This window comes from Diospyros lotus, chromosome 2 (assembly GCF_014633365.1).
Source record: "Diospyros lotus cultivar Yz01 chromosome 2, ASM1463336v1, whole genome shotgun sequence".
Taxonomy (NCBI): Eukaryota; Viridiplantae; Streptophyta; class Magnoliopsida; order Ericales; family Ebenaceae; genus Diospyros; species Diospyros lotus.
Window position 1 is genome coordinate 33,412,868 of NC_068339.1, and position 72,089 is coordinate 33,484,956.

General features: G+C 37.5%; 2 protein-coding genes across 2 annotated transcripts in view; one reads left to right on the plus strand and one right to left on the minus strand.

Annotated features, from left to right (window-relative positions):
* Window positions 1-15,760: 15,760 nt before the first annotated feature.
* Window positions 15,761-35,063, plus strand: LOC127794778 (cysteine-rich receptor-like protein kinase 42). The gene is made up of 6 exons (XM_052326026.1): window positions 15,761-16,538; window positions 16,893-17,006; window positions 17,105-17,455; window positions 33,134-33,368; window positions 33,601-33,745; window positions 34,230-35,063. Exons 1-6 carry the CDS (start codon window positions 15,761-15,763, stop codon window positions 34,536-34,538), a joined length of 1,932 nt encoding a protein of 643 aa, XP_052181986.1. The 3' UTR covers window positions 34,539-35,063.
* A 27,630-nt stretch (window positions 35,064-62,693) lies between these two features.
* Window positions 62,694-72,089, minus strand: part of LOC127795774 (uncharacterized) — a 10,804-nt gene continuing 1,408 nt past the window's right edge. The window contains exons 2-3 of the mRNA XM_052327664.1: window positions 66,638-66,716; window positions 62,694-63,213 (exon numbers count right to left, since the gene is read on the minus strand). Coding sequence (XP_052183624.1) covers window positions 62,839-63,213; window positions 66,638-66,694 — 432 coding nt within the window. The 5' untranslated portion in view covers window positions 66,695-66,716 and the 3' untranslated portion in view covers window positions 62,694-62,838. The remainder of the gene's footprint in view (window positions 63,214-66,637; window positions 66,717-72,089) is intronic.

Sequence of the window (72,089 nt, forward strand, 5' to 3'; positions counted from 1 at the left end):
ACCCCCCTTTTGTGACAGTTTATTACCCCGTCACAGAAAAATTTAGTGACGGATTTTATGTTTTTAGTGACGGATTTTTCCATTACTAAAACTGATTTTTCTTCTAGTGCTGGTGAGCAGTGATATTTCTTAGAGATAATTGTTTAGGGCCTGAAACGCTTGCTCACACTTGTAACACCCCGTCTCGCCAGGCGTGTCACTATAAGGGTATTCCCGGGATTTCTTTTTTTTTTTAAAATTCAACACGCGCGGTATTTCAAGAACAATCTTCACATGCAGAAACAAAACCCCGCGAACCCCAGTCTTGCCCGTTTAACTATCAAGATCAATAATCTTAAACTAAACGAGTCTTAATACAATGCAGCGGATACACTAATACCAAAACACCATAGTTCTTACATTGTATTTCCATAGCAAAATACGTAATACAGATCAAATGATAAAATTGCTATATACAACTGTTCATTTACAACCTGAAATGCATGTTAAATCCTCCAAACGTTACAACGACTTAACAAACTAAGCACCATTGGCCCTCAACCGGCCACATCCTTGCCCTCGTAGCAGTTCCTGGCTAGAACATTAAACGTTCCAGGGGCATAGCCCAAGTTAGATGATAAACATCTAAGTGATGGCATAAAAACAGTTCATACAATGCATGAGAGACACACGAGCATGGCATACTCAGACAAACGTAAATATGCAAGACACGTCTAACTCGAGATATCACCTTGACATACTTAATCCCTCGAATGCCCCACGTTCACCTGGTCCAACGTTAATCCCTCGAGTGCACCGTCGTGACACCCGTTCACCTGGTTTAACATTATTCCCTCGAGTGCCCCAGTGTGACACCCGTTCACCTGGATTAACATTGTCCCAATCTCAAGTAGACCCCATCCCGCCCCATACGGACCCAACGATGCAATTAAACTTGACCCCAAATGATATGAAAATTTACACGCCATGCACCAACATTTTAAAATAAAACAGTTAATGCAATGTAGCAAATATCGACACAATGGTCTTAAGTAAAAGCCTTGTAAAACAATCTATGTCTAGGAGGGTGTAACCGCTCACTAGAACCCACCACAAGCACCTAAAAACACTTCCAAGACAAGGAAAAGCTGGAATCAAACCACTCACCTCAAATGTATTCAGATCGCCTCGATCCTCGTGCAACGCCTCGATTTGCATGTCAAATCCCAAATGCTTGAACTTATACTCAACCTCGAGCCACAATACTTCCTAAACACCATATTTAATTAAGGAAGCATTAAAATCCATTTTCCTCAATTTTTCATAATTTTCTCTATTTTCTCCCAATTTTCTCCTCGATAATTCCAAAATAATTATTTATTCAACTATTTTTCGAAATATTTCAACACAATAAATCCTAAAATAATTAATTAAAAATACTGGAAGAAGAAATACCCAAAATGCCCATTTCACGCGCCCTCACGTGCCTGGCGCGTGGGTGTGTGTGGAGGCTGGCGCGTGACTGCACGCGCCACCTTCTTCCTCGTTGAACCAGTCTCTGGCGGTTGCTCCGATGGCCGAAATAAGGGCACCCCCTTGAAGCCCTTTGCAAGTCGATCCCAACGGCACCAATTTCAGGCCGAAAGGCCACCTAAAATTGGCCCAAACAGCCAGTTGCAGGTGGCTCGCGATGGTCCGCCTAGGGTTTTCCGACCGTGCTTCGAACGGCCATTAAACGCACACCATTGCTTCCCAAATTCTCCAGAAACGATGCCCATACCCCAAGGAGAAAAAGCCCTCTATCCTTTGCCTTCGATTCTTTCCCAAAATCGATCAATTCGATGCTAAAATTCTTCATGTTTCGGCCGCCTTTTTATAGCCAAAACCCAGCCATTTTTCGACCAATCGCCGGCCAAGCTTGGTCCCCAAGCTTCCTACTGCCAGTTGCAACCTCCCCCAGTCATCCCTCGGCCGTCCCATCGTCGGAAACGGTGGCCATGTGCGTGGCAGTGCGGCGGCCGAATTCTCCCTTGTGTTCACACTATGAATTTTCATTTTATTGCACTTTCACCCCTATTTTCTTCAAATAACAATTCTGCCCTTTTTACAACACCCCTGATAAATCCAAATATACCACTAAGTTTCACAAGTTTAGTACATCTCATTTGACCCTCGAAACTCTTGAAAAATTACCGTTTTGACCTCCCTCGGGAAAAATTAAAAAACTGCGCTTAGGCCTGGCTGGTCAAATTGACCCTAAATCCATTTGATTCAACCCGAAATCGCTTAAGGGTTGTTCTACACATTAAATACTAGTCCTTGATGCGCTCCGTTGATCTTCTGGATGTTTCCTACGTCGATTCAGTTTTCTCAGCCCGGTCGACAGCTGTACCGAAAACTGTTCCCGATCCCACTTCTTTCATCACTAAAAATCATAATTCGAATCATTTGTCGATACTGTACAATTTTATTTAGCTATCTAAGGTCTGAGTTACTCCCTCCGACTGATTTGATCGTCTAAAACTGCGTTAATGTGCCATATAGCCTTATTCTTTTGCTAATTCCAGTTATACCCTTCCTTGAAAATCATTTATACTCTTAATAACTTCCCGGGTATTACAACACTTACCATCCCATTGGAAGTTTCTTCCTCATTTTAGTACCTAAAAGAATGGTAGGCTCTTTTTAACAGATTTGGAGAGAAAACGACTGAGGGCTACAAGATGGCTAGTTAGTCGTTGAATTTCCCTTATGTTAAAAGGGGATTGCATATCCATAATACCTTGAATCTTCTTGAGATTAGCTTCTATTTCACGTTATGTGATAAGATAACCCAAGTGTTAGTGTTAATACCCTAATGCTAGATTTAGATGACATCTAGCGGTTATAGTTAGAGGACTAATGATGTAAATCTTGCAAATATAATAAAAATATATTTTCTTATTTTAAGGTCATATCTTCATTCATACATCTCCAATCAATCTTATGAATGACTCCTTAGATTTCCAGATGATAGTTGTATTCTTAAATGTTAAGAATATGTGACAAAGATTTTCAGGTTAAGTATTTCTTAAAGGTTATTCCTAGTCCTTAGATTTCTAAAAAGAGAGCTATGATTAATTAATTACAAACTAACACATGGGCTACTATCTTTGATTAGTATGAGATACTAATGATAAAGGATAGTGAGTCATATGCTATAATTCATAAGAATAATATGATAGATATGTGGGTAGATGTTAGTGGAAGATTTATTGAAAGTGACGCATGTGATAGTGATGAGGAATACAATTACGAGGTGCACTAATGCAAGGGTTTAAGTCATTTTCAAAAACATTTTTTGAAAATATCAAAGATAGCAACAAAAACAATATCAAAAAACACCTTACAAGACCTGTTTTCAATGTCCATATGCAAACCAAAAACTAAACCATGCCATAGGGGGTTTAGTTGGTATACCTTTTAACACTTGAAGGCTAATGTAGAGGTTGAACTCCACTGGTGGCAGCAACTCCTTGCTCCAAGAATAGCTCTTGAATCTCCTTTCGGTTAAACCGAACCATTCCCTAAAACTACGAAGGGCCTATCAAGTCCATGCTCTGTTGAATGATCAAATCCCATCAATCTCTCCTTGTGCTAGACAAAGAGAATGTGGGAGATTATGGGCTGAAACGAAATGGGTTTGGGTCAAATGAAAAATAGCCTCTCAAAGATAAAGCATATACTCTCTATGGATGGGTTTCTACTCTAGCAAAAATGAGAGAGGAAGAGGTAATCATTGGGAGCAATGATTGAGGGCTCTTATGCTCTAGAATGAGACAAAGAAACAAGCCTAAGGATGTGAGAAAACAAAGCTCAGCTGTCACTTCTCATTCAGCACAAAACATAAACCTTATATATTCCCAAATCTAGAAACCCTAAGGTATCTCCATAAACCCTAGCTGCCCAAATCCTCCACAACAGACAAACGACATGGAGGACAAGCTGGGGAATAAGAGGGAGACCAGAAGGAAGCATGTTGTCCTCTTTTCGTCTGCCCTTGCCATGTGGCTCGCCTTTCATTACACAAAACAATAAATCTATCGTGCAAGTGTTTAGCAACTTCGACATAAACTGTCGGTAGTTTCCTTACATGTCAAAGGAAACTGTTGACAGTTCCTTTGAAACTATCGACAGTTTTGGCCCTTATTTCCAAACTTTGGTTTATTGCATCTAGGCCCACTATTAACTCTTAATAGCACTTTTCACTATCTCATAATGACACTAAGGTCCTCGTTATCTCATAACAACATGCCCATCAACTCTTGATGATTGCTCCTCAATTATTAATCATTTAAACTTAGCCCATTAACTCTTAACAATAAATGTTATTAACTATTAATGATGGTTTCAGCCTTAATCACTTAGTCAACCATAACACCTAAATATACGTGTGACTTTCTAGGTTCACTATTAAGTAGCAATTGAGACACGTCAACCCCTTTGGTCTATAACAAGGATCTCTCCATCTCCTCGATGTACCCTGAAAAACCCTGAGTGACAACTAGTATTATGTCAATGAGATCCTACTAGTAATAAAGTCTTACTTCATAATAGAACCTATTTGGACTTTTGATTTTTGTGTATTTTAATCCCTCCATCAGTTATCATCCCGATTGAGTAAGAGTCATAGACTGATCAAACTCACTAACTCATCTCAGTGTGGTGAAATTGGGATAACACATCGAAACTCTTTTTAATATTGGAACACTTTCCAATCAAGTGTACCGAGCCAGGGGTTTCTACAATCAAGACCACCACTGATCATATAGGATGTTCACCTCATGCCGGAGGTCGATGGATCCCATTAGTAATCACCTGTCTCCACATGCCACTACATAGGGACCACACAATACATATTCCACCCGTTAATCGAATAGTTCTAATAATAGCAAATCCCTATCACCGACATATGAGACAACTGTGTTGCCTCCGGTTAAAGAACCAATAACACAATCGAAGCCTATGATAAACCATAGATCCTCTCAGCCATGTGATCCATCACGTGCGTCACATTCAATAAGTGTTCCATTAACACCTACTCACACGTATATTATATCCATCTCATGGATTATGGCATGCAACTCACCATCATTTATCATTAACATCTCATACTATAACAACTCGTTAGAGGGCCCAGTATTTAATTAGAATTATTTACTTAATTAGTGAGGTATTTAATTAAGAGAATTTGCCATTTAATTTTAATGTGGCAATTTAGAATATTTTTAGATGAGAAAATAGCATTTAATTATATTTCCTTATTAAATGCAAGGGCATGAAAGTATGTAGAGATTTAAATAATAATTAGAATTTAATTATTATTAAGAGTTTGTGTTCTTGAGGGAAACCGAGCGTGTGTGAGAATTGAAAGTAAATAGGAGAAGGTTTTGCGAGTCTCCAAGTTATAATGGGAATAAGATGGGCTTGGGGTTATCTATATATATATATATAATTGACCATAGCCATAGTTTTCACGCCGCAAGAACAGAGAGCAAGAGCCAACAGTGGGTTCAATTCTTTGCTTAGGAAGATTTCTGGTTGCAGTCATCGATTCGATCGATCAGAGAGATTAAGGAAAGTTCTTCTCCTTGTAATCCTTTCTTACGTGAGTATATTAGCACTCAATCTCAATTATTCCAGATTGTTTATCAAGTTGTATCAGTTACAATTTCAGATACATATACATATATATATACAATTATAGTGAGTTCAAGTTAATGCATGCATGATTGCTTCCAGCGATTCTTATCAATATTATTGTTGAATCATTCATAAGTTGTTTGGAATCAATTGGGATTTGTTTTCCCAAGATTTTATTCGGAATGGTGTAGTTTCGATTAAGTTTGAATCAAGATTCAGTCTCTATGTTCGTTCGTTTCTGGGTTATCAGGTTGCAAACATCCAGATAGGTTCCCTCCTATCCGAATAGATTTTTCAGAGCATGTGAGTAGCATCCGGATAGGTTAGAGGCTATCCGAATGGTTCAAAAAGATTTATGTCAATGACGTCCGGATAGATTTTGTTCATATCCGGATGGTCCAGTGGTATCCGGATGCTTCATTTTTGTATCCAGATATGTCCAGTAGTGATTGTGAGTAGTATCTGGATGCTTAGAGTCGTATTCGGATGTGTCTAAGTTATCTGTGAGTGATATACGGATGCTTTGCATCGTATTCGGATGAGTCTAAGGCTTTTCGAGAGTGATATCGGAATACCTTGTGTTGTATCCGAATGTGCCAAATATGTTTGTGTCTCAAATCCGGATGGGTCTTTGCACTACACATCCGGATGTCTCTCACAACCCAACCAAAGTTTCATGTGTCTTGTATCTGAATGGGTCCTTACTCATCCGGATGTCTCTCACAATCCCATTCAATTCATGTGTCTCATATCCGGATAGGTGAAATTCATATCCCAATGGGTCTAGGGTGTATAACACTCACACCGAAATTCCATCTTTTCTCCTATTTGGTTCCATTATCTTCAAAACCCCAAAGTTAAGTGTGCTCGGGTTGGGGTAATTTTATGATGGGTGACCCCCCCAGGAAGTCTTCAAGTTGCAATAAATAAATCATTAAATAATTAAATAAATGTTAAAAAATATTGCAATTCAAGAGAAAACACGAGTAAATCTTTATATTCCAAAATATTAGATCAGATTACATGTTTAGCATTTAATTCGACATGATCAGCATTATTTTGTAAGTTTATGTGCATACATCTTGGTATGAGCATTGAGCATGATTTTCTATGGAGCACTACATATTGTGTGCTAGCATGTATATGAGCATTACATTATGCACGCCAGGCGGCTAGTCCGCAGGGATCCCACCAGTTTCAGTTTCAGTTTGTGTGTCGCTCGCCTGATGTCGACCAGAGAGCTAGAGGTATATTGCCCACAGTATGTGCTTACAGTTTTTATGTTTACAGGACTCAGATCAGTCAGTTATGTATTACAGTTATGTGAGCCTACGTGCCAAAGTTGCATACCTACATTTAGTCTATAGATTACATGCATTACATCTTGTAAATGCAATCTAGTGATTTTTATATCTCTCAGTACAAGTTCAGTAAGTATTTTATCAGTATCGATATTTTTCAATTCAGCTTCAGTTATTCTTTCCAGTTTATTACTTACTGAGCTTTGTAGCTCACCTTGTACTCTTCACCATTCCAAGTCCTAGCGAGGGAGTACCAGATGTGGGGCCTAGCAGTAGTGTCCAGTAGTGTGTGTACGTGGAGCCATTCAAGACAAAAGATGTCTGGGAGTTGTTAGTTTTTTAGTTGGTGTCTTATCAATTTAGGTTTATTTTACATTTCAGTTTACGAATTTTCCCTTAGATGTAGTTTATGGTTTTCAGTTGATGTTGACTCCGAGTTTTATTTCAATTGATTGAGATATTTATTTTTGGGGTATCAGATTGCAGTTTATCAGTTAGTTTATTTTATATTCCCCGTAGCACCTCTTCTCGAGCAGATCTAGGAGAAGGGGTGGTACACATACTAATCAAAGGTAGCATCTCATGTGCTAATCTGTACTCGACTAATCATAGTCCCAATCTGAGAAGTCTAAGGACTGAAAAATATCATTAAGATATCCTTATCACAAAGGTCAATTGTCACATATTCTTAGGACTTAAGAATAAGACCTTCAATAGGAAATCTAAAGACTCATTCATATATAATGATTAGAGAGTTATGAATAAAGATATGATCTCAAATATGAAAACACATTTTGTCATATATATATACATATTGCAAGAATTACATTATTCGTCCCATAATTATAAATGCTAGATACTATCTAAATCTAGCATTAGGGTACCAACATTAACAGATAGATCATATGGCTGAGAGGGTCCATGATCTATCACAAGCTATGATTATTTTATTAGTTCTTAGATTGAAGGCGACATAGTTGTCTTGTATGTCGATGACTAAGATTTTCCTTTGATAAGAACCATCTAGTTACAAGGTGGGAGATGCACTATGTGGTCTTTGTACAATGGCATATGAAGACAGGTGATTGCTAATGGGATCTGTCGACCTCCAGTGTGAGGTTAACATCCTATGTAATTAGTGGTGGTTGTGATTGAATGAATCTCTGGCTGGAGTACACTTGATTGGTAAGTGTTTACAATGTCGAAAAGAGTTTCAATGTGTCATCTTGATCACACCACACTAGATCTTGGCATAGCTATCGAGTTAGTGAGTTTGATTAGTCCATAACTCTCACTCGATCGGGATGTTAGTCGATAGAGGGATTATAGTACACGACATAATGCTAGTTATTACTCATGGTCTTTCAAGGTACATCAGGAAGATGGAGAGATCCCTGTTGTAAAATAAAATGGTTGGTCGACATCAAAGAGTTTGGCATATCCTGATTGCTACTTAGTAGTGAACCTAGAAGGTCACACGCATATCTAATGACTGAGTGATATAAAGCTGTAATTAATTATTGTCATTAAGAGTTAATGGTGCACTGTTAAGAGTTAACAGATCGGGTTCGAAATTAATTGGAGCAACTATCAAGAGTTGACAGGTATGCCGTTAAGAGTTAATGAGGGCCTCTGTTTCATCATGAGATGATGAAAAGGTCATTAAGAGTTAATGACGGGCCTAAATGCAATTTGCAAAAACTTGGTGCAAAGAGACTGAAATGGTCGACAGACCTTGGAGGATGTCTATTGTCCAATGGCTGAAATCGATCTATAGTTTGCTTAGAACTATCAACTGTTTCCAACAAAGAAGGTCACAATTCTGCACGATTTCTGTGTCTTAAGGATGAGACGAGATGATGGCCTACATCATTTGATGCTTTGGCTGGTCTCCCTTTTATCCCCCCTCTCTCTCTCCTCGTCATTTGTCTATTATATGGATGATGATAATGTTGGTCCCTTAAGATATGACTACTCAAGAAATGGGTGAATTGAGTGATTAAAATTTTACACAATATTAATAAATATTCTTGATTAATGATTTTATTTAAGAATATATATTTGATAAATATAATAAATTATCTTTAAGATTAATAATTAATGCAAGCCACAAGATATAATAAGAATAAATAAAATGAGACACAAGACAATTTATAGTGGTTTGGTGTTTCTACACACTTAGTCTACTCTCCCAAGGTCTAACCACCCTTGATGTACCACTAAAACAATTTCACTAAGATTTTCACACTAGCTCACCATGGAAATTAGATACACACCTAAATTACAACAAGTTCTAGGCAACTACTACACCAAGGTTTCCATCCTAGCTTATCTTAAAAACTAGATTCACTTAGATTTTAACTGTTCTAACAAATCTATAGAATCTTTAATGATAATTTAAATGTTTACAAATAATTTTTCTACACTTGGACACAAATAAGCAATTAAGCACAAATTATATAAGACAATAATATTTAAACAAAATAAATAAACTTTGTGACCACTAAGAAATTTAAAGTAGACTTGAAAATCTTTTTCTCCTCTTGCCTTGTGACTCTTCAGTTGATGTACAATATTACTTTGTGAGCCTCGGATTGCTTGGATGAAAACTTGAGAGCAATTGGGATCTTTCGAGTGCTTTGGATTTGTAATGGAAGCACCTGGATCTGTGAAAAATGAGATTGGGGGTATTTATAGGCTTTTGAGGCACTATTTCAAATAATCATTTTTCTTACCGTTAGGCTGAGGGTCGACCTTCCAAAGGAGAAGGGTCAACCTTTGCTTGAATTTGCAACAGTCAAAAATTTGACTGTTGGGCCAAGGGTCGACCTTCCATATACCAAGGGTTGACCTCCAAGGCTTTAAGGGTCAACTTTCTGGCATCCAAAGAGTCAACCTTCTAGATTTCAAGGATCGACTTTCATGCACATTGAGAGTCAACTTTTAAGGCATTAAAGGTCGACTTTCTAGTCCAATTTTTGAGAAAAATATTTTTTATGCATATTAAAATTTCCTAAAAAATAATTTTAATCAAAAATAGTATTTTTGCTAATACATATACTATGAAAAAATATTTTATAAATTAATCAAAACTAATTCGGTATTATAATTAATATATTTAAGGAAAATACTCTTTTTGTTAATTACTAAAAATACTACAATTTATATATTAAAAAAAATATTTTTATTAATCATTAAAACTAAATTACTATAAGCAAGTTGGCTCAACAAATGATCGCAATTATGATTCTTTGCATGAATGTTGTTGACGCAGTTTGGGCAAAGCCTACGTCTACGATTTTGTTTGCATAGTTCGAGCTGGCCTATGTCCAAGATTTTTTTTTATTTTTTTTTTTTGCGTGGTTCGGGATAGACTACGTCCTAGATAAAAGTATCAAAATACTAGAATACCAAAATTTTATTTACACAATTCGACATACCTTGCCTACATCAGCAATAAGGATATTAGAATTTTTAAGCGGTTCGATGCATCTTGCCTATGTTTGCAACAAAAGTGTTCAAATGCCGAAATACTAGAATGCCAGAATATCGATGTGTCAAGATTTTGTTTGGGCAATTTGACACTTCCCGCTTATGTCCATAACTAAAGGATACCTATATGAATATTTTGTTTTCGCAATTCGGTGTTTGGCCTACATCTACAATTAAATAACCATATATGTGTCCCAAAGGCAATACCTATGGATACTCCAAGAGGCAACTAGGAATTCTTCAGAGAAATGCACTGTATAAGTGCTTGAAAAGATAACCGTATGGAAAGATGACCATAGACACTTATCCATGGATGCTCGGGAAGACGATCATATAGGTGTTTCATGAGAAGATGACCCATGAGTGCTTTTACGAGTAGGCAATCCATGAATGGATAAGGAGATAACCATAGGCAAATGAGAAGGAAATCATGGTCATGCAAGAAGGTGATATACAGGTGCCTAAGTAGATAACCATGGATGCTTGAGAAGATAGCCATGCATAAGTATCTCATGAGAAGATGGCCATGTATAGAGGCTTGAAAAGGTAGTTGCAAATGCTTTCACAAGAAAATGATCAATGAATATCTCATGTATAGATATTTTTGTTAATGCGGTTTAGGATATCTCACCTACGTCTGCTATTTACAAAGCCTTTACATTGAAATTATGTCTTCAAGTGCCCTTGACCTTCTCCAATGACTGCAACTAGGTGTTGAGATCTAACCACTGATGGTCGAGAATGAACTTATCAAGGTTGCAGGTTGCCCTTGTAAACCAAGTGTTCCATCTAATTTTTCAAGGCGTGATATTCCTTGGTCGAATGATCAAGGCCTCTATGGAATTTGCAAAAATAGTTAGGGTTTTTCCCTCGAGATTTATCAGGAGGAAAGAGTTAAACTAAACCTGTATGCACCACAATAGAAAGCATTTCGTCGAGAGATCTTGAGAGAGGTGTGATGGTGTAATACTTCACTTTATTATTTCTTTCAACCTTAATCTTTGCTTTAGGCTAACTAGAGCTTACATTGGCAGACCTCTTTCTTTTGCTTCTTTCTTTTTCATTGGAAAAGCTACACCCCTCAAGTATCTCTGCTCATATGACAAATTGGTTAGTGCATGGCGCATAGTAGAAGGCTAGTTGATGCTGGTTGAATGCCAGACACCCCCTCAATGGGTTAGGGGTAATCCTTTGTAAAAACTCTCGTCCTAACTGGTCGTGTGAAGAAATGGACCCTTCGGGAAAAATATGGTCTAATGGGATCGATAGAAGTGTGCGGCGCAATGCAATGTCATCCCATTTATTGTACTAAATGGAATTTCGTCTCCCAAAACATAAGGGCAACTTCAGGGATCCAAATCTTAGAGAAAGCAATTGCTCTAGCAAGCCACCCTTGAAATTTTTTTCTTTCCTAACGGGCATTGTTATAGGTAAAGAAGATTTTCTCCCACTTAAGGATCTTGGGAACTTAGAGGGCTCTATAAGGCACCTTCTTGTCTTCGCCTCCTCGTGTATCCTTCAGGTGGAATCACATGAGAAGGTAGTTGTGAAATGTCCTCGAGCACTTTTGAGTTCTCTTCATAGCTTCTTTTCAATTCATCATAACTCCCTTTGAGTTATTAGTATTCCATGAGGGAAATGGTATGCAGCCTTATTCCTTCTAAAGGTCTCAATATTCTCGTTGGGATTTGAGCGAAATATGATCTAGAATGATGTTTCTTTGACTTGGGACATCTTCTTTGATTTGATGTCAGGGGGACTTTTCTAGGGGAGTTGTCTAGGAGGACCCATGGACTAACCCTCGGCTTGCCAAGTGTGAGCTCGGGAGGACTAGTTATGTGGCTGATTAAGAGTGGTCCCATAAAGCTTGTGCAATGGTGCTTTTTGGGAGAAGCCATGAGTTTTTTTAGAGGACTTGATTCGATTCTGGGGGGTTTATTCCCTCTATTATGATGATAACCCACATAGGTAGATCATGTTTTGACTTTTTGCTAGTTTCCCACAAACGGTATGTAACACCTTGTGTTACCGGTGTTAAAGGAAGGAAAGAAAATTTCGTAAATACTCTTCGAGAAATAAGTGAGGAATGAGGTGATAAATGGCTAAATTGATGGCAAAAAATGTCTTGAAACTTGGATGTGTAGGAAAGTGGGCATGAGATTGGCGAGCATCTCGAGCCAAGGTTAATGACACTAAACGTAATCAGACTAGGAAATTATTTCTGTATAAGTTTGAATTATGGCCAAAAACTGAATGTTCATGAGGGACATCCAAGGGGGTCTAAAGGTGTAATATCCCAGATTTTCTAAAGGACTTAAGAGTAATTTTAACTTGAGTCATAGGTGAAATTATCAAAAGATTAAAGACTCAAGTAAAATTTCTTACAATTATCAGTACCGAATCGACTATAGGGAATGCTTCAGAGTGTAAATGTCTAAGAAAAATTATATGATCTTAATGAGTGTTCTGAGATAGAATTTATGATATTAAAATAAATTGAGATCAAGACAGTTTTCGGTACAATTTTGATTCAGGCTGAAAAATCGAATCATCATAGGGGACTCCCAAGAAGTCAACGGAACCCTAAAGAGGCTTTGATTTTTTGGAAGGATCAACTTTGAAGTAGTTTCAAGATGAAACAAAGGTCCCGTGAGGGCGCAAGGACGAAATCTTCATTATCGAGCAAACTTCGAGTTATTAATTGTGGATTTCCAGTATTGTAATGCAAATTAATTTGATATTATAGGGTATAATTGTAATTAAAGAATTACCTAAGTAAAATAGAAATGGAATTGGAGTTTAAATGTGTAATTTTCTTATTATTATGATGTAATATATATTTATATATATATATGTATGGGCGTGGCAGTGTGCGCGTGGGAGGCCATGCCTCTACAATTTGAAAGCCATACCCTGCAATGTTATGGCTGTAATGGAGTGATGTTTACACAATGAGGGATAGTTTAAGGGATGGCCAAAGTAGTTGAGGTGGTGGGCTTCGGCTATAAAAAAGGAAGGGAAAAGAGAATGGGAGCAAGCAGAGGGTTGAGAGATGCGAGAGAGAGAGAGAGAGAGAGAGAGAGAGCCAAAGCTTGGGTTGGGCAATTCGAGAGAAGCAAGAGAGAGAGATTGAGAGAGTGAGATAGACAGCCAATCATGGATGGTGGATGAAGAAAGCAATCAATGGCGGTCATGGTCACGAGCAGCAAGCCGCGAACAGCGGCTAGGCGATGGCGCACTAACGGAGCAACAGCAACTAGCAAAGGCAAGTAGGGGGCAACCGGCGGTTGCGTTGTGGCCAGCGTGACCGGTGGTGGTGGCCGACGGACGAGCGAAGAATGGCCGGCGAAGCTAGGCCTGGCGTAGGCAACATGCGCAAGAGGCAGAAAAGAAGAAGGAAGAAAGGAGAAGAAGAAAAGAAAAGAAAAGGAAAAAAGGAAAAGAAAAGAAAAGGAAGAAAAATATGAAAAAATATGGAAAAATCTCCAAAAATTCTAGGAATTAATTTGGGATTTGAGAAGCATGCCCTAGGCCAAGAAATTATCAAGGCACTCGTTTCAAGGTCATGGAATGCATACTGAGGAACCCTGAGAAGCTAAGTTAAGGTGAGTAAAATTTCTCACAAAATCAGGAAAGTTATTTTATGAATTGTTATAGAGAAATATTTGAGAAATATTTAGTTTGGATTTATTAAGGAAAAATAGTAAGAAATAGAGGAAAGTATGAGAAAATTAGGAAAAAATATAATATTGATATTCTTAAATAAATATAATGGCCAAGGAATGTTGAAGTTTCGAATTGAGTCAATTAAAAGGCTGGCACAAGAATCAAGATATTTTGAGTTACGTTTGAGGTAAGTGATTCTACCCTAAACCCGATTTTATATAAATGGTTTATTATGTTGTCATGTTTTGATGTAAATATGTCATGTAAATTGCATGTACATGTATTGATAATGAAATGTGCATATGTACATGTTGATATTATTGATCATGCATTGCATAAGGGTTTGAGAGTATGAGCCGGGATCGCTACTCTTCCAAGACTACACCCATACACCCCAACATGTTGTAGGAAGTCGTAAAACTGGGGAATAGCATTATGAAAGGTCTTAGGGTATTTATAGACCTTGTGACTCGGATATGTGACACGCATGCACGAGGGACGAAGTGCTTTCTTGGCCATAAGACACAACGTTGTCTCGGAATTAATCTTGGAAGAGGGTCTTCATGAGAAATCCCATAAAGGAATGGTCCCCTAGAGGAAGAAAAGCCTATTTTAGGCAAGCCACCTTGTGTGGGACAACATGGGGTAAAGTTGTGCGAGAGAAAGTTCTTCGTTGTTCTTTATCGAGATGATGGCTCGACCGAGTGAATTGCAACATGCAAGATTTCTCTCCAAGAGAATGAGTCCCAAGGATGTTATTCGTTATGAAGTCTAAGAAAACTTCCTCTCCCCGAGAAAACTCTTCTAAGAGAATGAATTCTCCCATGATGATGACTTCTTCGAGAAAACTCCCCCCGGTATGCTACGACATTAGTGCTTTGTATTTTTTATATAACATATTTTATGTAAAATAAAAGATAGTTTTTATCCTTGTACATGAGTTTTTTTACTTATAATATTTTATAAGCAAAAATATTTTTTCAAATAATATGTTAAAATAAATTGTTTGAAAGTATATATTTTATATACAAATGCAAAACAAACAAATGCGTACATTTTGAAGGTAGGTTTTAAGTTTTATTCATTTTGTAAAATATAATAATCCAAACACTAATAAATAAGAGAAAAATAATTTAAAAACTTAAAGCAATTTCATCTGGAAGTTAAATTAAAAATAATAATTAAAAGCGAGCCTGCCTTCTGTCTTCTGCAATGGGGTGCATTGAGAATGAGGTGGTTTGTCTAAATAAAGCAAAAGCAAAACCGAAACCGAAATATAGTGCATTCGTCTTCTTCCTCAACCTCCTCTCTGTAATACCCACGAAATAATCAACACCATTGTTGTCACCATGAATGCTTTTCAACTCACAGTTCAAATTCCCCCATTTCCACACCCTATTTACCCACCCTCTCTCTCTCTTCTCCTATCTCCCCGATACCGAGAGAGAGAGAGAGATCAAGGCAAATCCTTTTCATCTCCGATGTCTTCTATCATTTGAAACTAGAGTCCAGAAAGATCGATTCTATGCTTTGTTCCTCTGTTTCACAATCATCACCTGCTCTGTTTCGCCATTATGGTATGAAACAGAGCGCTTCACAAAATCCCGGAAGCCTCGGACCCAATAATTGGATTCGATTCAATGCCTTTTCCTGTTCAGATTTGTTGTCATCTCAAATGGGTCTCTCTCATAATCTGGATTTTGTTCTTGAATCCTTCCCTCTCCGACCCGCGGACCTCCCTCGCCCACCTGATATGCGACGACACCCATCTCACGACTGACGCCAACTTCGTCGCCAATTTCGTGAGCGTGATGGAGCATCTCAACCTCTTGGTGATTCAACGGCAATGGGGGCTCTATTCGATTCAATCTCCGCCGCTACCTATCTTCGGATACGCCCAATGCCACAAGGACCTCTCTGAAGAAGACTGCCAGCTCTGTTTCACGGAGGCAAGAACGAAGCTCACTCGCTGCGTGCCATCCGCCAGCGGCCGCGTCTACCTGGAGGGCTGCTTTATCCGGTACGACGAATACGACTTCTTCCAGGAGACTGTCAACACGAGGTACGATTCCAGGTCGTGCAGCGCCTCCCTGAAACTGCTTAGCGACGGGGACATGAAGGCGCAGTTTTCGGAGAAGGTAGCGGAGGCGGTGGCGAACGCGACGGAGATGGCGACGTCGACGCGGCGGGGCGGGATGGGGGAGGCCGAGGTGATGACCAGCGTGCCGGCGGCTTATGCCCTTGGGCAATGCTGGAACACTTTGAATTCCACGGGCTGCCAAGCTTGCTTGGACAATGCGTGGAGCAAGGTGAAGAGGTGTCTGCCTGCCGGAGAAGGGAGAGCCTTCAATGCTGGCTGTTATTTGAGGTACTCTTATCTCGACTTCTTCGGCAACGGAGAGGACAATGATCAAAGTGGTAAGTAAGAATATCCAACCCATCGCCATCACTCATTCATCTCTGCTTCTGCATGTACAAATCAATGAAATTGGGTCTTGTGAATATGTTGGAATTTTGTCCCCAAAGTAGAATGAGCTTGCCTTTATGCTAGAACTAGTAAGTCAATGAAGATCAATGAATGTTGTTTTCATTTTCACTGTTTTTGAAACTCGCTAGAAAAACAGACACTTTGAAACAGAGAAACTTGGAAACTGTAATACATACTCATTTGTTTTTTGCGTATGTCATGTGTTGCAAAGCTAAGAGGGAACTTTGATACATAGTGGGACACGATTGACTTGAGTCTAACCAATTTCAGCTACTTGTTTCTAGCATTAGGAACGCGTAGAGCCTGCATTATTGGAGGGTCCGTACTAGGATTTAGCTCAGTCCTGGCTCTCTTCGGGGCAATTATAGGCTACTACATATTCTCCAAGAGGAGAGAAGGTACCCATTAATCACTGAAAATCAAGATTTTTCCTTCCTTACAATGTTTTTCAAATTGTACTTGCTCTAATGTAATGTGATTTTCCTACTCTACTTAGAGCGGAAGAAACATGATGAGGTTCCAGCTTTTGTAAACCAGTCTAACTTGCATTTCAAGTACCAAGTGCTTGAGCAAGCAACTGATCATTTCAGTTCCTCAAATAAACTCGGTCAAGGAGCCTCTGGCTCTGTATTCAGAGGTACTCTTCCTGATGGGAGCACAGTTGCTGTAAAAAGGTTGCTCTACAATACAAAGCACTGGGTGGATGACTTCTTCAATGAGGTGAATTCGATCAGCGGAGTTCAACACAAGAACCTTGTAAGACTTTTTGGTTGCAGCATCGAGGGTCCAGAAACCCTTCTTGTTTACGAATTTGTACCCAACAAAAGCCTCGATCGTATCTTGTTTGGTAAGGGATAGTTCATCTTCATTTTTCCACTCGGTTCTTTTGTGAATATGCTCAGCATCTTTTTCATGGCCACCGTTGCTTTTGTTTTGACTGCTTTCGACCTAAGGCAATGTTATCTTATCAGATTGTGTAGAATCTAAAACTATGTGCATCTCTTTCAATTAGAATTGGAGCAACACGATTTTCTATCCCCCTAGCTTTACGGCAACATCATGTATGATAACAACTGATTGAACTCTTGCGAATTAGTATTACTTCACAAACTGCTCTTAAGAACTGTATGTATTCAAATGATCATAAAACAAAATAAATAAGGGGATCATGCTTCCCTCTTGCCATTCATTCTTTATGCAAAACAGTTACTTGAAAAGTCTTGCCTAGCTACTAGTTTTGTTTTTTCCTTCAGCAAGACATGTTCTTCATGATACTCTCATCTTAGCCAAATTCACACTTAAGACTGCCAACTATCGCACTTGCTTATTGAGTTTCGCATCGTGATGATTACTTTGTTACTGTGAATAAAATAATGTGTGTATTATATCAAAAGTATATAATATAAGAGAATATATATATACAAGTATTTTAAGTTAATTACACTAATATTTCTTATTTATCTTATTTAACACTCCCGCTCAAGTTGGAGTATATATATTGAGCATGCCCAGTTTGATACAAATGTAATTCACATGAGAACCTCTAAGTAACTTGGTGAGTAAATAAGCCAACTGATCGCTAGAACCCATATATGTTGTAACTATGTTCCCAGATAACACCTTTTTCTCTAACAAAGTGGCAATCAATTTCAATATGCTTGATTTTCTTATGAAATACAAGACTAGAAACAATATGCATTGCAACTTGATTGTCACAAATCAATAGCATAGGCTTGACCTACGTAACTCCTAACTCTTCAATTAATTATTTCAACCACATTAGCTCACATGTTGTTATAGCCATTGCCCTATATTCAGCCTTTGTAATGGACCTGGTGACAACACTTTGTTTCTTACTTTTTCAAGAGACTAGGTTTCCACACACAAATACATAGTATCCAAATGTGGATTGTCTGTCACCAGGGGATCTCGCCTAATTAGCATCCGTATATCCCATAGTTCGGCAGTGTCCGTGATTCTAATACAATACACCCCAACTGGAGGCAGCCTTAATATGCCGAAGAATACGAATCACTGCATCCCAATGACTTTCACAAGGTGAATCCAAGATCTGACTCACCACACTCACAGTAAATGAAATATCAGGACGTGTGGCTATGAGGTAATTAAGTTTCCCAACTTGTCGACAGTAGTGCCCAGGATCAGAAAGAGACTCCCTTTGTCTTGGCAATAGTCTGATATTTGAATCCATAGGGGTATCTATTGGCTTACATCCAAGCAACCTTGTCTCCTCTAGCATATCCAAGGCATACTTCCTTTGAGAAATATAAATGCCTTACTTTAACCAAGCTACCTCAATGCCCAAAAAATATTTCAAGGAACCCAGATCCTTAGTTTGAAACTATTGGTGAAGATATGCCTTCAATTCAATGATACCAACTTCATCATCTCCTATAAGTACTATATCATCAACATATACCACTAGAAGAATGTGGCGGCTAGATTGAAAGCGATAAAAAACAAAATGATCAACTTCCCTACGAGTTAACCCAAACTCAAAAACAGCTAAGCTAAATCGACCAAACCAAGCTCGAGGAAACTGTTTTAAGCCGTATAAGGATTTTCAAAGGCGACACACTGTTAAGCCTCGGGTAGGAGGCTTGGGAAATTTTGGGAGAATCGATAATTTGAGAAAGAGAAAGAGGGGGAGAATTTGAATTAAGAAGATGGAAAGAAACAGAGAGAGAAATTAGAGAGGGAAAGATCCGAATGTATTCATTGATAGATCCCTTCCTCACATACAATGCCCATTTATAGGCTCGCCCAACTAGTTGTTATCACAACTGATTCCTACAAGTGGCTTAGGCGGAACTGCCTGCACATGCAATCTGTTATAGCCATTCTGTTATTACCATCTTAGCTATGCATCTCTAGTTTATTACACATAAGCCATTAGGCTTGTGATAGTCCCGGCCCCTTAAAATCTTCCTTGTCCCCAAGGAAGGTGAGTAGCTGAGCAGCGCGTGGAAATTGAGTCAACAGTTGGGGAAGGTATTCCCAAGTGGTAGACTCCGGGTGTCGGTTGGACCACTGAACCAGTACTTGGATGAGAGGTATGGGGCCCTGATGGACTACTCACCGGTCGATGATGGCTAATGGTTCCCCGTCACCGTCGGCCTCTTCAGCTGTAGGAGGTGGTTCGGAGCTCACAGTAGCGTTAAGCTCGATGAACTTCTTCAATAGGGAGACATGAAATACTGGGTGGCATTCCACGTGGGGAGGTAACTGCAATCGGTAGGCGACTTGACCCACCCGCTCCAAGATGAGAAATGGTCCAAAGTACTTAGGACTGAGTTTGGTGGGGGTGACCTGAGAAAAAGAGGGCTGTAGGAACCGTCAAACCTTTAAGAATACCCGATCGCCTACTTCAAAATTTCGGTCACTTCGTTTGCAGTGGGCAACTTGTTTCATCCTGTTGTTAGCGGTAGCCAACTCTTGCTTGAGGAGTGAGATCATCTCCTGCCGGTCTTGCAAATACTCAGCTGTGTTAGTTCGCACCCGATTGGTACCTGTCATGGCAGGCATTATAGGTGTCTGGTATCCAAATAGAGCCTCAAAGGGAGTCTTCTTGATAGTGTTATGGTAAGTTGTGTTATACCACCATTGAGATAAAGAGAGCCACTTACCCTAACTCTTAGGCCGAGCAAAACACATACATCGCAAATAAGATTCCAAGCACTGGTTGACCCTTTCGGTCTGCCCATCAGACTCTGGATGGTATGCTGATGACATATGTAAACTCACCCCTAAGGTCTTGAACAACTCCTGCCAGAAGTGGCTGGTAAATATTTTGTCTCGATCCGAGACGATGGATTTAGGTAGGCCATGCAGTTTGGCCACTGTATCAATGAACACTTAAGCAATCTCCTGGGCTGTGAAAGGGTGAGTGAGGCTAATGAAGTGAGCAAATTTGGTCAGCCGATCGACCACAACGAGAATCGCGTTTCGTCCCTCTGATTTGGGCAAGCCCTCGATGAAATCCATGGAGATCTCCTCCCATGCTCTGTCTAGTATAGCCAGTGGCTGTAACAATCCTGGATAAGCCACTTGTTCATGCTTGCATCATTGGCACGTCATGCAAGCTGCCACAAACTCTATAACTTCTTTCTTGAGGCCAGGCCAAAAGAACATATGTCGAACCTAGTAATAAGTAGCTCGAACCCCCGAGTGTCCCCCTAGTGGAGAGCTATGTAAAGCCTGTAAAATCTTAGCTCTTAGTTCCCTGTCATTGCCCATGACCAATCTGCCTTTGAACCTGATCAACCCATCGGACATAGAATATCCCTGCTCATTGGAGTGCTGCACGGCTAATTGGGTTTAGAGGGATTTGGTCCACTCAGACTTCTCATAGCTTCCAGTAACGTCTTTGACCCAATCAAGCACCACGGCGATGATTGCCTCACATTCCCCTGCTTCTGATCTTCGTCACAGAGTATCGGCCACAATGTTTTCCTTTCCCTGCTTATACTGTATCACATAATTCAGGCCCAACAATTTGGATATTCCCTTCCTTTGCAAATGCGTATGCAGCTTCTGTTGGAGGAGGTGTTTTAGGCTATCATGGTCAGTCCGTATTATGAAGGAGGCTCCATCCAAATAATGTCTCCACTTGTCGATAGCTATAATCATGGCTAACAATTCTTTCTCATACACACTTAGCCCTCGGTGTCGAGCAGCCAGTGCTTGACTGATGTAAGCGAGGGGTTTCCCTTCTTGTGTCAGCATTTCACCTACCCCGATGTCGCATGCATCAGTCTCCACCACAAAATCCTTAGAGAATCCGGTAGTGCCAGAACTGGGGCTTGTGTCATCACCTTTTTTAGGGTGTTGAAAGCTTGCTCAGCCTGGGGATTCCATCTGAAGTTGTCCTTCTTGAGTAATTCAGTCAATGGCTTACTGATCACTCCATAATTCTGTATAAATCTTCTATAATACCCTGTTAAGCCAAGAAATCCCCTCAACTCCCTTATTGTCAAAGGCTTGGGCCATTCCAACATTGCTGTAATTTAACTGGGGTCGGTGCTGACTCCTCGACCAGAAATGATATGCCCTAAATAATCCACCTCATTCTTTGCAAAGGAACACTTAGAGAGTTTAACAAACAATTAATTAACTTTCAGGATTTCAAATGTGGTTTGCAGGTGGGCTAGGTGTTATTTGAGGTTGGGGCTGTAAACTAAAATGTCATCAAAAAAGACTAAAATAAATTTCCGCAAGTATGGGGCAAAGAGGTGGTTCATAAGGGCCTGAAAAGTGGTTGGGGCATTGGTGAGCCCAAATGGTATCACCCAAAATTCATAGAGGCCTTGGTGTGTGCGGAAGGCTGTTTTATGGATGTCGGCAGGGTTCATTCTGATTTGATGATACCCTGCCCTCAGGTCTAGTTTCGTGAAGATGACAGCACCATTTAGCTCGTCTAATAGGTCTTCTATCAAAGGGATGGGGAATTTATTTTTTACGGTGAGGTTGTTAAACTGCCTATAGTCGATGCAAAAACGCCAAGTACCATCCTTCTTTTTGACGAGAATAATGGATGAGGCGAAAGGGCTTTGACTCGGTTGGATAATGGCCGTTTAGAGCATATTTTTGACCTGTTTTTCAATCTCAGGCTTCTGATAAGGGGGATAACGATAGGCTCGAACGTTTACTGGCTCAGAATTGGGTTTCAAAGGTATAGTATGATTAAACATGCGGTTTGGAGGTAGGGTGCATGGTTCCACAAATAATTCCTGAAATTTCATAAGCAATGGACCTAATTCAGTAGGAAATGTTACCTTTGCAAAGAGGTTGGAAGTGGGAGGGCTCTCCTGCTCATCTTTTCCTATCGTTTGAATGGAAAATAGCTGGGATATTTTCCCTTTTCCTTTCATTAGCAACTTCTGTAATTTTTTTCCTGTGATCATCTTGCATTCCCCTACCTCAAGGCACCCTTTTAATGTCAACTTCTGGCCTTTAAAATCCAGTGTGACTTCCAATTTATTGAAGTCGAAAGTCAGAGGACTTACTGTCCTCATCCAATCCACCCCAAGGACGAGGTCACAGCCTCCTAGTTCCAGAATTCTTAAATCTGTAGAGAACTCTTCCCCTTGCATCAGCCATTTAAACCCTACACTCTTATGGTTGCTATACATTTTATTATCGTTAGCTACTGTTACAGACAAGGGAGAAGTATTTACCAAGGCACACCCTAGTTCCACGGCAGTTGCTTCATTGAGGAAGTTGTGGGTGCTGCCACTATCAATAAACACCATCATTCTTCTCTTGCCCACTTTCCCTTCAACCTTAATGATTTGCCCTGCATGCTCCCCTTTCAGTGCATGAAATGAAATTTCCCCTCCTTCACCGACAGGATCACCTTGAGGAACTTCCACCTCTATTTCTTCAAGGTCTTCTTGCTCCTTCTCTAATATTTGCTCCTCACCACCCTCCATGTTTAGTAGCTACCTTCTACATTGGTGGCCAGGACTATCAGGATCTCCACATCTAAAACAGAGCCGCAACTGTCTACTCTGTTCCATAGTGGGATTTCTGATCGCCACGGCTTGCTGACTTCCTCTTGGTGGACCCGTACCTCCTGTCGTCCCTATCTCCCGCGCATGACCACTAGGAGGTAGACTGATTAACGGTCCTGTTCGAGAGGAGGCCCTATTCCTTTTGTAGATAGCTTCCAACGTTAATTCTTGTAATCGGGCCTTTTCTGCTGCTTATCTAACCATGAGTGGCATTATCATCTTTACCATGGATCTCAACTCATCCTTGAGCCCATTGATAAAGCTGGACACAAAATATTGCTCAGTAAGTGATGGTTAGGAGTTCCACATTAGAGCTCCTAGCTCCTCGAATTTCTCTAAATACTCTGTTACCGTCCCTTCTTGCCGAAGTTTGTTGAATTCTTCTATCACATCTGCCAAATTTTTCTCTCCAAAACGCCTACATAGTTCTTCGACAAAATCGATCCATCTCACCCCAATTCCCTGGTACCTATACCATCCTTGAAACCAGCAATTAGCTGAATCATTAAGATAGGCTGTGGCCAATGTAATTCGCTAAGTCTCAGCCACATTATAATACTGGAAGAAACGTTCACACCGGCGCACCCACCATCTTGGCCTTGTCCCATCAAATAATGGTATCTCTAGCCTTGGCATTGGCGTGTGAGTACCAGGTTGTAATTGAAATTCCCTTACCTGAGGATTTGTGTCAACTCCTTGCACCCCTTCCAACTCCGCTTCTCCTGTAGGTCTCGGAAGTATTCCAGATCCGTTCGGATTTGGATCAGCTCCAGATCGCGGGGGAAATTCCGTTGGTAAACGGAATTGTGGTAAGGATGATAGCATATTAAACATGCTATTGATCCTTTGACCAAACTGATCCATCATTTCTCTATGCCTTTCCAGCTCGCGGTGCATATCCTCGCGAGAAGTTGCCAGTTCCTCTCACATTCCTTCTCGCATTGCAGCCACATCTTCCCTACTTTGGGTGATAGCCTCGTGTGTCTGCGTCATTCCGAACTCCAGTGCTTCCATTCTGGTTTCCAATTGTTTAAGTCTCATTCCTTCCGCCACCGTCTTCTTCGCACTTCCTTCCAAAAACACTGCCGAGGCCGCTAGCTCTGATACCAATTGTTAAGCCTTGGGTAGGAGGCTTGGGTAATTCTAGGAGAATCAGTAATTTGAGAAAGAGAAAGAGAGGGAGAATTTGAATTAAGAAGAGGGAAAGAAACATAGAGAGAAATTAGAGAGGGAAAGATCCGAATGTATTCATTAATAGATCCCTTCCTCACATACAATGCCCATTTATAGGCTCGCCCAACTGGTTGTTATCACAACTGATTCCTGCAAGTGGCTTAGGCGAAACCGCTTGCACATGCAATCTGTTATAGCCATTCTGTTATTACCATCTTAGCTATGCATCTCTAGTTTATTACACATAAGCCATTAGGCTTGTGACACACACCAATCCAGACTCCCCCTAAGCAACAAAGCTAGGAGATTGCTCCATATACACCCCTTCTTGTAAATTGCCATGAAGAAAAGCATTTTTTATGTCTAGTTGATGAAAAGGCCAATGAAACATAGTGGCAAGGGACCAAAAAAATGCGAACAGATGAGATCTTAGCAATAGGAGAAAATGTATCGCCATAATTAAGCCCAAAAATCTGAGTATATCCTTTGGCAACAAGGCAAGCCTTAAGGCGATCAATCTGACCATCATGACCAACTTTAACAGTGTAAATCCAGTGACAACCAATAACAAACTTACCATTGAGAAAAGGTACCAAGTCTCAAGTCCTAGTGGAATGTAAGGCAATCATTTCTTCAACCACAACAACCCAACACCTCGGATGGAAAAGAGTTTCGGGAACAAATTTAAGAAGAGGAACGTAAGATAAAGAAAAAACAAAAGCAGAATATCCAAAGGACAAAGAATTATAACTAACAAAATTTGAAATGGGATAGAGAGTGGTGCAATGACGAGTACCTTTATGAAAAGCAATAGGTGAGTCAAGATCAAAAACCAAGGGTGATAGACTAGAGGAGGAAGAATGAGCAGGCACAAGGGATGAGTCAATGGATGGCTCCCTCGAACTAGCGACGATAAACGCTATTGGTTGAGCCACAGGTCGAGGACGTCGCTAATGTTGTTTCTTAATATCAGTATCAAAGGGCATTAACTCGTTAAAATCAACAACAGAAGCTTGGAGCTTACCCAAATGGGTTGTCATATCTAAATCATCCTATTGTAGATTGAACAAAGCACCAATCACATCATAAATACGAGTGATGTTACTCATATAAAGCTCACGAGCTCAACTCCATAGAGCACTACACTCACGAAAAGGTCAAAATATAAGCATCAAAGTCGGCTCAATAGTCTACCACAACAAATTGAGTAAGTGTGCATCCACCTATCGCCAAGGAGGTTGATTTCCCTCGAGAATGGTTGAAATGATCTTTGATAAATGATCCTCAAGGTCATGTCCAAGAAACCAAATTTCAATCACGGATGACCAAGAAGAATAATTTTATTCATTCAATTTCTCCATGTTAATAATTTGTGTGCCCAAAAAATGGGGAATAATTACAATTGTGGATGTGGTGGAAAGGCTTGTGGATAAAGAGTGTGCCGTAAATGAAGACATGATACGAAAATAACATCCTGTTGTTCTTGCTGACTAGATCTGGAGCAGGTCGAATTTGGTCCAAATTTAGGCAAGGTCTAGGTGAGAAGCTTGAAGATCTGGGCAGCAAGCTTGCCTGCTGCTTCAATGACTGAAAACTTGAAGCTCTGGGCTAACAAAGGCGGCGAAGGCCGCAAACGGCGGAGGCAGCTGTCAAATTTGTCCGATCTGGAGTGGGTCACAGACTAGGCAGGTCAGGTCAAACCAGATCTAGGCGAGATCTGGGTTTGCTGAAACAGTGACCTTCTGCAATGGAGGAAATCCAAACGGCGACGGTGGCTAAACGGCAGACAAAGACGATGGTGGCGACTTTGTGGGAGTTGTTAGGCAAGGCGGCCTTAGAAGGCAAGGCGACCAACGATGAAGGCAAGGCGGCTGGAGAAGATGATGGCATGTGGGGAGGCCAACAGTCAGTCTGCAACGTAGCAAGTAGAAAGCCAATGGTCGCGAGCAATGGTGGAGAGGGCAACGGCTAACGACGGCGGCGACTAGGCAGTGTCGATTGAATAAGACAACGATGAGGACAGTCAGCTGGAGAAGTAGACATGTGGCGCCGACAATTTCAGATCTGACTGAGGCTTTTCTTCTTCCATTGCAGGCGGTCAGAGAAGACGAACGGTCGCGTTAAATAGAGGTTGTGATGTCGATCGAAGGTCGCAACGACGGCAACAACAGTAGCAACAGCTGGATCTAGGGTTGGGGTTTGTCTAATGGGTCTGATACCATGTGAATAAAATAATGTGTGTATTATATCAAAAGTGTATAATACAAAAAAATATATGAATAATGCTACTTTGCCCGAATTGGTTGACGTACAGGATGACTAAAGGCATTAAAAGACAAAAATATCTTCACCTTAAAACTGTTGCTTCACCTCAAAATACATGTCTGTTATGAACAAACAGAGATAGCAAATCTCCACACACACAGTCAAAATCAAGCACTGATGATATCAATGAAACTGACCGAGAGTCTAAAGACAACACAGATGATAATAAAATCATAAACGAAACAGGAGGCACACGATTTATAATGGTTCACCCCAAATAGGGGCTACGTCCACTTGAGCTCCGGTGAGAAGAGCTCACTCCACTATATATATTCAATCTGATTACAGCAAAATCGAAACCAAAAAACAACCCTGGTTTTCTATACAAAGATGCTCAAAATCACTAACAGATTAAGAGCTTACCTTAGATCAAAAATAAAACTAGAGAACCCAAAAGGAAGACAAACTGTACAACATTTACAGAGAGAGAAAGAAAGTAAAACCCTAAAGAATGACAACTCTCTCGGCCAACCCCTAATTTCTTTCGTCTTCCACTCTCCGCCAATTGACAATCCTGAGACGAAATAAATAATGCATCTAAATGGCTGGGATTACACAAAATAAAGCAACAGCAACGGCCTGGATGAGATCGTGCAAGAGGAATCAGCTGCAGGCTATGAGACAAAAAGAAAGCCAAATACAAGAGGCTTGGGTTGGCCCAAAGGTGGCTGCCAATTGGCCTTCCAGTGGGCGCCCAAAGGAGCAGCCCACGGTTGCCAAATGGCCCCCAACCTTTTGGGCCTCATTTGAAGTTTCACATAATATATAACAAACTCCACTTTGAAACATCAAATGACTAAGTAATCAGATATGAAATATAAATGCAGTATGCTACAATTCTCACCTTCACTGCTCTAAATGACTAAAATAATTTAGCCATCATCAATATGCAACAAATTCAAGCAATGCTTGAATTTAGTTGCATTCAATACCTTGGTGCCCATGTCCGCAGGATTGTTGGCTGTAGAAACTTTCTAGATGCCCACAGTTCCGTTGGCTATCATTTCCCTTACATAATGATACTTCACATCTATGTGTTTTGTTCAATCATGATACATTGGATTTTTGGACAGGTGGATGGCACTTTGGCTATCTGAGAAAACCACCACTTTGCTTTGAAGCAAGTGGATTTCCTTGAGAATACCTTGGAGCCATATGGCTTGAAGGCATCTGTTATAGCCACATACTTTGCCTCAGTAGAGGACAAAGCTATAAGTGGCTGCAACTGAGACTTCCAACTAATGCAGTTTCCACCCAAGGTAAAATAGTAGGCAGTGGTGGATTTTCTGGAGTCTTTATCCCCTGCAAAATCATAGTCAACATACCCAACAAGATCAAGTGTATCAAATATTTTCTTAAAATTTAAACCAATGCATACAGTACCATTTATGTACCTAAGCAAATGTTTTAACGCATCCCAATGAATTTTCCCAGGGTTTGACATATACCGACTAAGTAATGAAATTGAATATGCAAGGTCTGGGCTGATACTTATCGTTGAATACATAATTGTTCCAATTACATTTGCATAAGGGACATTTTCCATTTCTATTATTTCAGAATTGGATGTGGGACACTGTAATTTAGATAGAATAAAGTGTCCAGCCAATGGAACTATAACAGTTTTACAGTTTTGCATTCCAAATTTATGAACAGTTTTTACCAAATAATCATGCTGATGTATTTTAAGTCTATTGTTGCTTCTATTTTTTGCAATTTTCATTCCTAATATTTTCTTAGCAGGGCCTAAGTCTTTCATATCAAAGGCTGTATTTAACATAGATTTTAACTTTTTAATCTTTGACTTAGACTTGCTAATAAGTAGGATATCATCTACATACAGCAGTAGATAAACAGGAATATCAGTGAGTATAAAATAGAAGCAATTATCATACTGACTTCTAACAAAACCAGCCCCTAGAACAAAATTATCAAATTTTTTGTACCATTGTCTTGGGGCCTGTTTTAAGCCATACAAAAATTTTTTCAACAAACAGACATGATCAGATTTTTCAGACACAACATAACCATTAGGCTGAACCATGTAAATGTGTTCATCAAGGTCTCCATGCAAAAATGCAGTTTTAACATCTAACTGCAAGTTCTAAATCAAATTGAACTACAACTGCAAGCATCATGCGGATTGTCTTAAATTTAACCACAAGAGAGAAAATTTCAGTATAATCTATCCCTTCCCTTTGTGTAAACCCCTTAACTACTAGTCTTGCTTTATATCTAATAGGGTCATTAGAAGACATACCTTCTTTTAATTTGAACAGCCACTTACATTGGATCAGCTTCTGATTTTCTGGACGAGGGACAAGAACCCAAGTTCTATTGGCCATGAGGGAGGCCATTTCTTCATCCATGGCTTGCTGTCATTTTTTACTTTCCTTTGGGCTAACAGCCTCCTCATAAGAGGAAGGCTCACTGCTCCTCATTTCAACTCTTGCCACTAAGGCACAAAATACTAAATCTGAAAAAGCATACCTAGCAGGTGGTCTTACAGACCTCCTACTTCTATCTCGGGCAAGCTGGTAGTCACCAAGATCATGTTGAGGGGAGTCATGATGCTCCACCTCAATCTCAATTTCATCATTTTGTTCCTCATGATCAGATTCATGATCAAAGGTCTGGTCTAAGTTTGATATAGGTGAGGGATCACCTTCTGGTTGAGGTTCTGGTATAACTAGAGCACTCTGAGGGTTATCATTTATAGCTGGGTGCTCCTCTTCTATTTGGGCTCCTCCTAAGCTGATAAAATTATATGTGTTACTATGTTGGTTTGATTCTTCAGTATTAGATAATTTGCAAGGGAAGACTGCTTCATTAAATATAACATCTCGGCTGATGATAATTTTTACACCCTTAGATTGTCTTTCCCATAGCCTATATCCCTTAGTTCCTTCCTGATACCCAACAAAAACACACTTTGTGGATCTTGGTTCCAGTTTACCTTCTGACTGGTGAGCATAGGCTTCACAGCCAAAAGTTCTTAAGTAGTTGAAGTTTAATTTCCTTCCAGTTCACTTTTCTTCAGGGCATTTAAAATTAAGAGCAGTAGAGGGACTCCTATTTACTAGGTGTGAAGCTGTTGCTAAGGCCTCTCCCCAAAAGGATTTAGGCAAACCAGATGTGAACAAAAGGCACCTCACTTTTTCAAGGAGGGTTTAGTTCATCCTTTCAGCCACCCCACTTTGTTAGGGTGTGTTCCGAACAGTCTTATGCCTAATTATTCCTTGGGAGTTGCAATATTCATCAAACTCTTTATTACAGAATTCTAACCCATTGTCTGTTCTAAGAGTTTTGATTTTCCTATCAGCTTGGTTTTCTATTAAGATCTTCCATGTTTTGAACTTCTCTAATGTTTGATCTTTAGTTTTTAACAGAAAAACCCACACCTTCCTAGTAAAATCATCAATGATAGAAAGAAAATACCTGTTGCCGCCATGGGTGAGGACCTGGGAAGGTCCCCAGAGATCTGCGTGTAAGTACTCAAGGCATGCCTTCGCCAAGTGAGTTCCCTTATGGAAACTCATCATGTGTTGCTTGCCTAGCACACATGGTTCACAAAAAACGAGGGTCTCAGCAGACACTAGTCCAAGGTATCCTTGGTTTGACAATGCCTACAAACCTTTCAGGCTCATGTGACCAAGCCTCAAGTGCCATAGTTCTATCTTATTAGTGTTAACATAGCATGTAGAGTTTGATATAACAGAGGAGTGAAAGCAACCATTTAAAACATATAAGCCATTTCTCTTTGAACCAGTTAGGATTAACTCTTCTCCTTTAAAAACATTCATAGAACCATTTTCAGCTATGTATGAGAATCCTAACTCATCAAGAGTACCGAGAGAAATTAAATTTCTTTTAAGGCCTGGTACATATCGTATATCAATGAGTGTTCTTACTTTGTTGTCATGCAACTTAAGAGTTATGTCACCTTTACCCTAAACACTACATGAATGGTTGTTTCTCATATATACTATTCCACTTTCTCTGTTATTGAAGTTGTGAAACCAGTTAATATTAGGGCACATATGAAAAGAACAGCCAGAGTCCATAATCCATTCAATTTTAACAGAGTTAACAGATACATTAAGCACCTTAGCTAAACAATTTGAACTACTAGCTGCTATTGTTACATTGCCCCCTTGCTTTTGTTTTTTAAAAAAATCATAACAGTATTTCTTTATATGTCCCTCTTTCCCATAGTGGTAACACTTCCATTTTTGTTTTGTTTTTGTTTTTGTTTTCCCTTCTTATCTTTTTTTTTTCCCTTCTGCCCTGACCCATTAAGTTGTTCAGTATTCACAGTATAATTTCTTTTATCAGCATTTCCTTTTATAAACAAATTGTTGCCCATTTTCTTAGATGTGCTAAGTTCTAGTTCTCTAGCCTTTATACCAGAAATAACAAGTTCCATACTAGGGACTATACTAGTATAACGTAAAGCATGCTTCACTACATCATAATCATCAGGTAGAGAGTTTAACAAAATCATGGCTTCACTAGTATCACCTAAAGCCTGATCAGTACCTCTTAGTAACAAAGTAAGTTTAGTAAATTCATCTATGTTTTCATCCATAGATTTAGAGGTATTCATCTTAAAGTTAAACAACATACCTTTTAAATAAACCAAATTTGGAGTAGACATAACAAAATATAGAGATTCTAATCTATTCCAAAGATCAAGGGGTAGAGATATACCGTCAACCTTATGGATTACAGAATCACCAAAATGAAGAAATATCAGATTAAACACCTCTTCTCTGATTTCATCAATTCGAGACACCTGCTCAAATGACCATTTTCGGTCATCTGGCTCGAGTGCTATAAGCACTTTGTGATTAGAGAGAAAAACCCTCATCTTCTTTTTCCAACTTCCGAAAACCCCCTTTCCATCGAATGTACCGATTTCAAATCGGGTTGTTGTCATTTTCGTGTTGCACGAAAAATACCCAAAAATAAACCCTAGATTACTGACTGAGACCTGTATAGCAAACTCCCGCTGATAGAGTCTCTTTAGAAAACCCTGGGATTTTTAAAAACAACACTGACACAGACAAAAGAAATGAAACCCTAGATTTCGAGAAAAAGAATCGAACACGATTTTGACCCAAAAACTTTGGATACGTAAACCAGAGGCTCTGATACCACTGTTACGAACAAACAGAGATAGCAAATCTCCACACACACAGTCAAAATCAAGCACTGATGATATCAATAAAACTAACCGAGAGTCTAAAAACAACACAGATGATAATAAAATCATAAACGAAACAAGAGGCACACGATTTATAGTGGTTCACCCCAAACAGGGGCTAAGTCTACTTGAGCTCCGGTGAGAAGAGCTCACTCCACTATATATATTCAATCTGATTACAGCAAAATCGAAACCAAAAAACAACCTTGGTTTTCTATACAAAGATGCTCAGAATCACTAACAGATTAAGAGCTTACCTTAGATTAAAAATTAAACTAGAGAACCCAAGAGGAAGACGAACTGTACAACATTTACAGAGAGAGAGAGAGAGAGAAAGTAAAACCCTAAAGAATGACAACTCTCTCGGCCAACCCCTAATTTCTTTCGTCTTCCACTCTCCGCCAATTGACAATCCCGAGACGAAATAAATAATGCATCTGAATGGCTGGGATTACACAAAATAAAGCAGCAACAACGGCCTGGATGAGATCGTGCAAGAGGAATCAGCTGCAGGCTATGAGACAAAAGAAAGCCAAATACAAGAGGCTTGGGCTGGCCCAAAGGTGGCTGCCAATTGGCCTTCCAGTGGGCGCCCAAAGGAGCAGCCCACGGTTGCCAAATGGCCCCCCAACCTTTTGGGCCTCATTTGAAGTTTCACACTATATATAACAAGTCCAAATAAAAGTCGAGCGGATCTCAAAATCAAAGTCCGCCCGAACTGAACGGGCCGCCCACCTAGTAGTGGGCGGGCTGCTGGGCAGATGAAGTCCGCCCATGCGGGCGGACTTCATTCAATTTAATTATATTTTATAATTATAATTATACTATATTACTTCATTCAATTGAAGTCCGCAGGTGGCGAACTTCAATTTAATTATATTTTATATTATAATTTTAATTTAAGTTAATTTTTATATTATAATTTTAATTATTTTTTTATTTTAAATTTAATAGCAGTGTGCTAGGCGGATTTCATCTTAGATGAAGTCCACCGAACCTTGGTCGAGCGGGTTTCATTCTGTTTGATTATTCCGTGCGTCAACCATTTGGGCACTGTAACACGACTCAAAATATATATATAAATATTTTAAATTAATTACACTAATACCCCTTATTTATAATAACTGTTATTAATACTAAACATGTCATAATGCACCATGGTTGGAAAAAACAAATGAAGGAACTGGTCAGATATCTCTACAAATCTAAAAACTCATGCGAAGAATCCTGAGATATGCACTTTCTCAACTCTGTCTCCTAGTGGTAACAACTCTGTTGTTCCATGCAGATAGGAATTCACGTCAACCTCTCAGCTGGGAGCAGCGTTTCAAGATTATATTGGGAATAGCTGAAGGGCTTGCATTTCTCCATGGAGGCTCTCAAGTGAAAATTATCCACAGAGACATCAAAAGCAGCAACATTCTCCTTGATGACAATCTTACTCCGAAGATAGCCGATTTTGGGCTTGCTCGATGTGCTGCTGGTGATAGATCCCATCTTAGCACTGGAATTGCAGGCACACTGTAAGAAAATGTTGATTGCAGTTACTATTTATATTTTACTTTCATTTGATTCTTTGTCCCATATTATTGTCTTATGTTCTTATGATGAATCTGAAAATAGTAAATAACTAACCCTTTCAGCCACATATCCAGATTTCTGAATCAAGGGACAATGTGGTTCATCACTTGTCACTTCATAATTATCCAATACACAATCGAGTAACTTCTCCCTTGTCCAATAATTTTGACTTAGGGGGTATATGGCTCCTGAATATCTTCTTCGAGGACAACTAACAGACAAAGCAGATGTTTACGCTTTCGGTGTGCTGGCACTTGAGATTGCATGCGGCAAAAAGAACAATACTTTTACCGATGATTCAGGGTCAGTTTTACAAAATGTAAGATTCATAGTCTTCTGTGTCGAATTTTACAGATATTTCCTCTTGAAACTGATACTACCTTTATCCTTTTCTTTTTCTTGAAACCTCAAAATCCACATTGCCGTTACTGGTCTAGTAAAGAAACTTGCCAGATAAACATTATTTGATTCAATCCTATTTTAACATGAATTATTAGACCTTGGGGCCACTTTCCTTTCAATCCTATTATAAAATGAAAGGGAGAAGAAAGGAAACAATAATGAGCAACCTAGTGCAAAAGGCTACCCGCTTTGTGAGGGCGGGGCAAAGAGACTGTTTTCATAACTTGAACCCATGACTTTCCAGAAAGAAAGTAGCTGCCACACTGGTTGACTAACCAGCACTAATTAATTCATTGTGCATTTGATGGTGTCAATCTCTGGAATAAGGTTCATAATTCAGTGTTGTGCTGAAATGTAAAAATATTCATGTTTTGTGACACATTGACGTCTCTCAATAACAGGTCTGGGAGAATTACAAGGGGGGTACCATCGACCAAGTTGTTGATTGTAGCTCAAGGCCCAAAGATTTTGAAGGCAAAGAAGCTCCAGATGTGCTTCAGATTGGACTCGTATGCACGCAAGCCTCAGCTGCATTAAGACCGTCAATGTCCGAAGTGGTTGAGATGTTAACCTCGAAAGGAAGAGCCATACCCTCACCCGAACAACCTCCGTTCCTCAATGCGAGCGTGTTAGCCCCAACTGACACTGACAGCTCGTCTGCCATGACTAGCAGTGCTACATCAAATATGCACACGACAATCAATTTCTAGCATTCAAGAACTGGATGATGAATCTTCAAATGGTTCTGACATGCGCGCTAACATAAGTAGATTCTACTCAAAATGATGCGTACACATACTGGAAAATTCAGTGTATGGATTAAAGAATGGTTCTTTAAGGTTTCTATGGGATCAGAGGCTCACAGGGGCGCTGGACAGACAAGAGGCACTCTTGCCGGAGTAGTGTATATCTAGTGTATTTCTTTCTCTTGTTTCGGGGCGATATTTAACTCTTTTATCCTTCTTTTTCCCCTTATACTAGTCAGTTTAATTACTAGATATCCAACTGACTTGACTGCCTGTGGCTGTGGCCTAGAAATTTTATTCATTGCTTGCTGAAAATGGCATTAGCTCCAACGGAAATTCATGCGTTGCGTGGCATCAATTAGATGAAAGGAACAAAAGAAGATTTACCCAGCGCGCGCGTATCTGTGTTTTCCTTGATGGATTGTTTAGCTAGCTAGTTGCCTATTTTCCTGAGTTGTATGCTAGTGATGTTGCTTCTGGCAATGAATGCACACGTTTCCGATTCCTTTTGTTGGGGGGGGGGGGGGAGGAAATTTTTGCTATTTTTTGAGTTTGTGTCGAAAAATGCCAAATTCAAACGGGCCTTGAATGGTTTCACGTTATATGTTTTACGAATCTATTGAGGAGGAGAAGAGTTTATTATACAACCCACAATAATATAAGACATTAAATATGGATATGTCTAGTGGGAGTTTGAGCCACAAAGAATGCTAATAAAGTGACAATGGGTCTTTTCTATCCTTAGAGAACGTTTGTTAAAATGAGCAAGATAAAGAGAATATTTACATAACTCTGGAATGATTTTCGAACCAAGAAATAGAATGGTTAAGATAAAATTAGAAAGCATTCTAAGATTTTTATTAAATTGTTTGTTAAATTTTTAAAATGTACTACAAGACACAAATGTCATTTTTTTCTTATCTATAAACATCAAGATATGCTTATCTTGAGGGGAGGAGAGATAAGCATATCTTAAAAGATCAAAATAAGAGGTCATTAATAATTTTTCCAAAAATAGTCAGATAAGTTTAACAAACAGGTTGAAAATTATAGAAATCAGGAATGCATCCCATATCTTGAATTTTCCACCTTATATCTTGATTAACAAACGCTCTCTTAAAAAAAATTCAATAAAAAAAATGAGTATTGCTTAAAATGTTTTTTTAATGCCAAATTCAAAATATTAATTCTTCTCTTCTCATGGTCTTTGGATCGTACCTTTGAATGGACATTGAACAATTGAATTGCGATCCCCTTATCAACTCACTTTGGATCATAATTTGTTCTTTCTTTCTTTGCTAATCTTACTAACATAAGTTTTAATTTCATAATCAACTATGAAATAGAAATACAATTGATGATGCAAAAAATAGACCACCAATATATTTGTTTGGGAAACTTAACATCTAACTTAGATCACAGGTAGAAGTTTAGCTCATTTGATCTGAAAAAGAGAGATCCTAAGATAGATTCAAGATTTGTTGGGAAAGCCATTTTGATGCCTAAGTTAAAATGGATAAAAAAAAATAACATATGGAGTAATTGTTAACAAGAACGTGTACCCTATGGGAGAGGTCCCTCTCTATTTATATTGGCTTGAAATATGCTCTCGTTTAGATCTCATTGAATGATATTAATTAAGAATAGTAATCATAGACAAATATGAGGAGATTTGTCTTATTTTTGGTGGCTATCTACCTAAATTTTAAGAAAAAAGGTTTATCTTGAGATTAAATGGATGAATCTTGAAGTGAATTAGATCTATAGCTAAATTATAGGAAAGAGTACTAGTCATGGTTAGTTTCATCCCCTATTTCGGATTTATCACTTGAATCCAACTAGATATGGCAAGCTCTTGTTAGTGTTGTGTGCCATAGAGGTGTAGAGGAGTTTATGAAAAATATTATTTTATTTATGCAAACTCAATTATAATTTGGCATTCTTTATCAATGAGCCTTCTTTAATACATATTTGTATACTTGTTTGATAAAATCCTTAGAGAAAATGCAACATAGAAATGTGTTTATGATGGCAAGTTCCTTATTATACAATGCAATACTCTAAAATATGCCTAGTTATAGAACTATCAAAATAGGACATTGATAGTGTGGAGAGACTACCACATGTTATGTTCCTTTCTTACGAAGAGAGTAATTATACTCACAAGTTAAAGTGTGACGACACTTGGACAACCATGTGGATGCTTGTTAGAGAACAAGTTCATTGGATGGATCAGCTAAGAGATTTCATATGGAGCATAGCTTGTGTGTGAATGGAACGTCTCTCATATCGATGGTGTAAGTGATCTATAGACTTGAGATTTGTTAGTGTTAGTACCCTAAATATTATATTTACACTATTGAGAAATTTGTATTTTGATTTTATAAGAAGATATTAAATATATTTTCAATAAATTTAGTTCATTGATGATATCCAAAACATTTTGATGTATTCTTAAGTTTGATGATTCCATACTTAAGTATGTTTTCAAAATAGTCGAGTATATCTTCATATCAATCGAGTATATTCTAAAAATAATCAAGTATATATTGGATATAATTAAGTATTTCATAAAGTTTGTGAGACCCAATCAAGTAATCTTTTTGAGTTAATTGAGTAAAGCTTTTGAAAAGATTTTGTGAAAATCCAATCGAGTATGATTTGAATATAATCTACTAATGCTCAGTCCATTTTTAAAATTAGTTGATTACATGTTTTAGCTTAATCGAGTAAATGTGTTTTATAATCGACTATCATAATCTCCTACCCGAGTATTGATGAATTACACATATGGCGGTACAGATAAAATTAAATTTTTTTACATGTATCAGATACACGCAGTAGAATACATAAACATACACCACACACAGATTAAGTATTTAAGCAATACATATATTCATCTCATAAATAATAATAAATGAGTACCTGAAGTCTGATATCAAGTGGGGGTACAAAAATTGTTTCTATACTGAGACTGATTCCAGCTCACGTTGTGGTGGTCCTAGGCTGTCCACACCTAGTGTATATTCCGGTACCATTCTGATCGCCTATTCTCATGCTAGACCAAAGGCTACCCATACCACCAACACATGCGTCTTAAAATTCCCACCTGACAGTCACGTAGTTGTAATTTAACAGAAATAGAAGAAGACTAAGGAAGAAGAAATTACAGAGATAAGCAATGCAATAATCAAGCCTCTGTAATTTCCTTGTATACTCACATCAATTGAACTGTTATATAACCCCCACCCCTCTTTAATTTTCGTACCACATGGATGGCACTGTTGCTGGCTAGAGTGATGTGAGAGTCGACTTCCTAGCCATTAGGAGTTGACTTCCACAAAGGAAAGTCAACTTCCATGCCCATCAAGTCAGCATTTGACTCACTATTTCCCGACATACATTGGGCACACAATGTCGATACCAAACGCAACACTATATACTGTGTGACTTTTAGATCCACTATCTACTAGTAATCAAATAGCACCAAAACTCATATTGTCACCAGTCAATACCTTGACCCATCACCAGAATATCTTCGTATCCTAATGACGATCTAAGGGTTCCTAAATAGTGCCTAGCAGCGGCTCAGGGTAATATAGGTGATAATAAAGTCTCACTTCAAGTAAACCTATTATAGTTGACGATTACCGTGTGTTATAATCATTCCATCACCTAACGTCTTGATTGAGCCAGAGTCATAGAGTGATAAACTCATAAACTCAGAAACTACGTGTCTGATCTCATCAATGTGACTAGATGACACCTCAAGAAACACCTTCCTAATAATCATTCTGCCTTAGTTAGGGAGTATCCCATCACACTGACAGTAGATCGCATACGATGTTCACCCTATCAATGACGACGAGGGTGATGGATACTATCCCCAACACCTACCTCCATATACCAACAATACGAAATCACATAGATGAACCTTTCAATCTCGTAATTGGATGGTTTGGCACATTAGCAAATCCCAAACACCAATACACAAGACAACCTTGTCGATTCAAGTCTAAGGATCAACTACACTAAAACAACTTGACGACATAACCATTATTCATTATGCCATGTGGTCAGTCATTGACGTCACATTTGGCGCATTGTTCTCCAACAACCACCCACAGGTCTACTAGCGATATCCCAATATCATATGGCGTGTGACACACCACTCTCCCACCAATATCTCATACTGGACAAGATAGTAACCCCTGTACTAGTCCATACTCAACTAATTGAAGTCCCCATCCAAAGAATCTAAGGACTGGGAATCATCTAAGAAATCCTATTACTAAAGAATCTTGTCACATAGTGTCAATATCTTGAGTTTAAAATTCTCAAATAGAAGATCTTAGGACTCATTCATATATTAACTAGAGAGTTTATGAATGAAGAAAACTTGTCTTATATTGATATATACAAAGATACAATGAATCTATTAATAATAAACTTAAAAATCATCCCAATCTTGCATTAGGGCACACAATATTAACAAGTATGTCATGCAATCCTCTATCATTTCAAAATTAATCGAATAAGGAGTTTTTCATAATCGAGTATCAATATTTTGCACTCGAGTAAAACTTTTTTATAATCGAGTATCTCTATGATAAATCTTTTGAGCATCTTTTTAATTAAGTAAAGCTTTATTTATAATTAACTAATGTGTTTTTATACTTAGGTGAATATCTTCTTTTTATTTAGTAAAGATAGGTTGGATGCTACTTAAGTTTCTTGTCTTAAGTTTAATCGAGTATCAAGTGTTTGTAGTCGAGTAAAGATCTATACTAGTCGAGTAATCTTAGACTTGTAATCGAGTGGATAATGAAAGTTTATGTGATTTCTATATTAGTCGAGTAAGTCTTTTTCATACTTGAGTAAACCCTTCATATAATTGATTACATTATATATCCAATCAAGTGAGGACCTATATTAGTCGAGTAAGCCTAAAAGTTAGTCAAGTGTCGATTAACAAATTTCGAAAAATATAACAGTTAGACGCATTGAATGCTGTCAGTTTCATTTTTTCAGCTCACTAAATGCATTTTAGACAACATGTATGTACTTTTATAAATTTATATATGTTGTTTAATACTCATAGAGACAAAAAGTGGCAGTTGTGACTCAATTGAAACATTACAATTATCACTTGCAATGTTAAGTAACATTCAATACAGGAAATCTATAAATAGGAGAAGAAGTTGTCTGAAGAAGTTTAGAGAACCACCGCATACAAACACAAGAACTCTTCTCAAGAGCTTCATGCTTATCACGAGCTTATATATTATCTTTCAATGAGATATTTTAAAGAGAGTGTTTTACATTCATATCTTGTAACTCTATTTTAAGATAAAAGTTTTAATGCTTACTGTTTTATCTTATATTTTTCTCTTGAGAAATCCTTTCACAATATTTGTTAAACTTGTAAAGGTTACACTTAATCCTTGAAAATGTTGTTTGGTTGTGGTTGAGTTAAGTATGAAAATCCATTTGTAAAGGTTATACCTTATCCTTTAAAAGGTAGTGGTTGTGGTTGAGCCTTGTTTGAAAAAGCCAACTGTTAGGTTAAGTAGTTGATCCAGTGAAAAACTATAAGGTATAGTAAAACACACTTTGTGTGTTTGTCTAAGCCTTGGTTGTGAACTAAGGTAGTAGACTAAGCTTTATAGCTAAACCACTTTAAATCCAATGTCTTGCATTCTCAGCTTCCTTCCATTCTTATTTTAGTTTCATTTATTTAAGTTCATTGTTTCTTAAAATGGGTGAAATAGCTTAATTTACCCCTCATTTTAAGCTAACAAATTTATCATACAGTTCATGAAATGTATGTGAATGGCACTAATGATGTGATCTTGATAATAATAAAAAGGTCATATCTTACTAAAAAAACTATTTTGATTTGGAAATTTGTTTCTGAGTTTGGTGTGGTTCCATCCATTCTGTCATCAGTACCTTTGTATTGTGACAATAATGGAGTTATTGAACCATTGCAAGAAAATAGTCAATTTGAAATGGATTTTGAGTTTGAGACGGATTTAGAGACAGATTTTGGCCGTTGCAAAAAACCTCGGTCGATAAATTTGGGACAAATTTTGAGATGGATTTTTTTTTCGTCTCTATTTGAGACGAATGTAGAGATGGATTTACAAATGATTTTTCAAAGGAATTTGGAGATGGGTTTTTTTCGGTCTTTGTTTGAGACAGATTTTAGAGATAGATTTAGGAACGGATTTTTTCCATCTCTATTTGAGACGAATTTTACAGATGATTTTTTATACGGATTTAGAGATAGATTTTAGAGACAGATTTAGGGATGGATTTTTTCCGTCTCTATTAGAGACGGTTTTAGAGATAGATTTTTTACGTCTCTATTTGAGACGGATTTAGAGACGATTTTTCCTGTCTCTATTTGAGACAAATTTATAAACAGAGTTTGAGATGAATTTTGAGACTAATTCGATGTAATTTTGAGATTGATTTTTTCCATCTCAAAATCTGTCTCAATTATAAATTTAATTAAAAAATAATATTCCTACAAAATTTTATATATAAACCTGATATACACAATATAAATCATGCATAAATATATAAACCTAATATACACAATATTAAATCCATATAATAATAAATTCATACAAGAAATCCATACAATATTAATAAGACACATCATCCAAGAACAATAAAAATAATACAATGTAATATATGTCCATGGCAATGAAGAATCCTCCTAATGATCCGAATAATTTAAGAGCGGTGGCGATGAAGAAGGGTTATGTAATCTTTCTTCTATGGATGACAAGCGATGGTGAAATGGTTCATAGCTGCGCTAACAGCTTGTTAAATTTGGTCTGCCAATGAGATTGACGACGACTGTAGAGGCAGTGGCGGTGGCGATCGTGACAACATATGATAGGAACTAGGGATAACATGTGCTTCTAATCCCATCTCATACACACGAGCCTTCTTTTTCCTGCCTACAACCTCCAACCATAATGATGTCTCATCAAAAACTGGCTGCAAGGGCTATCCAACAGCGTCACTATTTTCTATCGGGCCAACTGTTGATGATTGTGATGATGCATCATGTTAGCGCGTCTAGAAGTCAACCTGCAAGTATATATATACATGGAATAAGTTATACTATCAAAAAGTTCAGTTAAGAATAATAGAATATAATAAGACACAAGTATTGTTGTATATTTACATAAGTTTCCTCAGGTCTACTGTCAACGAATCCTGAATTATCTTTTCTTTGGTGCGACGTAATGAATAACTCAACCTGTGTAGGTGGATGACCAAATAGCTTAGACTGCAAGGGGAAAAAAATAAAGTGTTCATGTAACCATACTTAAGTAATTAAGTAAAATGAAAATAACAAAAAATATCAAATATTACTAGTCTCTTCTTATACTCAGACATAGGGATGGAACCACAAGTATGTTTACTACCTCCGATATCTAAGAACCAATTTTTCTTGGCCTTTTCTTATTTGCTTTTAAATTCTGGAGTATTCCAATACTGCTTGAGTGCTTCAAATACAATAGGACACATCCAAGATGGTTTTTTTGTCAAGTCCCTTCTCACACGAAACAAAAGGTCAGTCAAACGATCAGAGGCCGACTTTTCAAATTTTATCCTTATTTGATTTTCCAATTCACTCTCCCAAGACCAATTCTTCTATAATGTTAATATAAAAAGCAAAGCAAAAAAAAATCAAAAGTTAAATTAATATGTCCTAATCCAAACTCCTACAATTTACAAATGTAAACTGCCAAATTATTGATTTTTTCTGTTGCAAACGTGTGTAATGAATAATAAAGCTATTCTGGATTAATCAAACCTTAAATACCAGATTCCAAGAATGCCCATCAACAAAATTCTAAATGCCAATACTATAAAATGATATTTTCCAAAAAAAAAATAATTAAAATGCACTTCATCTAGAGTCAAGATCAATGACCTTCAAGGTTTAGTTTTTCAACAACTTAAAGCAAGTCATAAACAAGTTACTTTATTTATTTATATGCTAACAGTATTCTCGAGAGCTATGTTGGAAAAGTTACTTCTTAAAAATTGAAGTGTTGAGTAGGGAATAAATCTCCCAGCAGGTTCTTTAGTTGTGGTTTGGTGAGCATAGCAATATGCTTATTTCTTGAATAATTCTCTAACTTGATTGAGCATATTATTAAAACTAGGCATGAAGATTTTCCTATCTGTTTGCTTCATTAAGAAAAGAAATGAAACTTAACATGTTTAATAACTCTAGTTTGTTTTTAATTTTTTGTATATTTTACTCCTCTCCTACATTTCTTGCCTTGTGCCGGTAAAGGTGGGAGCAAGAAAATAAAATGAAAAATGTGAAAATACCTTTTTCTTGTGTCATTGTTTTCCCCAAAAGTTTTTGAAATTTTTGAAAACAAAAACAATCTATAAACATTATTTTTTTTTTTTTGAAATAATGAAAACGAAAACAAATTACTGAAAACAATCTATAAACATTAGTTTGGATTGAGTAATTGAAATTTGGATTCAAGACAATCTTAACAGTATACATGTAAGGAAATGTATAGATAAGTAGTGATATAGGATACTAGATTGGTTGAAGTATTTTAGTTTTGACCTTCTCCCAACCTTCACAAAGCAGAGAGTCTTAGGCATTAGGGACACATGCAGATTTTGGTTTTAACGTACTTTCTCTCCCCCTTTTAAAAAGTTACTTTTGTAAACAACCCTTTTAGACTAATTTGCTTAATTTTTATGATTGTTTTGTTTGATGTCCTTAATATTTCATTTCTATTTCTTTAAATCACGGACTTGCTTGTTAATATTACCAAGCATGCCCTAAAGCCTATACACTGATTTCTGACTGAAGAAGAAAAAAAAAAGCTATTAAAGAAGTTCAATTTAGAAGAGAAAGATTTTCTACTAACCAAATATTGTTGTCGACACCTGAGAAAGGTTTTGTACTATTTAAGGAGTTCTCAATTTGTTTTGTGATGTCTATATGTATGTAGATAGGTGCTTTTAGTATAAGACTAAAATAGATGGTTGAATATTTAATTTCAGTACAATTTACAACAAATTCCAAATAAAACCTATATAATTGGATGTTAGTCTTGCTTGTGGTTGGTTGGAAAGTTACATGTGTACACACCTATGCCTGATGTGTTCATTTTAATTTTTTATTTTTTTACCCAAATCTGGCTATAAAAGGTTTAGGAGTGTATTTAAATATTGCTATGTATTCAGCTTTCGTGAGATGCACATAATTACAGTACAATCTGACATTACTATAATTAAATTACATGTATTACATTTTAGGAAGCTTCCTTGTAGTAATACTTTGTGTGCAACATAATGGATAATATATAATAAAAAAACACTATCTGTAGAGCTCATATTTTACATATGTTTGGTGCTTAAATGCTTTTACTAGGGCATAAATATATTAAAAAATTAACCATTGGGTTAAAACAGCTCAAAAGCAAAAACATGTATGGCTTCTAAAACTTTAAATAGTATAGATATACTAAAGTAACGTATTACCTTAAACTCGTCAAACCATATATCCCTGACAGTAGGGTCTGTCTTTTTCCAACTCAGGTATGGCTTCTCAAACTTACTTTGATTATTTATGTTATATCTCGTTTGCACCAAATGTTATCAAACCTTTTGAAACACACATTAGTTTGTGAAAACATCTACTAAAACTTTGTGCAAATAAAAATTGATTAATAAAATCAAGAATGCTTACGAGGAACCCAAGGGATGTATCATGGTACGGTTTTGAGGGGTAGTAGTGGGCGTTGATGAACCCACAACCTTAGCGGGAGTGGAAGAAGGCCCATCAGTGTAGGACTGGGGTGTATATGGGCTAGAGGAATCAAATCTCACATCAGATGAATCAAATCAAATCTCACATCAGAAGGAGATGAATGTCCCCCTATAAAAATAAATAATTGTGAGGGGTTCAACATGTAAAGTGATGAATATGCTAAAGATGGGGTGTAGAGTGTACCAATGTGGTCCTCGCCAACACTCTCTCTAAACTAACGACGTCGTATACCCTGACCATATGGTGTTCTTTGTGACATATCCTGTCATATAAGGCAAACAATAGTTAGTAGACACGTGATGACAACTTTTAAATACTTTCGCAATAAAATATGATTCATCAGTTTCTAGGATTTGCAAGTATATGTTAGCTTAATCTTGTACTATCTCTTGGTTTAAATCTTATTTAACAGTTCCACTATTCCATTTTAACTAGTTTGAACATCAATTCCATTATTCCATATCACCTTTTGTTGCATGATGAAAGTATACTTGGTAAAGATAGCCCAACCACTTGAAGCTCCTATCTTCTTTCCATGGAAATATGATTAAAGAAATTGTTGGTGTGCATATCGATTCTACCCAATGATACACCTTGCACCTCCACGTCATGATTCATGAATAACCATCAAAAGCAACTCCATGTGCAACCTCTTGAGGTGGCATATGGACAATAATGCACACTTCCATGGTCTCTTCCTCTAGGAATCAAGTTTAAATAGGTAATAGTAGAGCTAAAGGTGCCTTTACTATAATGTTGGTGGAGGGCTTCACAACAGCCTCTAAAGACACATAAGAAGCATCTTAAAACTAGTTCTAAGGCTCAAGCAATGATTTGAGATGTTTCTAAAGAAGACCCTTCCTAGAAGCTTTGTTAGACTTTAGTTTTTTTATGTTTTATACATTGGGCAATTTTGATATTCAGCATAATGGTTCCTAAAGTCTTTTGTTAACTCTATTTATAGTGTTTAGGTTTTATTTATGGTATTTCCTTAGAGTATTACTATCAATTTTGTTAGTTTCCTAATGGGAAACGAATTTTCATATGCTAATTGGAATGGCATAACTACAACCCTACAAACACCATTTTAATCTCTCTCTTTTTAATTAGTGAATGGAACAATTATTGCAATTTTCTCTAAGCACTGTATGCTTTATTGAATTGCATGATGCAATTCTAACCCTCAATGTGATGTCTATGGAAGCCTATGTGAGATGCCTAGAAAATATTTCCCACTTTTTCCTACTTTTAATTTTATATTCTTATTTTTGTAAACCCTACTTCCAAACCTTATTTCTGACCCCAAATTTTATCTTTTCAGACATATTTTACCTTTAAATTGCTTATCAGCCCATTACATAACCCTAGCCTTTTCAACAGTTTTTTATAGCCTTCTAACACTAAATAAGCCTCCAACCAGTCAGTATTCTCAAAAAACCAAACTCGTCCTGCATCAAATGTAGGACCGGTTTGGCATGCTTCTTACCACCTCGGTTATCAACCAATTTCTACCAATAGAGTCCCAGATCGAAAGAAGAGGCCACGTGCCTTTAAAGAGATAAAGACGAGGCCTTTAGGTGAGCGAGAGAGAAAGAGAGAGTTTGGTGAGAATGGTTCACTCTTTTACCATTTCTGCGGCCGCTGGACCATGAGTAAGATATACAAAATAAGACAATAATCCAACTGTAACACCTGAAAACTTTCAAAAGGATCAAGAGTAATTTATCTGGGGGCAAAAATAAAATTATTAGCAGTTTTGGGGTTTAAGTATAATTTCTTGGAGTTATAAACAACCAAATCGATTGAAGGGAATACCCCGGAACATAATATCTCTGGAAGAAAAAGTATGTTGTGGATGAAAATAATATCCCATGTTTCGTTTGGTTGTCACATTGTTTGAATAAGTTTGGGATACCGAAAAATGGCCATGATAGCAAAGTAAGTCGTCGAATCAGCGATAAGGAATGCCTCGAGACTTAGATGTCTAAAAGAAAAGGTATGAAGTCATCAAGCATATCAAAACATGATTTATGACATTGAAAGAAATCAAAGCAGAGACATTTTTTGGTACAACTTCGATTCAACCTAAATTATCGAAGTGTTGTAGGAAACCTCTGGAAAATCAACAAAACCCTGAGGGAGCTCCGATTTTTCATATGGAACAACCCTGAGGTAGTTTCGGAATGAAACAATTGCCCGGTGAGGACGTTAGGGCGAAATCGTCCTTATCGAGTAATCTTGAGTAATTAATTTTGTATTTTTGGTATTGAAATACAAATTAATTTGATGTTTAAGGGTATAATTGCATTAAGGGAATTACCCAAATAAAATTAAGATGGAAATTAGTGGGTGATTGTGCAATTTCTTTATATTAATAGTGTAATATATAGATATATATATATACACTTGTGTGCTGGTGGAAGCTGCTAAGAAGCTTCATGGCCAAATTGCTTAGAGTGGTGGCCAAGTTTTCTAGGGTGGTGGCCAAGGCAAGTTGAGGCGGTGGATAGTCAGTGGTTTCTCCTATAAATAGGGGTTCGTTTGAGAGCAAAATAAAAATGAAGGTGGAAGAGAGTGGCTAAGAGCTTGAGGGATCGAGGGAGAGTGCTAAGGGTTATCATTGGTGACCGGAGGCAACCTAGATAGTGGCTAGAGGCGGCTGGAGCAAGCCACAATAGCAAGCCGCGACCATATCCACAAGCTTGTTGCAGTTGGACAGCATTTATGGCAGCTGGAGCAGTCATTATGATTGCTGCTAGAATGTGGAGCGGCAACCGGCAGGATCAAGGAAGGCCGGCGAGGGCAACAACGGCCGACGGGTGGGGTGGTCGAGGGGCTGGATCGCACGTAGGAGGCTGGAGGAAGAAAATGAAGGAAAAAAGAAAGAAAAAAAGAAAAGAAAAAAGGAAAATCGAAGAAATAGAGGAAAAATAGGGAAAATCTTTCAAAAAATTTTTTAAAAAAAAAATTGAGGATTAATTTGAGGCTAGAAGAGCATGACAAAGCCATGAAATTATTCAGACGCGCAATTCGAGACTTAACACTCATTACAAGGTGCAAATCGACTTTCTGAATAAGGTGAGTGGTTCGATTCCAATCTTACCCTTTGTCTTGAAAATGGTTTGGTGTGTGTGTAATGGGTTCAAGTGAGCAGTTCTACCCTCCCGAGCTTAGGCTGCATGTGTTTGAACAAGTTCCTATGAGCAGTTATACCCTTCAAAATTTGGGTTATATCATGTAGGCATTTTACTTAAGTATTTGTGGCATCGTATGCATATTGAACATGTGGTATATTACATCAATTATTTTTACTTGTAAAAGAATCGGTGCATGGTGTAATACACAAAATTTTTCAAAATCAAATATGATGTAATGCTTAAGACAAAAGTTCATTTTCTGAGCTAGAGGGAAAGTCGTAATTATGGAAGTTCGGGTACGAGTGCAATTGACTAAGAATCTTGGGAATTTGTGAGATTCGAGGATATCTTTAGGGGACCTAAGTAAATGGACTTCAAAGTTTATTTAAACCTAACTTTGGATTTCAAAAGTTATCAAAAGTGGTTATGGATTTCAAACCCATATTAAATTCAATTATGGACATATGTCACCATTTGGATGGAGACACATGGATAGAAATGATTACATGGACACATGTCACTATTTGGATGGAGACACATGAATAGAGATGATTATATGGACACGTGGCACAATTTGGATGGAAAATCAAAAGTAATGATTAAGCACTAATCTCGAGGGACACGTGGCTCCATAAGACGGAAGCAATGATGATGGCTCATATCTCGAGGGACACATGGCATAGTAGGAAGAAAGTAATGATGATAGCTCATATCTTGAGGACACGTGGCGCCATAGGATGAAAGTAATCATTATGACTCAAATCTCCATGGCACGTGGCGAAAATCCATTTTTCGAAGAGTTTAAAATGTCATGATTAGGCCCATATCTCAAGGGACACTTGTCACAATGGGAAGAAAGCAATGATTATGGTGCAAATCTCAAGTGCCAAGTGTCACCATCTTAAAAAGCCAAGTGTCCCAATCTCATGGATTTAAGGGCTCTATATAAGCATGCTTTGGATTGGGTTTTTGGCCACTAAATTAAGGGGGTAAGTTGCTTATAAAAGAGGGGAAACTCTGCTGGAAAGAAGCGAAGGAAACTCTGCCCGAGTAGGAGCCGAAAGCAAGCCACCGGAAGATACGAGCCCATCTCGAAATCCGTGCAAATAGTTAGCAAATCTACAAGTTAAGCTCTTTTTTCTGTAATCATGTAGAGCATCGAAATAGGAGTCCGTAGGTTCAAACGGCACTCGGATCGGAGTTAAAATGAGAGAGTTATGGCCATTTTAATTTTCAAGGTCCAAAGTCCATTCGGCGCGTGTGCCACACGTGCCCAGCAGAGGTGCGCGTCCAGGCGCGTGGCAGCCCCTTATGGCCGCGTGTTTGGGAGCATGAGAGGCCTTATTGGCTTGAAATTTTTCATGCAATCTCCTATTTTTAGTGGCTACTTGCCTATCTAAAAATATTTTATGTTTGGCTACAAAAAGGTCCCGATTCTTATAGAACAGTTCGCTTAGAGCAACGTTCGGCCTTAAATTTGAGCAACCGAGAAGTGTGAAGCTTCGATGAGTGGTTCTTGTGCATGTAAACTATTCTTGCATGCCTCTTACTTCATCTTGATCAATCTTGACTTCATTTATAAGCGGTTGTGGCTTGCGTTTCATGGTTCCCTTTGTTTTGAGCATATCCTTTATATTTTGTTGCATCAGGGTATGACCATGACAGCTTTCGTGCGTGTCTTATGGCTTGTATATCATATTCCTTCTGCTTTGTCATATACCATGTCATGGTTGGTGGTTTACATCTCACGTTTTATTGCTTTTGAGCATATTTGGCCTATTTTATACACATCTCGGTGTTTGTATCTGTGGTTGGTTGTTGGGACATCACGGGGGATCTCGTGCTCTTACGGTGAGCTACCATGATGATTGCGAGACATCACGGGGGATCTCGTTCTCTTGTGGTGAGCCATGATCTCATGCTCTTGTGGTGAGCTAACATGATGATTGCGAGGGTGATTACAACCCCCTAACCTGGTTACCACATGGGAAGTTTTATGTTGGCATGATCTTGGAAGATTTGTACTTATCTCTACATATTTCTTGGCATAGCTACATATTGCTCTTGCATGCATAGTTTCCTTTCCTTGTTGTAATACCCGAAGTTTTCCTAGGCATTGTTATTCAAGAAATAAAACATTCTCTTGGAAATCGAAGGATACATGTGAAGTTCTGGGATAATCGCCGAGGAACGAATGAAGGATTTTCCAAAAAATCATGGAAACTATCGCAAGGGGGCATCATCTAAGGTATTTTGGAGAAGTTTAAGGAGTTCTAGGACTCAAGGGATATAAGTACAAAGAAGTTTTGGGGCTAAAGAGGTATTTGTAAGAAGTTAAAAATATCTTGTGACTAGTTAGTTAAAGGAACCAAATAAGCTAACTTAGTTAGGAGACATAATCATGAGGAATCTTGAAAAAACTAATTAACATGCGGTGGCACATGTTTCAAAGGACACATGTCGCAAAGGAGAGAAGTGGCTCAAATCTCAAGGGACACGTGGTGCGATCCTACGAAAAGCAATGATTACAACCTTATCTAAGTAACACATGGCAAGTGACACATGGCACTCTTGGATTGGCCATAAATGCCTATAAATACCAAGGCCTTCGAAGGAAAAATCTCACCATTAATCATGAGGAAAAGAGGAGGTGAGTTGAGAGGAGAAACTTTGCGCAAAAATAGTGGTAAAAAGCTTCATCGAAAAAGTTGGACCGCCACCGTAAAAGGAGTTAAACAGAATCAAAACAGCAAGGTAATTCTAATTTATTTTAGCAGTTTGATAGATAATTGAATAAGGGTCACGTGGGTTCAAACGGAAGTCAAATCAGAGTCCGGACGAGGGAGAACGGGCCGAAAAACCTCAAGACGTCAAAGTTGGAGATGCGGCACGTACAGTTCACGCGCGACCTGACTGCCATGAGTGCAGCGCGTGGGGATCCTTCCCCCAGCGCGTGAGGGGCCCCCTTGGCCCCAAATTTTGTATACTTGGTCCTTAAATTTTTCCCTAGGATCCCATATAAAAATATTTTAGATCTGAGTTTCGAAGTTATGTTATTTTTGAATAAAAGCTTTCCCGAACCCTGTGAACAGTACCTTAGAGCTTCCGAACCAACAAGGTGAGTGTTTCTTGCATCTTTATGATACATACCAAACATTTTGTCTTCACACGGGTAAGGTTGATTACTTGCATAAGCATGACTTTCCTTTAAACCAAGCATTTTCTCTTTCTTTGTCATGCATCACTTGGTGTGTGTGGCTAGATGAAGTCAGGATCACATGTTAGACTAGTGAAAAGTCATGGAGATGTGAGAACATGATTGATCAGCGGGGGTGATTGCAACACCTCGGCGTCACTACCACACAGGCGGTTTCATATCATTTTGCATATCTCATTACATGCATGCTATCTCTTCTTGTTGCACTCACTTAGATATAACTATCTAACTTGGGTGTCTCATACGCCTGAAACATTCAACGTTCTAGGTGGGTTAGTCGTGACAGATGCCCCAGAATCAAGTCAGAGGAAAGGAAAGGAAGTGGTTCTTGGATAGCTAGCTTCTTTACGTTTTAATTGCAGAGCGTTGTACTATGACTTTAGTGTGAGTTTTACTTGTTGTAAAAGGAAGCCAAAATGATCCCTAGATTTCCAAATTGTATTATGGCTTTTCAGGTGATTTTTGTGTTAAAAGCATATAGTGGAAGCCTTAAATATCTAGCTTATAGTTTTTATAAAGCTTTCAGGTTCGATCCTTTGCTTCCGTTGGCAAAGGCTTCCATAAACGCCCTTTGGTTACCATATGGTTGCTAGCGTCATCATGCATCTTTGTATGTGTACCTTGGAAAAAGAAAAGTGGGGTGTTACACTTGTACCACTCACTTAGATGTAACAATCTAACTCGGGTGTTTCATACCCCTGGGATATTCAACATCTCAAGTATATCATTCGTGCCAGGTACCCGAAGATAAGCATGAGAAAGAAAAGAGGGGCTACAAGGAGGCTGAAAGTTTAGTTTAATTTCCTGTTACTCATGTTCTATGGTTCTTATGTAATCTTTGGGTATGTTTTGAGAGTTGTGTATCACAGTTGTATAAACAGGAGTTACATAGGGGTTGGATATACTCATTATTTTATTAAAGTTGTTAATCGTGATTACTATGTACTATGATTGTGGTAAGAGTTATTTGACGAATTTTTGGAAGTCATGCATTACGGTGTACTCATATTTGAGGTTTTATTATTGAAAATCCTTTTTATCTAGCTTCAGCTAGCTATCAGGTTCGATCTATCGCTTCTGTTGGTAAGGATTTCCATAACACCCTTGTGGATATTAGCTTGTATTTAGCTTCAGTATAAAAGTAGAAAGTGGGGCGTTACACATGGCGTGTGGTTTTCATATCATCAGGGTATTGATTTTCATGTCGTTGTTATGTCCGTGGGGAACAGGATGGGGTCTTATTGAGAATAGGACAAGGTTAATCCCAGTGATTGGGTGACATGGAAGGGCACTCGGGGATTAAGTATGTCGCGGCAAGGTTAACCCCAAAGGTGTGTGGAATGGATTTTCCACGAGAGGTTGAGTATGCCAGGGAGATTTCTCAAGTTAAACGTGTTGCATGTTGTTGTTATCTGTATATGCGATGCTCGTAATCATTCATGCATTCAGTAAACTGTATCATACCATCACTTAGATATTTTATCATCTAATCTGGGTTATGCCTCTGGAACATTCAATGTTCCAGCTAGGGACTGCTGCAAAGGTGAGGACGTGGCCAGTTGAGGGCCGACAGTGTTTAGCATGATAGTGTTGTTATTATTTTGTAACGTTGTAATACTTATTTTGGTATGGAAACACTATGTATGAACCTCGTGGTTGGCCACGGTATTTTGATATTATTATATTCGCTACGTAATATTATGACTCATTTAGTTTAAGACTATTGATCTTGTTAGTTAAACAGGAAAGACTAGGGTTTTTGGGATCTTGTGTGCATGTGAAGATTGTTCTTGGAATCACCGCAGGTGCCGGCCTGTGTGTGCATTTGAAGGTTGTTCTTGATGCACCGCATGTGATGAACTTGAAAAAAAAAAAGCTTCCCAAGAATTCCCTTATAGTGACACGCCTAACAAGACGGGCTGTTACACCAACACAATCAACTATTTCCTTTATTGGCTTCATCCGAAAGCATATTATTAGCCAAAAAATGTGAGAGAAATGAGGTATACCTTTGTGTGCACCCACACACATGCACAGAAACTATCAATAGCCCACTCTTCTCCTACTTCCTACTAGTGGTAGCGGCAACCGGAGGCGGAAGAACCAGACCTTAAGGCAGCGGCGATGACAACTGGAGGCAAATCAAGAGGCAACGGCAACGACCGGAGGCGAGAGGGGGGCGCCGAAGTGAGTTAGGGATTTAGGGGACTGGGGAGAGGGAAAAAGGGAGTGAGAGGGAAAGAAGGATTTAGGGATTTGAAATTTTTTTTAAAATAATTAATTATTAATTAAATCTTAATAAATTTTTTTAAGTGTTGTGTCACACAACTTAGTTTATAAAATATTAAAAAAAATTATAATTTTTATGAAAAAAATCATAAAAATTTATTATTAGATATACTTTTTAATAATAAATGATACAAAAGTGGCTTTTTACTTTCTTATTTGTGCATGTACTTTTCTATTATTGGATATACTTTTTCAATGATAATCTTTATTTTCCTCTCTTGAATATCAAATATTACTTTAATTCATTTTCACATTTATGTATATATTTACCATTTATTTTTTTTAGCTGAAAAAATCTCAATGATCTAAAAAGAAAGGATAATGATAACATCAAAATTAGTTGTCCAAATTGATTGTCGAGCTAATAAAAAAATAAAAATAAAATGCCAAATAAATTATTATGTAAATAAATAAAAAAATAAATTATCAAATATTTTATTATATTTTAAGTTGGGAATTCAAATGGTCATAATACTTGAAAAGTAATCAAATAAATATTTAATCTTGAATCAAATTAGTCAATATACTTTATAATAATTCAATAATAAATTATTTTACTTTTAGAATTAGGAATCTAATTTTGAGTTAGTATCTAAATTACGATTTAAATTTGATAGTGTGTTTGTGCCATTGTTTCTATAAAAACGCTCGTGTTTTGAGTTTCAACACTATTTTTTCTCCTACCAACATACTCACTAAAACAAAAAGGACAAAATAATTAAATAAACCATACATAAGCCCTCAAACTTCTAAAGAGAGGGCTTGCACGAGCAATGAAGGTTCCAGAAAATGAAGTGAAACACTATTTGTTGTCGCCGGCCGTTTTCGACGATCAGAGGTAAGCACCCGACACCCTTACCCCCATCGACCAACATACCCAAAAATCAACAAAATCCAATGATCGGATCTTTGTAGATCTATGTTTAAACTTCTGGCCAAACACCCAAATCCCACATATACATATATATATCATGGATGGATATATACTGAAAAAAATGTGCTGATCAAACTGAAAGACTTACCTACTTGTACATCGAGTTCACTTTCATAGTTAAAACGTTGTCGGATCGACGATAGAAAGGCCGAATACATGGTATAAATTGGTGATTTAGAAAAGTGTTCTTGTAATACCCCGTATTACATGGTTTTGGAAGATAAATAATTTTCAATTATTTTGAAAGGATCTCGAATGGTTCGGGAAGTCCAAGGGTCGGTTTCGAGAAATTAATTAATAAAGTTGTCGAATCGACGGCAGGGAATGCCCCGAGAGTTGAATGTCCAGGGAAAATGGCATGAGATTGGTGAGCATCCCGAAGCGAGATTAATGATGCTGGAAGCAGTCAAACCGCGAATAAGTTTCGAAATAAATTTTGTATAAGCTTGAATGAGTGCTAGTACCAAATGGTCGTAGGGGACCTTCGGGAAGGTGAGGGGACCCTAGGAGTGGTTCAGTTTTCGGAGTAAAGCAACCCTAAGGTATTTCCGAGTAGAGAAAAGGTTCGAGGCGGGCACCAGGATAAAATCGATTTTACTGAGTAATTCTTGGTGATTAATTTTGGAAAAATCGAGATTTTAAGTGGCTTAAGAGTAATTAAATAAAGGCTTAGAGGATCTTTAGAAAATTCCTCAAGTGTAAGTAATGTCAAATTGAGGGGCTAATGCGTAAATTTTGTAATTATATGTATATGGGTGTACTTGCGTGCTTGGACGCTAAGTATCCTACAGTAGCTTTAATTTAAATCAAATTTTTCTCCCATTTGAAATCAAAACAGAGAGAGAAGTAGAGGGTTGGCCGAGCATCGCCAAAGAGAAAAGAGAAGAAAAGATCGAGAGAGAGACAGAGGGATCAAGAGTGAGGGTCGATCATGGAGTAGCGATAGAGGCCGAATGTCGAGCAGCAGGTGGAGAAGGCAACAGCGGCCATGGAAGCAGCAGCTGGAGCAGTTGTTGCGGCCAAAGATAGTGAGCCTGGGCGACAATGGAGGCGAAGTAGCAAGGCACGAGCGTGCGGTGGTGCAGAGACGACCAGGGGTGGTCACGACAACTAACGGCGTCAGGAGCAACCAGTAATGGTTGAGGCGAGCTGAGGCAGTGGCGGCCATGACAGCTAGTTACGCCCATGCAGAGGCGCGGGTGGTGGTTTGTGGTGGCTTGCGATTATTGGCGGCTGTCGTGCGGTCGTCGGTGGAGCCGGTGGTGGTGAGCTGGCAGACGGTGGTTGCTAGTGGAGCTCGGGGATTGCGATCGGGCGCTAAAGCTCGCGTGCGCAAAAGAAGCAAGAGGAAGAAGAAAAGAAGGAAGGAAGGAGAAAAAAGAAAAAAATAGAAAAATAAAATAAAATAAAATATAAAGAAATTTGGAAAGAAGGAAAAAAATAAGAGAAAAATAGCAAAAAATTATGGAATAATTCTAAAAATTATTTTGGGGCTTGAGGAGCGTGCCAGAGGCTCAAAAATGGGATTTTGGGCACAAGTGGCTACTCAAGAGGCAAGGCCGGTGTGGGTGTTTGGCCGATTTTCTCCCTAGATGAGTCTAGGTAAATTAATATTTTCTTTCCAAATTATTTACATTAAGTGAGTTAATGTAGAATAATTATTTGTTGGATTAAACCCTTGGTCGGGGTTGATTAAAAATTTGTTGATGGATGGTTTTGCGGTGTGTGGCGAAGTTGAGGGCATTGGTTTAATGTCGGATGTTAATGGAATTGGGTTTTGTGTGTTTGCATCACGGTTCGACCAGGAAGGCGGTGATCCTAGAAGAGTTTGAGGTTCAGGCTAGAGTTCGTGCCGAGGCAGGAGAGGCTTCGAGCCAGGTAAGGGATGATCCCAAGTGGTGGTGGTCTTGCTTACATTTGTAAGTGTTTTTTTATGAATAGCCTGTAGTGGTCAACATTACATGATATGTGTTCTAGTATACCTATGGCCATATGGAGGACTAGTGTAGTGGAAATGGTTGGTTGATGTCGTAACCTATGGAGGTTATGAGGGTATGGAAGACTACCCACGTTGCATTGCATTTTTGTCATACATGCTCTCGCTCATGCTTCATTCACTTATGCATTGCACCCTTATTGAGTCTTTATGACTCATGAGGTTTTACCTCATATTGTAGATGTTGTAAGTCCGGATACAAGCAGGGATGGCGTGAGCAGGATGAAGTGGCAACTAGCATTATTTCCTGAGATGTGTTGTTATATATTCTCCTATAATTTTATTCGTATTCCTATATATATGCTTGGTTGTGAATGTAAATGTTGTTGAGTGCTAGATGTGCCTAGTTGTTGTAATTATCATAGTGTGATAATTGATTGTGAAATTGCTTAGTGCATATGGCTTAAGTGGTGGAGCCAAGTCTCGAATCATATAAGGATCAAAAAGGTATGTTCCCATAAATCCCCAGTACTCAGCGGATGTTAATGTGCTAGCTTTATGCCTGGGTCACTCTTGGCTTGTTGTGAGGCGAGCTAAAGAAATGTGGAAGCTCATTCGTGTTTCGGGTCTCGTTCTGCCGTGTTTCTTTTTTTGAGTTTGGGACCGATTCCTCGAGTGGAGCGAAGGGAAAGACGAAGCCTAGTTCCCACCTAGGGCATTTCCTATTGAAACATAGTCCAACCCTTCAGTTGTTGGTTTGTTATGTAAGTAATCTGATTGATTATTCATTAGTAGCACCTGTAAGTAGGAGTGGGTCGTTACAGTTCTTGAGAAAAAATTGAGAGAGAGGGAGAAAAATTGGTGGGGGGAACTTTTGGCTCCCACCATCGACCACATCCTATTTATATCTAGTCTGATCAGCATGGGTTGACCTTCCCTTTTAGTAGGCGGATCCGACTCGATCCACCTACCTTATCTCTTTTATATATATATATATATATATGTATATGTATGTATATCTCTTTTATTATTATTATTTAGAGATGGATTTTCTCCCATCTCTTCCATCTCAAAATTTGTCTCAAAAATTCGTTTCTAAACTATTGTTTTATTGTAGTGTCATTTCGTCACAATAAGTATGTTGTTAGAATTTTCATACCTATTGTGACAAATTAGTTTATCAGAACAAGTCTAAATTCTTGTAGTAAAGGTATTCACCATCTTACTATGATTGGCATTGTTGAAATCTTTATGGGCTAAATTGAACATGTCTTTAACCTATCATCCTTAAATAAATAGACAGTTCTTAGATTTCCCAGAAGAAAAATATGATAAATCGATTATAAACTGACACATGGACTACTACTTTTAATTAGTATGAAATATTAATATTAAAGAATAATGAGTCATACGTCAATATTCATGAGATGAATATAATAGATATGTGCATAAATGTTAGTTGAGCATCTACTGAATGTGACACAAGTCGCATAGGTAGCACCATTTTTTTTTTTGTTGATTCATATTAGAAAATTAATTATATATTTATTATTGCATGTCTATAATTTTTTTATTTAACATTTTTTTGAATTGATTTAAAGGTCTTTTAATTATTTAATCATCTTACGTCTTAGATTAATTAACTTTTAATTTAATTATTTTTTAATATTTGATTCTCCCATTTTACGTCCTCAAAATTTAAAAGGTAGTGTATGTTTAGTATATATTTTATTTATAGAGTTTTATAATATTAAAATGTAGTGTATTACTAATTAAAATGTAGTGTGTGTTTTATAAAATTTTATATTTAGTTTACATTTTTTAATATATTTTTTATTATATTTTTTACATTTATTTTATTATTTATATATTTAAATAAACTTTCAATAGACTTTAAATTAAATAATTATATTTAATTTCTAATAAGAGACAGATTTAGAGACGAAAAAAAATAAATTTAGAAACAAAAAAAAATCCATTTCAAAATAAAGACCGATTTAGAGATAGTAAAAAATCTATCTCAAATCCGAGATGGATTTTGAGACGATTTTTTACCATCTCTAATTAGAGACGGATTTTTTTCCGTCTCAAATTAGTGACAGATTTTGAGACTAGAAAAATTTGTCTCTCAAATTTTAGACGGATTGTGAGATAAAAAAATTTTCATCTCAAATTAGAGACAGATTTAGAGACAGGAAAAAAATCCATCTAAAAATGGAAAGACAAATTTTTTCTGTCTCTAAATCCATCTCAAAATAGAGACGGATTTTTTTCCGTCTCTAATTTGAGATATATTTTTTTCGTCTCTAAATTTGTCTCAAAAGAGTTCCATCTCAAAAATCCATCTCTAAACTGCTATTTTCTTATAGCGAACGAGTAAAGGAACCTAGGTCTCATTAAAGATTCAAACACATTGAACGTCGGTTTTACCAAGTCTAGGTCTTGGTAGATCCGCCTAAGGGTATTGTTCCTATCAAGTGTAAATGGATCTTAAAGTGAATGATCGGTGCTGATGGACATATTTCTACATATAAAGCTCGATTGGTAGCTAAAGGAGATCGCCAGCATCAAGGAATTTATTATGATGAGACATTTTCACCAGTTGTGATGCTTAAGTCTATCAGGATGATATTAGTTATTATCATGTACCATGACTATGAGATCTGACAAATGGATGTCAAGACAACGTTCCTTAATGGGTATCTTGAGGAATAAATCTATATAGAATAACCGCATGACTTTGAGTCTGTTGATCCTGATCAGGTATGTTTGTTAAAGAGATATATTTATGGTTTGAAGCAAGTTTCAAGAAGTTGGAACATCTATTTTGATCATGAGATCAAAGAGTTTGGTTACATGAGAAACTCGGATGAACTATGTGTATATAAAAAGGCTAGTGGGAGCAATGTTGTGTTCCTAGTCTTATATGTCGATGATATTCTTATTATGAGTAACGATGTAGACATAATGTTGTCTACTAAAGTCTAATTATCCAAAGTGTTCTCCATAAAGGATTTGGAATATGCTACCTATATTTTGGGAATTAAATTTATAAAGATAGTGTTAGGAAGTTGATATGTCTTTTTTAGAGCTTGTACATAGAGAAAATGCTAAAGAGCTTTATCATGATGAATTCCAAGGTATAACAATTACCTGTCAGGACTATAATTCATCTTTTTAAAGATATGTCCCCAAACACTCCAGAAGAGAGAAATGGTATGAGTAAAGTATCTTATGCCTTGACAATTAGGAGCCTTATGTATACAATGATATGTACGAGACCTGATATTGCATATACTGTTAGAGTTTTTAGTCAATATTAGTCAAATCCCAATAAGTCACTGGATTGTAGTAAAACATATTCTAAAGTACTTGAGAAGGACTAAGGATATGTTTATGGTTTATGGAAATGGTGATATCCATATAGATGGGTACATAAATTAAGATTTCCAATCAGATGTTGATGATCGTAAATTAATGTCTGGTTTTGTATTTCTCTTAAATGATGGTACTGTGAACTTAAGGAGTTCCAAGAAGGAAATCACAGCATATTCAATCATTGAAACCAAATATGTTGCATCATGTGATGCTGCTAAGGAAGCTGTTTTGATTTAAAGGATTGTTTATGAGGCTAGTGTAGTTCCATCCATTCTGTCATCGGTACCTTTGTAAGGCCCGCTTTCGAATATTCCCGTTTAACATAGGATATTCGAAAGAAGGTCATCACAGTAATGATATAGAAACAAACTAAACTCAATTAACAACGCATTTCATTTCTAGCAGTAGAAATTAAATTAAGGTTCAATTACATTTTCAGAATCTCATAACCTTAGGCTCGATGGCCATACAAAATAATAAGAGGCTCAAATGCCAATAAACATAATAGATTCTTATCACTATAAAATCTCACCAAATCATTAATTAGGATATTTGAAGTTAGGATGCGTCTTCGTACACCGCTATCCTTGGACTGTAGTCCTACTGGACTCGCTCCCAATAACATCATTTCCTTCACCTGGAATGGCAAAGAAGATCAAGTGAGCCACAAGGCTCAGCAAGTTCGAAAAACAAGGAACAATGTATAGGATCCAAGGACATGATGACACCAAGAAGAGTAATCGAGGACTCCACAATTATATACAGGATTCATAATTTATGAATTTATCAATTCAACTTGATATATATCATGTCACCATGTATCACTATGCAAATGTGCATAAAATTTCAATGTCATTATCAATTCTCACAGGCTCGCAAGCCATCATTCAATACATGCTAGAGTGCATCATCTCATTATCAATATCGATCTCCCTGGCTCTCAAGCCATAATCAATGTATGCAAAAGTGCCTAATTTCAATAAAACCTCATAAATAAATATGGAGCTAACCTGCCAGATTATGGCCACCTTGTCCCGCGTCAGGTGCTCTAGGATACCTTTTCTCCCTCCGCACAAAATAATATGTGCGCAAAGATAAATAATACAAAGTATCACAACATGCACATGCTGAATGTGTACGTAACATATCATGCATTCATTTCTACATATATATAGATATCACAAAATTTCATCTCACAAATTATTGCCTTGCTTATACAAATAATTTCTGCCTATCCCACAATACTGGGTAGCTTCTTACTCATATCAAGTATGCACACGCTACAGTAATTTATTCAAGAATTCATTAAATCATTTGATATTTTACTCTTGAAAAATAAAATAGTTTTGAGAATGACTATATGAAAATCAATCTTCAAATCCATAAATGTGTTTGAAGCAAAGTTATGAAAATCAATCTTTCTTAAATTCTATAGGAAGTAAGGTTGAGTGTTAAAATTCAAAATTAATAACCTTTTGATAATCTCAACTTGCTTTCAAAAGAAATGAAGTTAGGAAATGTTAAGTGTTCAGATTTTCCAAATGGATAGTCGACTATGGGATTATGGTCTGTCGACTATGCCTATGGATAGTCAACTATAGGATTATGGTCTGTCGACTATGCCTATGGATAATCGATTATGGGATTATTGATAGTCGACTATGGCTTATGGATAGTCGACTTGGGCTTATAGATAGTCGACTATGGGCTTATGAATAATCGACTATGGCTTATAGATAGTCGATTATGGGCTTGTGGATAGTCGACTATGGCTTATGATCTGTCGCCTATGCCCAAGCTTCTGTTGGCTATGAATTTTCTCTGACGACTACGTATGTTGGGCTTTTAATATATAAGTGAATGTAAGTGGGTTTTCTTTGAGCAGAGCATCCAGTAGCTTGGGTGTGGGTAATTATATGTACATATATATATATATGTGTGTGTGTGTGTGTATGTGTGTGGGCTTCCAAATATGCACAGGGGCCTGAGCATCCGATGGCTGGTTGGGTATGTATATATGTATAGATATATATGTGGGTGAGGAGCTATCGGATCGTGAGTATATATACATACCTCAGGTGGCTATTAAAATCAAACAGGGAGTATACATACGTCTATCCCAAAATTATAGGAGGCTGCTCGAAACAAGAGAGAGCTCCCAGACATGCAGCTTCTCTAGTTACGCATACATATGTATATATATATAAGTGGGCGGTTCGAATAGGGTGTTGAATATGTGTATATATATGTATACATGAATCAAATAGGGCATGAGGGGTTCAAATTGGTACAAGGACCTTGCAAACTGAGTATATACATGCATATATATGTAAGTGGGTCAAGTGGCTGACTGAAATAGGGGGGCATCCAAATGGAGGCGTGCGTATATGTATATAAGTGGGTGGCCAATTAGAACTTATGGGATTTACACGAAGTTGTATATATGTATATGTATATGATTCAAATGAGGCATAGGGGGTAAAGCACATTCAGTTATAGCTTAAAACTTATTTTTACACAGATATAGAACAAGCAAGGATTCTATATCGATTCAAACCCAAATAAATGTCATTCACTGAAAGAACCTGGAGATGATTAAATCCCATTTAGAGACATCAACAAGACCCACAACTCATTGAGAATCAAGATCTAAGTGTATGAAATAATATAATAGTAAGCAACGGTAGCAAACCAATATATATATATATATTTCTTCCACATATAAGCTCAACAAAAGACACTATAAGAAAACAATCAATTTGAGATGGATTTTGAGATGAATTTTGAGTTTGAGACGGATTTAGAGATGGATTTTGCGCCGTCGTTAAACCTCAGTCGGTAAATTTGAGACAAATTTTGAGACCGATTAGAGACGGATTTAGAGACGAATTATTTCCATCTCTATTTGAGACGGATGTAGAGACGGATTTGGAGACCGTTTTTTTTCGTCTCTGTTTCAGACGGATTTAGTGACAGAATTTAGAGATGGATTTGGAGACGATTTTTTTCGTCTCTGTTTGAGACGGATGTTAGAGATGAATTTTAGAGACGAATTTTTCTCGTCTCTATTCAAGACGAATTTAGAGACGGATTTTTCCGTCTCAATTTGAGATGAATTCCGAGACGATTTTTTTCATCTCTGTTTGAGACTGATTTATAGATGGAGTTTGAGATGAATTCTTAAATTTATTTGGTGTAATTTGAGATAGATTTAGAGACGGATTTTTTTCATCTCAAAATCCGTCTCAATTACAAATTTAATTAAAAAATAATATTCTTACAAAATTTTATATATAAACCTGATATACACAATATAAATCATGCATAAATATATAAACCTGATATATTCAATATTAAATCCATATAATATTAAAATCATACAAGAAATCCATATAATATTAAATTCATACAAGAAATCCATATAATATTATAATATTAAATTCATACAAGAAATCCATACAATATTAATAAAACACATCGTCCATGATCAATAAAAATAATACATTGTAATATCTATCCATAGCAATGACGGATCCTCCTAATGATCCGAAGGATTTGAGGGCGGTGGCAATGAAGAAGGATTATGTAATCTTTCTTCTATGGCTGACAAACGATGGTTCAATGGTTGTATAGCTGCGTTAACAGCTTGTTGAATTTGGTCAGCAAGTGAGATGGACGACGACTGTGGTGGCGGTGGCGATGGTGACAACATATGATAGGAACCAGGGATAACATATGCTTCTGACCCCATCCCATACACACGACCTTTCTTTTTCCCGCCTGCAACCTTCAACCATAATGATGTCTCATCAAAAGCTGGTTGCGAGGGCTGTCCAGCAGCGTTATTATCTTCTGTCAGGCCAATTGCTGATGATTGTGATGATACATCATGTTGGCGCATCTGAAAGTCAGCCTATAAGTATATATATACATGGAATAAGTTGTACTATCAAAAAGGTCAGTTAAGCATAATAGAATATAAGACACAAGTATTGTTATATATTTACATAAGTTTCCTCAGATCTATTGTCAACGAATCCTAATTTATCTTTTCTTTGGTGCGTCGCAATGAATAACTCAACCTGTGTAGGTGTGCGACCAAGTCGCTTAGACTGCAAAGGGAAAAAATAAAGTATTCATGCAACCATACTTAAGTAATTAAGTATAATGAAAATAAAAAAAATATCAAATATTACTAGTCTCTTCTTATGCTCAGACATGGGAATTGAACCACAAGTATGCTTACTACATCCGACATCTGAAGACCGATTTTTCTTGGCCTTTTTTGATTTGTTTTTAAATTCTGAAGTATTCCAATACTCCTTGAGTGCTTTAAATACAACAAGACACATCCAAGATAGTTTTTTGGCAAGTCTCTCCTCACACAAAACAAAAGGTCAGTCAAACAATCAGATGACGTCTTTTCAAAATTTATCCTTATTTGATTTTTCAATTAACTCTCCCAAGACCAATTCTTCTGTAATGTTAATATAAAAAGCAAAGCAATCAAAAGTTACATTAATCTGCCCTAATCCGAACTCCTCCAATTTGTAAATGTAAACTGCCAAATTATTGAATTTTTCTATTGCAAACGTGTAATGAATAATAAAGTCATTCTGGATTAATCAAACCTTAAATACTAGATTGCAAGAATGCCCATCAACAAAATTCTAAATGCCAATCCTATAAATTGCTATTTTCCAAAAAACTAATTAAAATGCATTTCTTCTGGAGTCAAGATCAATGACCTTCAAGGTTTAGTTTTTCAACAACTTAAAGCAAGTTATAAACAAGTTACTTCATTTATTTATATGCTAACAGTATTCTCAAGAGCTATGTTAGGATAGTTAATTCACAAAAGTTGAAGTGTTGAGTAGGGAATAAATCTCCCAGCAGGTTCTTTAGTTGTGGTTTGGTGAGCATGGTAATATGCATATTTCTTGAATAATTCTCTAACTTGATTGAGCATATTATTAACACTAGACATGAAGATTTTCCTATCAGTTTGTTTCATTAAGAAAATAAATGAAACTTAACATGTTGTTTAATAACTCTAGTTTGTTTTTAAATTTTTGTATATTTTACTCCTCTCCTACATTTTTTGCCCTGTGTCGTTAGAGGTGGGAGGAAGAAAATGAAATGAAAAATGTGAAAATACCTTTTTCTTGTGTTCATTGTTTTCCCCAAAAGTTTTTGAAATTTTTGAAAACAAAAACAATCTATAAATATTATTTTTGTTTTCGAAATAATGAAAACGAAAACAAATTACTAAAAAAAAGCTATAAACACTAGTTTGGATTGAGTAATTGAAATTTGGATTCAAGACAATCTTAACAGTATACATGTAAGGAAAGGTATAGATAAGTTGTGATATAGGATACTAGATTGGTTGAAGTATTTTAGTTTTCACCTTCTCCCAACCCTCACAAAGTAGAGAGTCTTAGGCATTAAGGAGATATGCAAATTTTGGTTTTTACTTTCTCTCCTCGTTTTAAATACTTTTGTAAATAGCCCTTTAGACTAATTTGCTTAATTTTTATGATTGTTCTGTTTGATGTCCTTAATATCTCATTTCCATTTCTTTAGATCACGAACTAGCTTGTTAATATTACCAAGCATCCCCTAAAGCCTATACACTGATTTCTGACTGAAGAAGAAAAACAAAAGCTATTAAAGTTCAATTTATAAGAGAAAAGTTTTCTACTGAACCAAATATTATTGTCGACACTAAGAAAAGTTTTCTACTATTTAAGGAGTTCTCAATTTGTTTTGTGATGTCTATATGTATCTAGGTGCTTTCAGTAAAAGACTAAAATAGATGGTTGAATATTTAATTTTAGTACAATTTACAACAAATTCCAAATAAAACCTATATAATTGGACATCGGTCCTGCTTGTGGTTGGCTGGAAAGTAATTATATGTGTACACACCTATGCTTGATGTGTTCATTTTAATTTTTTATTTTTTGACCCAAATCTGGTTATAAAAGGTTTAGGAGTGTATTAAATGTTGCTATGTATTTAGCTTTTGTGAGATGCACAGAATTACAACACAATCTAACATTACTGTAATTAAATTACATGTATTCCATTTTAGGAAGCTTATTTGTAGTAATACTTTGTGTGCAACATAATGGAGAATAGATAATAAAAAACACTATCTGTAGAGCTCATATTTTACATATATTTGGTGCTTAAATGCTAAACTACTAGGGCATAAATATATTAAAAAAATATCCATTGGGTTAAAACAGCTCAAAAGCAAAAACAAGTATGGCTTCTAAAACTGTAAATAGTATATATATACTAAAGTAACACATTACCTTAAATTCGTCAAACCACATATCCCTGACAGCAGGGTCTGTGTTTTTTCAACTCGGGTATGGCTTCTCAAACTTACTTTGGATTATTCATGTTATATCTCGTTCACACCAAATGTTGTCAAACCTATTAAAACACACATTAATTTGTGAAAACATCTACTAAAACTTTATGCAAATAAAAATTGATTAATAAAATCAAGAATGCTTACGAGGAACCCAAGGGACTTATCATTAGAGCTGGCAATTTCGGACACGACCCGATTACACGACACAACACGAAGTTAAGCGGGTTAGGGTTGGGGTTAATCGGGTTCGGGTCATAAACTGGTCAACCCATTTATGACACGATTATTTTTGTGTCTTAGGCGGGTTAACCCATCTAACCCGTTTAGACACGAAATGACACGTTAATTAAACGTGTTAATGGGTTGACCCGAACACATTAACACAATTATATACGAAATGACACATTTAATTAAAAGGGTTAGTGGGTTAATCTGAACTCGTTAACACGATTATACACGAAATAACACGTTTAACATGTGACACAACACGACTCATTTAAATTAAACAGGTTAAACAAGTTAACAGGTGACACGACACGACACGACACGTTTAGTTAAACGGGTTAAACAAGTCATGTCGTGTTACACGTTTAATAAACGTGTCATGTTCGGGTTTAAGAAATTTGACACGATTATTAAACGGGTCGTGTTCGGGTTAGCCTGACACGTGTTATACGTGTGTCTCGACATGACACGATTACGACCCGCCAACATGAATTGCCATCCCTACGTATCATGGTATAGTTTTGAGGGGTAGCAGTGGGCGTTGATGAACCCTCAACCTTAGCGGGCGTGGAAGGCCCATCAGTGTAAGACTGGGGTGTATGTGAACTAGGGGAATCAAATCTCACATTAGAAGGAGATGAATGTCCCCCTACAAAAATAAATAATTATGAGGGGTTCAACATGCAAAGTGATGAATAAGCTAAAGATGGGGTGTAGAGTGTACCAATGTGGTCCTCGCCAGCACTCTCTCTAAACTGACAACGTCGCATACCCTGACCATATGGTGTTCTTTGTGACATATCCTATCATATAAGACAAACAACAGTTAGTAGCATGTGATGACAACTTTTAAATACTTTTGCAATAAAATATGATTCATCAGTTAGTTTAATATTTTATTTTCATGATTGATCAGTTTCCAGGATCTGCAAGTATATCCAGAAAAGCATGCTAGCTAGGAACTCTAGCTTGTGATACTTCAAGAGCAAAGCTGGCATTAGACTAAATAACATTTATTTCTTATGATATCTAAATCCGATTTCCTAATGCATGAATGTTTCTAAGTAAATGAATGTTTCCAAGTAAGTGATGGGTTACAAAGAGCACAACATGGACTGCAATCCATGTACAAACATAATGGAAACATATATGTCCCTATTTCATAGAAAATAACATATTTTTTACATATCAAAGACATTATTAATTCCAAAGTTACCATGATGCCTAACTAAGCCAAAAGGTGTTCAATTAAGCTAATTGCAATTACAGTTATGTTTTGAATTTATTGACATCCTTAGATGCTAAGGCTTTAAAAGATGCATTTCTTGCATGCTAATGTTTGTGTTTGTAAATGAGGTCAAGACATATTGAGTTCAACAATTTAGTATTGCCCACTCCATCAAGCCATTCTAGCCTCAGAAATTACCATAGTTACCCTAGAAATCGATTTTACTTCATTGTTTTCTTAATGGGTCAGTGATGTGTTGTAGAATTAATTTATTTTCATTCATATTCACATAGAATTAAACATTCTCATGCATATTAAAAATGTAAAGGACTTGGTTATTCAGGTATTCAGTATATATTATAACATTTCTACAAATTCATGTAGTATCTTAGCCTCAATGAGAGCAAATGCTGCCAAAAGTTAGAGACAATATTGCAAGTTCTTCAGCAAATGCTGCCATGTAACTATTTCGTGCCGTCTGACTACTCATCTTTGTACTCCTATTCGTCCTCATCTTCATCCTCATCTTCGACTTCTTCAGCGTGTAGCTCCTCATCAGCCGTAACAAGGTTCTGATCAAATGAGTACTCATCCACCCATTCGAATTCACCAACTTCATCTCTAAGGGTGTCGAGTTGTTCATCTCCAACTGCAGTCGGCTGCACTGGCATTTCCTCATCTGCCTGATATGCATCCCTTGGTCTCTCGATAGTTGGGGCTTGATTTGTGCTCCTAGCCTTAACTCGAATGACCACCCACCAATCTACCAAATTTAGTTGTCGAGATGAATACGGAGCATAATAAACCTGATGCGCTTGAGAGGCAAATATAAAAGGATCATACCGATTGTACCTTCTGTTAGCTCGGACATCAACTATTCCATATTGATCATGTATTTGAGTCCCACGTCCAGGGGTTGGGTCGAACCATGTGCAATTAAATAGCACCATTTGTTTGATTGGTAATCCCAGGTATTCCAATTGGATTACCTCTTGAAGTATACCATAATAATCATCTTCAGGTTGCCCGTATACTAACCCTCTAGTGCAAACTCCACTGTTTCTTGTTGACTTACCTTGACTCCATGAATCTGTGTGAAACTTGTACCCATTGATGATGTACATAGGCCATGTGCGCACTATTCTCAAAGGCCCCATGACATGTCACATATTTGTTGATCATTAATCTCATTAGTTGGATCATGCACCGTGCATATGAAATACATGGCACAATTCATATATTTGTCACGATAATAAGTTCAGTAATTTAAGATATACTTACGTATTCCTGAAACCATTTTGGGAAATCAACCTCTATCCTCTCATCTGCATAAATTTCAGTCATGTGTGGTGCATCTGTTTTAATAGAATCCACAAATAAACTGCATTTATATAGGCCATGTTAATCATATATGCAAATGAGAAACCTAAAGTTGGTAATAACAAAGATATGAGTGATTACTTACTTAATGTATGGTTGGACCTCATCACAGTTCAAAAGAACATACAATGTGGCACGGTCTATTTCTTGATCATCCAATAATCGATCTTTGTATGCACCTGATGGTCGACCAGAATGATTGAAGATAGAAAAAGTTAAATAATCTGGCAATAGGTCAACACCATAATCATTTCATGAACCTCATATGATTCTTGATTGTACATCAGGTCCAAAATAATGTGAACAAAAAGTGGAGGTTTCCTCTGTGATGTATGTCTCGCAAATGGAGCCCTCCACACATGCCTTATTTTTAATTTTACGCTTCAATGTGTGCAAAAACCTATTGGGTAAACAAAAATATATTAACTCAAGTTTCTAGGCCACATAACAAAGGATATTGTGTAATGTTTCCATTGTAATTACCTCTCAAATGGATATATCCATCGATAGTGCACTGGGCCGCCAACACGTGCCTCATAAGCTAGATGTATAGGCAAGTGCTCCATTGAGTTAAAGAACCCAGGTGGGAAAATTTGCTCCAGCTTGCAAATGGTTACCTTAATATTTTCCTCCATTATTTCTAGCTTATCGACCCTAAGACTTGAAGAACACAATTACCTAAAGAATTGACTCAACTCTGCTAAAGGCTTCCATATAGGGTCTGGGAGTACTCTTGGTGCAATTGGGAGGAGGCGTTCCATGAAAACATGACAATCATGGCTTTTCATGCCATGCAACTTTGCTTTTCGCATGTCTACACAACGAGCCAAATCATATTCATATCCATCAAGAAGTTTTAATTGACGTACCCATTCGCACACTACTCTCCTTTGTTCCACGTTGAGAGCATACCGAGCCTTTGGCTTTAAGTACTTGTCATTACCTTGTGCCATTAACTCAAGTTCCCTACGTCGACAATACTCTTTTATGTCCATCCTAGCCTTAATGTTATCCTTTGTCTTGCCCTTGACATCCATCACCGTGTTAAAAACATTATCAAATACGTTCTTCTCAATATGCATTACATCTAAATTATGACGAATAAGATTTGTTTTCCAATATGGCAACTCCCAAAAAATACTCTTCCTTATCCAATTGTGGTATGTCTCGTAACCTTGCACGCGAATTGGACCTATTTCAGTTATTTTTGGCAATGCCAAAACTCGACCCCATATGCCATCACCACTCAACCGTGGTAGGGGCCCACCTTTCTCAATCTTATTCTTAACAAAAGCATATCGGTTCCTTCAAAATGGGTGATTTATGGGCAAAAGCATTCGATGACAATCAAAAAATGATGTCTTCCAACCATGCTTCAGCGTGAATGCTTTTGAATTCTCCATGCAATACGGGCATGCTAACTTGCCCGTAGTCATCCAACCTGATAGCATACCATAGGCTGGGAAGTCATTAATAGTCCACATTAATGCAACCCTCATTTGAAAGTTTTGTTTTAGTGAAATATCGTATGTAGGCACGCCAATATCCCATAACATTTTCAACTCGTCTATGAGAGGTTGTAGGAACACATCTATTTTGGATTTCGGATTGTGAGGACCAGGGATGATTATTGTAAGAAACAAATACACTTGTCGCATGCACATCCATGGAGGAAGATTATAAGGAGTGACAATCACGGGCCAACATGAATAAGTTTTCCCAAATTAACCATACGGTGTGAAGCCATCAGCAGACAGGCCAAGCCTGACATTACGTGGTTCACAAGCAAAATTAGGATGTACATTATCGAAATGCTTCCATGCTTCTCCATCAGATGGGTGGGACAACACACCTGGCTCTCATGGGTTTTCATAGTGCCATCTCATCTCCCTAGCTATTGTCTTCGATGCGTAAAGCCTCTAGAGCCTAGGTGTTATAGGTAAATACCACATTCGTTTAATGGGAACATCCTTTCGCCTCTCAGGTCCTACCTTGCGGCTTATATATCGTGGGGCATGACAAAACTTGCACTCGGTTACATTAGTACCATCCTTAAAATAAAGCATACACATATTAACACGGCAATCGATCTTTTGAAACCCAAGGCCCAGCTTAGAAACCATTTTCTTTGTCCTGTAAAAGTCCTTGGGCATTCGATTGCCTTCAGGCATCAACTCATTTATTAGTTGCACCCAAGCATTATAGCATCGCTCAGGTAAGTTGAAATTAGCCTTAATGCTAAGCATCCTCACCGCTGTAGAAAGTTCGGTGTGAGTAGTGCAACCATCATATATAGGTGTTCTTGCATTATCCAACATTTCATAGAAGTCTTACACATCTACATTGGGTTCTTCTTCTTCGTTCTCCAATGTATGGACTCTAACAAAAGGATCTACACCATCCATCACCATTGCATCATATGCATTTGGATTATCCTCGTAAACCTCTTATGCTTCATTATATGCACCAGCATTCGTTCGAACCTAGGATTCCATGGGAGGCTCTTTTTCCCCATGGCATGTCCAGTAATAGTAATGGGCCATGAATCCCTTTTGATAAAGATGCAACTTCACATCATCCACACTCAGAAATTTTCTACATCAACACTTAACATACAAACACCTTAAGGTCTTATCGTCCCGTGTGAAATGTGGCCAAGCACATACATAATGTATAAAACTCTCAACTCCACATATGAACTCATTTGTTATCCCTCGACAATTAGGTTTCACTCTATTATACATCCATGCTCGTTGCTCACGTACGTCCATGATCTGCAATAGATTCGCATCAATTCTTAGCACACATCAGAACTCTCAACCCCTATGGCTAATATATATAATAGCCCCTTAGCCATATATATACAAGGATAATTACAACAGTTTTTTTATTGGAGTTTTTTTACTCTTTTTCCACTAAACCACTAATTATAACTCCTCCTTAAAATTTGAAGGTTGGGACCTATCCCATCTGAAAATGAGTCGTGATATGACCATTAGTGGACGCATTTACTCACGGTATGAAATTTCGACAGCATCTCAATGCAATTCTCCAAATGCACAATAAGAATTATGTGCTGATTCATATGAGTTACACTCCATTTGAGTCAATCACATAAATCAAAACATATTCTTAGATGCAACCGGAGAACAATGTGAGATGTTACCGAATTTCTGTATCATGCATGAGTAAATTAATGCATCTCCGGCAGGCACACAACACGACATCAAATTTCCAGACTGTCCAACTAGACAATTCAATGACCTCCTCGCTCCATCGAGGAAGTCACTGAACGGGAATCTAAGGCTAATTTCCATCAAATCTAACTAAATTGTTGAAAATTATTTAATTAATTATATTTTTTATTTAATATTACTTCCTTTTCAAGTCCAGCAAAGTCTCCCCTCTAACCGGACTACATCTCCTGTAAAATTGTTTAAAATCACAACAAAATTCATCTTATAGAGAATTACCAACATGTTCATAATGATAGATCATTCACACAATTAACAATTGAAAATGCAAGATCAATTATATTTTTGGGTCGTCATCAAATAAGACAATGATT

What these genes read in the sequence shown, in the direction of transcription:
- LOC127794778 (XM_052326026.1), top strand. Translation starts at nt 15,761, where the DNA reads ATGCCTTTTCCTGTTCAGATTTGTTGTCATCTCAAATGGGTCTCTCTC. An exon ending in CCTCGATCGTATCTTGTTTG is followed by an intron (nt 17,456 to 33,133) that starts GTAAGGGATAGT and finishes TGTTCCATGCAG; the next exon opens with ATAGGAATTCACGTCAACCT. An exon ending in CAGGGTCAGTTTTACAAAAT is followed by an intron (nt 33,746 to 34,229) that starts GTAAGATTCATA and finishes TCTCAATAACAG; the next exon opens with GTCTGGGAGAATTACAAGGG.